Source organism: Citrus sinensis, chromosome 9 (assembly GCF_022201045.2).
Source record: "Citrus sinensis cultivar Valencia sweet orange chromosome 9, DVS_A1.0, whole genome shotgun sequence".
Taxonomy (NCBI): domain Eukaryota; kingdom Viridiplantae; phylum Streptophyta; class Magnoliopsida; order Sapindales; family Rutaceae; genus Citrus; species Citrus sinensis.
In genome coordinates this window covers 15,384,239-15,456,327 of record NC_068564.1, presented here as the reverse complement: position 1 = coordinate 15,456,327, position 72,089 = coordinate 15,384,239, and the positions used below count along the sequence as shown (strand labels likewise).

Below are 72,089 nucleotides of genomic sequence, written 5' to 3'. Positions count from 1 at the left end.
ATTAAGTAGGACACCACAACCACTAGTTTCCGATTTCAACAGACATATGAGTATTTTGGCAACTCCATGTGTCAACTTTTTCCTTTTTTTTTAAGTAGGAAAATTATCAATTGTTTATCTAAAGTCTAGCGAAAGTTAAGAATTACTTAAAATCCTAAAAAATATCAGTGTGAGGTTTAAAATTTGCAACATAATCAATTGGTCTAAAATAAAGAATGAGGAATGATTGGTGTAAAAAGAATGATAACATTATTCATGTAAGTTTCTCTATGGTTCGTGAGGATAAGATTTTTTGGTATAGAAAGAATATAAAATGAGGTTACGAGGCCAATCTATGGTATATTGCACTCAAAGAAGCCTAAAAAGTTAAACTAAGCTTCATGAGCTTACTTGACATCTAGATATCCTTTGGAGTATTTTGAGATTATAAAAAACACACATTGGATCGGGTAAAATATGGTTTAATTTCTATATTTTGAGATTAATACCTATTTAGTCTTTATATTTTTAAAAATACCTCAAAATATCTTTATCGTTAAGTGTTGACATCCTTATTGGTACTTTTTTTTACTTACTTTTACAATATTACCCTTGTACAATAATATTTCTTCTTTATTGGAAATTAATAAAAAAATTAAATTATCAATTTAACCCAAAAAAAGTAAAATAGAACAAAAAATTTATATTAATTTTTTTTAATACTCTATGAGGAGTTAATATATTATTTTTTTATTAATGTCCAAAAAATTAGTAATTAATTTTTTTTTCAATATTTATTTTTTTTGACATAGCTTCAACAAAGATTAATATATATTTTCTTTGTTTTTATTTTATTTTTGGAGTTAAATTGGCAATCTTATTTTTTATTAATGTCCAAAGAAAGAAACAATATTGCAAAAAGGATAATATTGTAAAAGTAAGTTAAAATGAATATAAAGTAACAGAAGGGGTGTCAATAGTTTAATTTAACGATAGAGATATTTTGAAGCATTTTTAAAAATATAAGAACTAAACAAACACTAACCTCAAAATATAAGGACTAAAAAAGCTTTTACTCCACTGGATCTAAATACATGCAATGAAACCTTGATGTATTGTTGAATACATCTTGATCTTATGTTACGCATCTTTGCTAGTCTTGTCATCTTGCAATCTTGCACGATCAACCTTTATTCTTAACTATGATATATAATACAAGCGTTAGAACTTCAAAATCTTTGTTTGCATGTATATACTCGAACGACTCATTTTCCGCTTTTGATATACATAAACTATTATTTTTTACTCAATTTTATTCGAAACAATTATTTGATCTTCTAACTCTTGGTATTCAACTTGAGTTAATAAATCTAAGGTCTTATTCGATATCAAGGTTGTGTAGTTTAAAAATTATAATTTCTAAAAAAAATATTAGTTATAAAATAAATCGAACAACTTTATGACAAAATTCAGAAAGTATGATGGAATTATGATAAAATTTTAGTGTATCAAATGATTAATGATGTACCTTTGATAGATTCTTTCTTGTCTGCAAGAGTTTATAATAGAGTAGTGATAAAAATTTATTCTATGAAAGTTTTGTGATAGAAATTTGATATTGACCATGACCAAATTTAAAATTAATATTTTTATTAACAAAATCAAATTGTTTATATCTAAACTGAATATTTTTATTGTGTTTATACACACACACACATATAATACTATGAGTATAAACCAAAGAGTTGAATTATTGCTATCCCTCTTATCTCCTCATAAAATCTCTTTCTCAATTTTATTTATTTATTTTCCAAAATGTCATTTTTTTTCAAATACACTTCTAATTTTTCATTTAATTTTTTTACTATTAAAACTCAAATTAGAATTGAGCTATTTTTCATTTCTTTTGCAATCTTATTATTACCCTACACACAAATTAAAATTTTTTTGTGCTAATAAATTTTGAATGTTAATTATTCACTTAAATTACAAATATATTATATTATAAGTGGAAAATAATCTTAAGTACAAAAATATTTAATCAATAAGAAATTTGAAAAGAATAATAAATTATTCTAAATTTGTACAATTTATTTTATTTAGACAGGAACCAACTGGTAGAAAATTAAAAAAAGATTGATTATAAATGAAATTAATTTGTTTGAGAAATTTTTTTTAAACTCTATTTATCTTTAATTGTACATAGAATGCCAACATGAATTCATACATACACAAAGATCTAATAATATTAGATGTTATATATGTCCATAGAAAAGGATCTAATAATATTAGATTTTATTTATGTAAACTTTCTCCTAGTATAGAACTTAGATATATGTGTAAGAATTGTAAGATAGAGGTTTGTAATTTATGTTCAATTAAAACCAATAAAAATCAGTCAGTAGAAATACAAGAATTTAGGCAGGCTATAGAAGCCCAAAATCTAAAAATTGAAAGATTAAAATTAGAAATAGAAAGATTAAAATTTCAATTAGAAAAACAAGAGTTTGAATTTACATAGAAAATTCTTAAACTTGAACAAAATCGAAAGAGTAAACAAATTATTGAGGCGAAAGATGAATATTTTGATGAATGTCTAGATCAGTATTTTAAGATATTTGATGATAAACAACCTCTTAGTCAATCCTCACTTTTTATATCTCAAACAGTCTTACTTAGTATTATTAGTAAAATTAAATTTAGAAATGGTAATACCATAGATTTATTAGCCATGATCAATGCAGGGAGTAGAAAGTCTCGTATAGATATTAATTTAGTCCCAAAAGATTGTTTGCAAACATTGTAACAACTAATATTTGCTTAACAAATGGATGGAACTAAATTAAGGTATGAAAATGTATTAAAGATGAACAAATAAGTTTCTACACAATAGAAAATACATTTGATGAATATTATCCCTTACCACAAGTAGGGGTTAGTCCAATAAATAAAAAATTTAAATTCATCTTAGGATTAAATTTTATACAAAATAGTAAAGGTAGTATGTTAATCAATAATAATTATGTTTTGTTCTTTAAAAGGATAGTTGTTTCCCCAACTGATTTTTGTCTTTCTCGTTTTCCACAAAATCAATATGTTCTATCAGAGTTGCATGCAGAGAGTGGTGGAACTAGTAGTACTTGTCTCAATTTTTCACACATTTAGAAATAGAAACTAGTAGTTATTTTGATTTTCGGCATGACCCAATGATAGAAAATAGTGAAGAATATATAGATAGTTTCCTAGAAGATTTAGATAGACCAAATATCAATTCTTGTGATTTAGAATTTTAAAAAAATTTTGATCTTGATTTGATACTAAAAAATATGGATATACAGACTAAAAGGCCAAAATTTAAAAGATCTAAAAAACAAGAATTAAAAGAAATAATTAGATTACCAAATTACACAAATTTTAGGAGAAGACCTAAATATATATTGGGATAGAAACAAATTTAAAGCCCATTCGAACATTAAAAAAATTAAGATTTTACTATTAAATGACCAAAGAAGATTATAATCCATAAGATATAGAAGAATTTAGCGTTCAAATAGCAGAATTATTAAAGTTAAGAGTAATTAGGTATAGTAATAGTTGACATAGAAGTACAACATTTATGGATAGAAATCATGTATAAATTAAAAAAGGAAAAATACAAATGGTCATAAACTATAAATGTTTAAATAATAATACATATGAAGATCAATATGAAATCCTTGGTAAAGATCAATTAATTAATTGCATCCAGAATACAAATATAGTTAGCAAGTTTGACAGTAGATCAGGATTTTGGCAAATTAAAATGGACGATGACTCTACTCCATGGACTGTCTTCAGCTGCCCTAAGGACATTTTGAATGGAATTTCATGTCACTTGGACTAAAAAATGCTCTTTCTATCTTTCAATGTAAGATGAATCTAATATTTAAAAAATATAGCAAATTCGTTTTAGTGTATATAGATGACATATTAATTTTTAGTCAAAATTTAGAAGAGCATTATGATCATTTACTTATAGTTTTTAATGAGTTTGTCAATTGCAGACTTATAATTAGTAAAAAGAAAATGGAACTCTTTATAAAGTATATAGAGTTTTTAGGAATGAAAATAGGAAAAAGAAAAACAAAATTGCAAGAACATATAGTCAAGAAAATATTAAACTTTCTAGATAAAATAGAAGACACAAAAAAATTACAAGCCTTTTTAGGAATATTAAATTATGCTAGAATGTATATAAAAGATCTTACTAAAATAATAGGATCTTTGTATAGTAAAACTAAATCAGGAGACCAAAGGTTTTTTTAATTCATCATATATAGAATTAGTAAGAAAAATAAAAATAATTTGTAAGGAATTACTAGAATTAACTTTACCACTAGAAAATGAGTACAAGGTTATAGAAACAAATGCTAGTGAGCACAGATGGGGAGCAGTATTAATTTCCAAACTAAGTAAATATGATAGTAAAAGTATTGAAAAAATTTGTAGATGCTCATCAAGACTTTATAAAAAATCTAAAAATAGTTTAAAGGGCAATTATCCACCGACCACCTATGTTTTTACAATTTTTCAAAAATACATAATTCTTAATTTTTTTTTGCTGAACTCCACTCGAAGTTATATTATTTTGCACCTATCTACTTCCGTCTTCAAACTGTTAAGAGAACTAACGGAATATTGTATAAATGACTTTTTTACCCCCAATTGTCCACCAACCACTTTTTTTTTTTTGCATTTTTTGAAAAATACACAATTCTTTTTTTATTTATTTTTTGTTGAACTCCACTTGAAGTTATATGGTTTTGTACTTGTCCACTTTTGTTTTCAAACAATGTCATTATGAAATGACAATTTTACCCTTATGATGTCAGCAAAGTTCTAACAGTGTTATAACATGAGTGGACCAGTGAAGAAAATGTTAATTTCAGGTGGAGTGCAAAGTTCTAATAGTGTTATAACATGAGTGGACCAGTGAAGAAAATGTTACTTTTGAACAAGTAAGAAAAAACAGGTGGTCGGTGAATAATTACCCTAATTTAAATAATTTAGACTACGAAATTTTAGGAGTTATCAATACTTTAAATAGTTTTAGATTATTTCTCAATCAGTCTTTCATGGTAAGGACATATTGTGAAGCAATAATGAGGTTTCATAATAAGACTAATGACAAGAAGTTAAGTAGTAAAACATGGTTAAATTTCATTAATACCATATTAGGAAATGGTTACAAAGTAGAATTTGAACACATTAAAAGAGTAGATAATAGATTAACTTATTACTGAAGTAAAGAAATTTATTTTAATATACTTAACAATTTTGCAGATACATGACAAAAAATGACCTTCAGTCAGATTAGTCTACCAACATTCGAAAATGGGACTAATTTACCTATCAAGCATTTACTTAGTAGCCAGATAGATGAACCGTAACAATGTCTTCTAAACAACATATGGAATGCAAAGGGTGATAGTAAAAGAATCTTAGTAGCTCTAAATGCATCAGCATTTGGTTTTTCAAAAATTCAAAGTAAACCTTTAAGCAAAAATTTTAGTTTTTATGTTGTCTTTAAAGGATTGCACCAGATATTTACCATACTTGCCTAGAAGTTCTTAAGAAAATTACAAAATTTTATAAACCAGATTATCAATGATTTTATTATTTCAAATCAACCCTTGATGCTGCATAACAGTAAATTGGTCTGAGTTTTTACATAAGTCCATTAGCAAAAGATATAGCTAGTAATTTACCATAGCACACATTATGTTCAAAATACACAAGTTAGTGGAGTTGCTTCATCTTCTACTAATACTTTGTCTTTTTGTGATCACTCTGAAACAATGATAAAAGATTTAAAAGGATTAAATGACAGATGCAGAGATTTGTACGAAGAAATAGATTTTCTAAAGGATAAGCTCAAGACTTTATTAGTCACATTGGCAGATAAAGGTAAAAATCCTTTAACCCCACTGGTTAAAGCAAATATCAAGTGTAAAACACTGAATCCATGTGAGTTGGAAATCCCAAAGTTTGCCTACCAAATTCTTGGATTTCTCACCCTATGGGAGACTCATTATGGCAATACTCACAATGTTTGCCCAAAAATTGAATGATTTTGTCAAGAATTCACTTGAATATGCATACTATAAGTGCCACCTCACATACATTATTGCAAGAGTCAGTATTAATCTACGATTCATAGATAAACTACTAGTATTAACTCCACAGCTATTATTAGATTTTGGTTTTCTTAATCAGGTTATTGTTTAAGACCCAGACCAAACAAATGCTTTTGAAAGAAAGTTAGCATCAACTATGCTTAAGTTAATGGAAATGGGGAAACAGTTCGTGGTGGCTACATTCAATCAAAAGCACCAAAATGAAGATTCAAGGAATAAGTATATTATGAGTTTTAAGCCCAACATTCTATTTTTCTCAAAGGATCTAACACCATTAGAGAACTTGATAACTTAAAAGGTTTAACTATACCTTGGATCTTGTTGGGTCCATCTCATTTGGGTGGCCCAAGCCCAAAGTTTTATAAGTTTAAGTAGTTAAGCAATTAAGAAAACTTGAAGGGGCGAGATGAAATTTTGCATGAAATTTAGCAAAACATTATATAAAGAAGAGTAATGGAAGCGGCGGATATTGATTTAGAAGAAAAAATAAAAAGGCAAGCGAAGGAGAAAAAGAGACGGTGACTATTTTTGGTTTTAGGAATAAGACTTTCAATCTTTGATTTGACCATTAGAAGGCGAATTTAGCTCTGATTTCTTTCAAATTTGGAGGGTAAGTTTCTGGTGTCGCCTTCTACAATTCTACTGATTTTGATTTTTTTTTATCCTCTCGATGACTGTTATTTGAGATACTTACTTGTTAGAGAGATAGATATTAGGCTATTACTACAAGCCAAAAATATTGAAATTCTTGATATTGTTAGCCTCTAGTATTATCTAAGAATAATTTGTGTTGTAATCCCATTAATATAATGGAAGACTATATCGAACTATGTCCCATGGTTTTTCCTATTTTGGGTTCTCCACGAATTTTTATCTTTTGTGGTTGATTTATTACTTTGAATTTTGTTGGTTTGTTTTTCTGCTTATTTGTTTGTAATACACATATTTTTTTAATCACACAAAGAGGAAAAAAGTTTTGTTTCCGCTTAATTTGCAACTACTTGTATGAATTCGTTTCCCAGCAGAGTGGTATCAAAGCTTTAGGTTTTTTGTTTTTTATTACTTGTGTGGTTGAGATAGAGGAGTCCTCGGCATGTATGATTAAATTAAAGTCATGAAATTATGGTATTTGGAAGTCTAGGGTGGAATATTTGTTGTACATGAAAGACTTACATGAATCAATTGAAGACAAAAATTCCAAACTCACCGATTTAGATGATAAGAAATGGGCTTAATTAAACCAAAAAATCGTGGGTACTATTAGATCATGAATTGATCAGAGTGTGCACCACCATGCAGCGAAAGAATCCAAGGCTAAAGTTATTTGGAGGAAATTAAAGACAATTTACGAGTAGCCGACAACACATGATAAAACCAATATGATAAAAAGGCTTGTTAACTTGAAATATGAGGAGGGGCGCTGTATAACTGAACACACTAGTGAGTTTCAGGGATTGGTTAATTAGTTGACTACTATGAAAATTATTTTAGATGATGAATTACAAGAATTGTTGTTGCTTAGTTTTTTATCTGACAGTTAGGAGACATTAGTGGTGTCAATGAATAATTCAGCACCGAACGAAAAATTAACCTTGGATATAGTTACAGATAGGCTGCGGAATGAAGAATATAGAATAAAAAATATTAAAGCAGTTCCCTCCGAGTCAAATGCACTTGTTTCATAAAAGCAAAAAGAAGCCAAAGCAGAAATTCCCGCCAGCAGAACAATGATAACTCTAGAGGGAGATCTAAATCTCAGAGAAGAATTATGAAGTGCTTTCATTGTTAGAAAACGATTCACGTTAAAAGAGAATATAGGTTGTAGAAAAGAGAACAGGAAAAAAAAAGGCGATGCTAAAAAAAAATGACAAAAAGAACATTGCAGCCATAGTTGATGGTGATATGGGTATTGTCTATAACGAAAGCTCTATAAATCTCACTTGCCATACCAGTGATTAGGTAATTGATTCGGGTGCTTCGTTTCATATGTGCTTCATTTCATATTACTGCACATCGTGATTACTTCACATATATGTTAATGGTGATTATGGCCATGTTCGGATATGAAATTAGGGGACATCCAAGATTGTAGGCATAAAAGATATTTTCTTGGAAACTAGCATTGGCTGTAAGTTGTTGCTTAAAGATGTCAAACATGTACTAAATATTCGGTTTAATTTGATCTTTACAGGCAAGCTTGATGATGATGGTTATACTAACCAATTTGATGAAGGAAAATAGAAGCTAACCAAAGGCTCCTTAATGTTAGTTAGAGGGAGAAAAGTAAACACTATTTATGTGATAGAAGCCAATGTCAAGAAAGAAGATGTAGATGTGGCTGTAAAACATTCTGACATTGAGACCTGAACAAAATGATTGGTCACATTAGTGAGAAAGGGTTAGAAACACTTGTCAGGAAAGGATTTTTATCCAGATTCACAGGTATGTCCCTGAAGACTTATGTTCATTGCTTAATTGGAAAGACACACAGAGTAACATTTTAAAGCTTTTCTCCATCTACAAAGACGTAAATCATTGATTTGATTCACACTGATACTTACATGATGCAAAGTAGATCAATAAGAGGTGCACTTTATTTTGTGACTTTTCTTGATGAGTGCTCTAGAAATTGTGGCTTTTGCGTTGAAATTTAAAGACCACGTGCTTAATACATTTAAGTTCTTCTATACTTATGTTGAGAGAATGATAAGAAGAAAATTAAAATGTGTTAGGGTAGATAATGATAGTCAGTACAGAGGATCATTTAAGTAGTATTGTAGATCCTATGGAATAAGACTTGATAAGACTATGCCAAAAATCCCTCAATAGAATGGTGTTACAGAAAGGATGAATAGAGCAATTAGAGAAATGATCATGTGTATACTTTCTAATGCTAAGCTTCCTAAATCTCTCTGGGCGGAGGCTATGCGTACTGCAGTTGACTTGATTAATATTTCTCCATCAGCTTCATTAGATGGTGATGTACCTGAGAGAGTTTTAACCGAGAAAGATGTTTCTTATAAACACTTTAGAGTGTTTGGTTGCAGAGCATATGTTCACATCCTTAAAGATGAGATATCAAAGCTTGATGTTAAAGCCAAGGAATAGATTTTCTTAGGCTATGTGTATGAAGAATTTAGGTACAGATTATGGGATCCAATAGCAAGAAAACTGATCAGAAGTAGTGATGTTGTATTTCTTGAAGATCAAATTGTTGATGATATAGAGAAGAGTGATAAATCTCAGTTATCTCCAAAGATTCCTATTATTCCGAATTCAGTTTCTCTACCTGTACTTCATGATGTTCACGGGGGGAATTAGAGAGGATAATAATGATGGTCCAGAAGAACTAGTTGAGCAAGCACCTCCAGAACCACCTGCACCACCAATTGAGCCATAATTGAGAAGATCCGCTGGAGAACAGTGACCTTCCACTAGATATCCTCCATATGAGTATGTGATGCTTATAGATGGAGGGGAGCTAGAGTATTTTGAATAACCCATGTCTTACCAATATAAAAATGAGTGGGTTAAAGCCATGTAAGAGGTGATGAAATCCTTGAATGAGAATCACACTTATGACTTAGTCAAGCTGTATAAGGGAAATAGGGCATTGAAGAACAAATGAGTTTATAGGTTGAAGACTTAAAATAACTCACAATAGTGGTACAAGGCTAAATTGGTTGTAAAGGGTTTTGGTCAGAAGAAAGGTGTTGATTTTGAAGAAATATTTTCTCCTGTGATGAAGATGTTTTCTATTTGAGTTGTTCTTGGATTAGTAGGTAGCTTGAATTTAGAGATTGAACAACTTGATGCAAAGACAACTTTCTTGCATGGTAACTTATAGGAGGAAATATACATGGAACAACCTGAGGGGTTCAATGTCAAATGCAAAGAACTTGTGTGTAAGATGAAGAAAAGTTTGTATAGGCTGAAATAAGCACCAAGACGATGGTACAAAAAGTTTGATTCTTTCATGGAGAATTATGATTCCAGCAAGACTGCAAGACTATGTGTAACCATTGTGTTTTTGTGGAGAAGTTTAGTGTTACAGGGGGAATAGTCTCATGGCAATCCAGATTTCAACAGTGTGTTGCCTTGTCTACCACTGAAGCAGAGTATATTGCACGTCACTGAAGGTTCAAAAGAAACGTCATGGATGAAGAATTTCTTACAAGAGTTGGGTGTGAAGCAAGATTGTTATGTTATATACTGCGACAGTAATAGTGTTATTCACTTGACAAAGAATTCGACTTACCATTCGAAATCCAAGCATTTTGATGCTAGGTATCAGATTGTAAAGATTCACACAATGGAGAATGAGTTAGATATAATGACAAATCATTACCCAAGGAGAAGCTTAAAAGTTGTCGTAGAAAACAGGCTTGGTGGTGCCCCCTATATGATCTGAGGGGGGAGATTTGTTAGGTTCATCTCAGTTGGGTGGCGCAAGCCCAAAGCTTTATAAGTTTGGGTAGTTAGGTAATTAAAGAAAACTTGAAGGGGTTAGATGAAAATTTTCATGAAATTTAGATTCTAAATACATTATATAAAGAAGAGTAAGTGGAAGCGGCGACCGATATTAATTGAGAAAAAAGAATAAAAAGACGAGAGATGGAGAAAAAGAGTGGCTATTTTTGGTTTTGGGAATATGACTTTTAATGTTTGATTGAACGATCGGAAAAAGAATTTAACTCTGATTACTTCAAAATTTGGAGGGTAAGTTCCTGGCATCACCCTATACAATTCTACTGTTTTGACTTTTGTTTATCCTTTCGTTAGCTGTTATTTGAGATACCCATTATTAGAGAGATAGATATTAGGCTATTATTGTAAGCCAAGAATATTAAGATTCTTGATGTTATTAGCCTCTAGTATTATGTAAAGAATAATATATGTTGTAATCCCATTAATATAGTGGAAGATTATATTGGACTATGGTCTCATGGTTTTTCCCGTTTTGGATTTTCCACATAAAAATTTATATCTCTTGTGGTTGATTTATTGCTTTGGATTTTGTTGGTTTATTTTTCTACCTATTTATTTGTGGTACACATCCTATTTTAATCACATAAAGAGAGAAAAAGTTTTGTTTCCACTTAATTTGCAACTGCTTGTATGAGTTCCTGTCCCAAATAGATCTATATTACTAATTCTTTAGCCAAGTAGATTAGACATTGAAGAAGTAGAATAATAGCAAGGGAATTTGATATTAGAGAATTCATTAATCGTCCTAAACTAATTGCTAAGGGCTTTAATAAAAAAATATATTCTCGCTAGAATATACTTGAAGTCTCTTTTTATCTCCAAGACCATAATTAATCAGCTTGTAGATTTCTATTGAGAGCAATATAAAGCATATATCAAGGCATATAGGTCTCTCATAGGGATCATCAAGTGAAGATGAAGAAAGTGATGATGGTAGAGACTTATACAACAATCTAGATGATGTTGAAGCCCTTAACCTTGACAACATGCTGGAACCATGATTCAGTAGTAGTCTATTCTCTAATTATTCACAATTCAATCACAATCTTTTTAAAGCACAACTTTAAAAAAGAAAAGTTGTAGCGCGAACACTCAACTTTTTCACATGAAGACAAAGGACAACATCTTTTTTTCTGAGTGGATACCAAACTCCCTACAATTTGGCCACACACGTGGGTAGTAGATGATAGAAAGTAATAGAATATAAGGATATAAAGCTTTTAGGAACTCTATAAATAGGAAGAGCATTTCTTTCATTAGGAAGATCAAAAAAAGGAAAAAAAAAAATCTCTTATAGCAAATTTCAATCTATAAAAGCTTTTGGGCTCTTGTTCAATTTCCTTTTTCAGAAGATATTTCAAGTAAGTTGATTTATTTGGTATAACGTATTGTAGCTAAGTTACTAAGTTCTTCTCTAATGGAGAAACCCAATCTTTTGTAAACTTCTATGTGTTTATAAATGAACAAATTTTCTGCTACAAATCTTTCATTATGAATTAAGTATCTTTTTATTTGCCCATAATAAATGTTTTCTATTTGTAAAGAATAAAATTACACTCCAGAGCAAAACTTAGGTTCCTAAAAAAACCTAAAAGCCTTGAAGAAGGACCTATGCATGCCCAATTTTACTCCTAAAGTACTGTTGTAGTCAAAGAATAGGCGCTTAGAAAAAAAAAAAAGAGCATCATTGTGTTAGGATTTCCATGCCCCTAAAACGAAGAAGTTTTTCCAAAAAAAATTTCAATTTTAATTGAAAGGTTTGATTTTATACTCTAAACTTAAAAAAAAAAGAAAAAAAAAAGAGGATATCGATTTTGATTAGTATTTGTGACAAAACACTTTATTGCCTAATCAATTTGATAGAAGTTTATTAAAAGAATCGGGGAATATCCAGAGGAGAAGAATAATTGTTTATAAGAATTTTTTTTCAAGACCTAGCTTGCATGCTTTTAGATAATTATATTTGCTTTACTCTGTAAAATTGTTCTATTGAAATATTTAGTGAGTAAATATAAACAAGTTGATAATTTAGGAAGATTAGCTATAATAGGAAGTCATATTAAACTAAGGATTATTGCAAATAAAAGAATAGAAGCAGCATTTAATGAAGAATATAATATAGGAAATAGTACAAAGAACACCAATCCGGAATGATTAATATAGAAGAAGTTATAATTAGAAATATTATAAACAGTCCATCTCTAGAATTATTCACATTCCATTGTTCGCAACTTAGTATATGTGAGTTAGTAAAAATATTAAATTATCTTTAAAATGAACATAAGAGTAATGCATAGAAAAATCCCAATTACTGAAATCCAAATTCCAGTAGTTAAGGGATTAATATTAGAAGTTTGAAATAGTTGTAATCCTCAAGTTTATTGGACTTTTTACAATTTCTTAGGAAGTTTAGAAAATATAGCAAAGAAACCCATTTCAGGGTTGACTCTGGGCTTGACTCGGGGTAAATAATAGCACTCTTAAATTCATATTATATGAAATATTAATTTTTTTATAGTAAATGATTTTAATTCCCAAAAAACACAATAATTACAGTAACATTTTGATCTCTATCGGGACCTCGTCGATCCACACCCGAGGCGTCGAATTGGATAAGGCCATTTTTGCTAAAGCATGGGCCACTAAGTTACAAGACGTAGGAGTATAAGTCTTCCGATATTGATTATTTTGTTCCATCAAAACTCTAATCTCACAAAGTATCCAATCCACCTCTCCTCTACTAGAAATACCCTTGAGAATAAAGTTGACAACATTCTTAGAATCAGACTCTATAAGATGAGGAGAAAGAGCAACCTCCGCTGCCAGCTTTAAGCCTTCTAGAATCGCTAAAGCTTCTGCAATTTCCACATCTCCGAAGTAAGGTTTCTTTGATGTTACAGCAGCCATTACAGCTCCTTGATGATTTCTGATAATGCACCCCAGACCAGTAACGCCGCCTTCTTTGTCTAGAGCTGCATCAGTATTAAGCTTGTACCGAGGAGGGTCTGGAGGGTGCCAAATAGCAGGCTGAGGAGGAGCAGGTTGGGGAGCAATTGTTTGCCCAGGTAGCCCGGCTTTGATAGATTCCAACAAAATTATAGCTCGATTGAGAACTTGATGGCAATCCTCTCTGGAGTTCTCATACAACGCCTTATTTTGTGATTTCCAAATTGACCATGCCACCCCCACAAACAAAACATACTCCTCCTTTAACAGAATTTCAGCCGCTTTTTGTGCAAAACAAGAGAAAGGCAAATTGTCTGAACTGGCAAACCAAGAGAAGCAGGGCTTGAGCTTCCAGACTTTTCGTGCAAATTTACAATCAACAAGGCTATGATAGACATCTTCCACACCAGCATGACGACATTGACAATATACATGGTTCAAGATTTTCCTTTTGGCCAAATTAGATTCCGTTGGGAGAATGTCTTTTAAGGCTCTCAAGAAAAAGATTTTCATTTTAGGAAGAACAGGGAGGTGCTAAATAAATTTCCACCAACTACTAAAGTTCGCCGAACAAGAAGGAAAGTCTGGGAATCTCAAGCGCAACGCAACTTGATACCCACTCTTCACCGAATAAACTCCACTTTTGTGGTAATGCCAGAGTAACTGATCTCACTGAGGCACTGTAGGTACCAGAATCTTTTGAATTTTAGCAGCATCAGCCGGGAGGAAATGTGCTCGAATTCGCTCTTCGTTCCAACCGCCATGTTCCCGTAACAGTGTGGCTACAGTAGTGTCTGGAGGCAAAGTGTGAGGCGAGAAGGGTCGGAATGTATAGGGTCTAGGTATCCAGTTATGCTGGTATACAAGAATATCCTTCCCATCACCTACTCTCCATCTCGAACCATTCTCAATTATCTTTCTACCCCAAAGCAGGCTCCTCCAAATATAAGACGATTTATTTTTGAGTTTACTCTCAAGGAAACCCGAGTTAGGAAAATACCTTGCTTTTAGAACTTTGGCCACCAATGAATCCGGTTGAAGAAGAATCATCTAGCACTGCTTGGCCAAAAGAGCTTGATTAAAGGCAATAAGATCACGAAAGCCCATTCCGCCTTCGCTTTTTGGTTGGCAAAGTAACCTCCATTGGAGCCAGTGGACACCCTTTGACGAGGAAGAATGACTCCACCAATAATCCGCCACCATTTGCTGTAAGTCAGAACAAAAACCAATAGGCAACCTAAAAACACTCATGGAATATGTGGGAATTGCTTGCGCCACAACTTTTATCAAAATTTCTTTGCCACCACAAGAAAATAACTTAGATGTCCAACCTAAAATTTTGTTTCTTATCCTCTCCTTCAACATGGAAAAAGGTTGAGACTTTTTTCGGCCAATCATTGAAGGGAGACCAAGGTATATGTCATGGCAAGATACAATAGACAAATTAAAAGTGCTTTGTAACAATCTAACATTGGCTGGGGAAGCATTTGGACTAATTAAAATGGAAGATTTGTCATAATTAATCACCTGCCTAGATGCCGCTGAATATTTGTCTAGAATGCTCTTTAAATGAGCACACTCTGCTGCATCTGCACGGGAAAAAATTAGGCTGTCATCTGCGAAAGATAGATGCGAAATTGACAAACTCGATCGACCAAATTGGAGACCATGAATTAAGTTGATGGCTTCAGCATATTGGAGCATGGATGAGAGGGCCTTTGTGCATAAAATGAAAAGATAGGGAGACAAAGGGCAACCTTGTCGAAGGGCAACCTTGTCGTAGGCCTCGTTGAGGAATTATATTGCTTGAAGCTTCACCATTGATCAGGAGAGAAAAGGAAGAGGATGAGAACAAGTGAAAATAAGCTGTACCCACTGTGGTGAGAAGCCCATCGTGAACATGACTGCCCTGAGAAAATCCCATTTAATATGAAATATTAATTTTAGATTTGAAAATTTAATACTTGAAAATAAATTTGCAGAATTTTAAAATTTATAAAATAAATCAATAACAAAATAATAATATAACTCAAATAATTATAATAGTAAAACAATAGTAATAATGTTAATATTAATTCAATAACATTAATTGAAATATTATTAATTTTCTCCCAAAAAAATTGCAAATGTTATACATTCACTAAAATAGTGTGACATATTTATGACTAAAAAAAATTAATTTTTGGGGAAAAAAATTTTGTCATGAGATCATGACATAGTGACAAATAAATTGTCTGTTATCTATCCTCTTTTATAACAATATTTTCTATCATTTATTACCAATTTTTTTCTAGTAATGACTTGTCAAAAATAATTAGGATATTATAAATTTTTTTAATCATACAAATATGTGGTAAAATTAATTTCGCTTCGGAATTATAACAACTACTATTTATTAAATATTTTAACATTATAATTTTTATGTAACAATTGACCTACCAAAATATTAAAAGAAACATAAATTTATTTTTTTTAAAAAATTATTTCTCATATACCCTTACGATATACTTTTAGCAAACATATTATAACACTATATTAATTGTCCATCCTAAGATCTTGAATTAATAAAATGTGCCTGCAGTCCATTAAAAGTTTGAATGTTAACGTAATCGTAACAAATTGATAATTTTGCCTTCAACTCAAATTAAGGTTAAAAGACAGATTTGTCCCAAAAACGAAACAAGCCACTAGAGCCACCGACCACCACCGTTCAGCCAGCCAACACCACCACTAAACTCGCCGGCCTCCACTGACCAAAACCCATCTAGCCTCTGCGTGAACCAGCCGCACTGCCGTTGTTAGAGCAACCCAAACCCGCGTGCCACCACCCTAATTTCCACTGCCTACAGACTTCACCACCGTTGATCGTCACTATCGTTATGATCCCGAGCCACTGTCCAACAAAACCCGACCAACTGCCATCCTTAACCACCACTATGAACTGTCGCACAAACAATCCTCAAATCTGCAAGTTTTATCCCCTCAATCTGCCTCAATTATTATTACTAAGATTGTGCAATAAAAAAACACATGTTGAGAAGATTTTGCAATCCAGGTACTAAGCAGCACTTCTCCGAACGATTCTTTTTCTGAGATAGCCATGAAAAACCCCCCAAGTCTCCAATTTTGGCATCTTTTTTCAAAGCCAAGATATAACCAGCAACACCCAAAATATCCAGCAACCCATAAGCTGAAACCCACTTGATATGAAGCAAGAATCCATTTTTGAGACTCCGTAATACAAGTGCTTTTATGCTTTTGCCTTCTTCACATTTCATTGTAATACGAAAGCAAATTATTGGATATTTGAATTGTGGGAGAATCAAGATTTACGCCGTCTTTGGTATGAAGAAAGGGGCGGAAAGGGGCGGGGAGGAAAACAGTGGAGTGAAGGAAAAGAAAGAAAAAAGAGTGGAGGTTTGATATAAAATTTGATTAGGAATTACAATTTTTTTTTAACAAATAAAAAATTATCATTTGTATACTCTTAGTTTACTCTATTATCAAAAATACTATAATACTTTGAGGGTGTATCAATCGACCATCCTAAGTTGACAAAATGTATCAGCTGACCACCAAACTGTTAGTTGCCGTTTACGTATGATGACGTCAGAAGGGTAATTTGGTCTTTTCATATGATACAAGTGATAATTTAAAGATATATAAGTGATAAAAAGAGAATTTAAGAGTATACAAGTGATAATTTTCAAGGGTAAAATTGTCAATTCACTGTAACTCCGTTAATTTTCAAACGACAACTAACGGTTTGGTGGTCGGCTGATACATTTTGTTAACTAAGGGTGGACGATTGATACACCCTCAAAGTGTTGTAGTATTTTTGATAACAGAGCAAATATAAGGTATATGAATGATAATTTCCCTTAACAAATTTATCATTTGCTTAATATATGAAATTATCTATATTAGTAGGCTGCGTCTACGGTGCCCTAGTTGCACCGTACCCCCTATTTTTGTCTTTATAGAGATTGTCATTTGATGAAAAAGAACAAGATAGTGCAGCTGTTGAGTGGGCACGTAGCCCAAGAGACAAACAGGGGATGTAGGTCATGACACCGGAACTGTTTGAGTTGCAATAAATTTATTTTAAGGAACAAGAAAATGTTTATCCATTATAACAATAAACATATTAGTTGAAACAACTATTTTGGCAGCAATTAATTTGAAAGGAACAATAAAATGTACATTACATACAAGTTTATGTTGCAAAAGCCAAAAATTTCGATATACTAATACTGTTGTAGCTGTAAATAAGAAGTAATAAGATTATTAACACTGTAAGGTTAATGGAAGGAAAATCTATCTAAGCCTGAAAGGATACAAACTACATCTGTTCGAATTTATGGTAGCTGAAAAATCTTTCATGATTTGTTTTACTCCTTGATCATAGAAGTGGGTTGAATTAATTTATATATTTGAAATTATGTGGTTGAATAATGATGGCATGGCTAGGGATGGCAATGGGCACCGCCCGCAGCGGGTTTGCCATTACCAAACCCAAATCCGCACAAAATTTAAATTACTAAACCCACCCGCAACCCGCAGCGGGTTTTAATTTTTTCAAAAAAACCCACCTGCAGCGGGTTTTAACAATTACCAAACCCGCAATGGTATCTGGTGGATTTTTTGCGGGTTTCCGTATTTGAAATCACAAATGTTTAATATATATATATTTATAATAATAACCTCAAATTCCATATAACATACTCAATTTTATATTTAAACAATGTAAATGAAAAATTAAAATTTCTACATCAATTCAACACAAATTCTCAAATTTAAGTATAAATTACACAAATCTATTTAAAAAGCACAAACTAGTATCTAAAAATAATAATTACATTTCATATTATCATTTAAAACAAGTTCTAAGAGAAGATATTCATTTCATTCACCACCATAAGCACTCATCCAACACAATACCTATAATAATAATTAAGATTAATATTTTCAAATACTAATTCGAAGGGAAATACCTTTAGTTTTCTTTAGTTTATGACTTTAGAATAGGAGATGGGCTACATATACATATACACAACTTTGAGCCTTTGGCTATTTAGTAATTTGATTAATGATATTATTTTCTTTATACATTTTTAGATTTAAATTAAATTAAAAATATTTGGAAAAAATATTGCAAGTTTGGTGGATATCCATGCGGGTATCCACCGGATATAAGGTTAATATCAAATCCACCCGCATCCATGTGCGGGGTTTAATTTATAATACTAAACCCGCCCGCAACGGGTAAAATTACCCGCAACGGCCGGATTTTAGCGGATGGGTTTGGGCGGGTTTGCGGGTACAATTGCCATCCCTAGGCATGGCCAAATGGATTCAATTTCTTGATGGACCAATAACCTTGCTTCGATTGAAATCAATACGTGCAAGTAGTCAATTTGACAGTTGACATAAACTGTGCTTTTGAATTGCAATGGAACATAAATGAACAAGCTTTCATCTAGCTTTACAGAGTGTGAACTAAATGGTGTAGCAAATATAAATGAAAGAAGAAGGAGCCCCGGGGGTGGAGGCGTGAAGAACTTAAATAGCAGGTTTTAATCTGTCGAAATACTACAAGCACATTTGTAATATTCAAAAGATGCTAAAACTGCAGTTCTTAGTATTTGGAGTCAGAAAACTAAGCTTCAATATCATGACATAACAAAATATACAATAAAAATTGCACGGACATAATAGTTGTCATATTTCCATAACAACATTACCAAGTCTGTAAAAGCTAGGAATAACAAAACACATAAAAATAATTTCATATTAGAGAATATCTGAATTTACAGAGCATAGATTATGTCTAAATTTCCTGGTTGGTTGAGTTTCTTCGATGATCATGTTCGAAACCTAATACCATTCGTATCTAAAATGTACCTCACAGTATCAATCATCTCAATTAAACTGCCACAAAGTTTCCTCTTTAGCCCGCCACAGTTGTAGCAAACTACCAAAACCCATTTGACAAGCAGCCACTCTTTGTTCATCTGTCAGCTGCGAAATTGCTACCGCTAATCTATCTGGGGCGAATCTAGTCAAGAACTTTGCCTTTGCCACTTCTGACTTCACTATTTGCTGGCATTCAATTTGTATTAACATTTTCTCTCTGGTGGTAAATCCTTAAACGTGGATCCAATTTCCATCTAGTACACAATCATGGCAAATAAACTAACTACATCTCCACTAATTGAAAATACAAATTTATTTTATCTTTATAGTGCAACTTTACATACCTCTTCTGTAATGCAAGTCATTCCATCGCTTGCCTTAACCTCATGCACGGCTTCACTGCTGCAATATCATCATATGACTGCAAAATTATACATCTCTATAATTTTTAATGAACTAAGCTTACAAATATCTTATGAACCCATTATGGCATTGCCTTTTTCTTCTTCTTTCAATATTTTGATCGTCACCAACCTCTTCAACACCGCCATCAATCTCACACGATTTATGCTTATTACTTCCCACCAACTTAATTTATGAAATTCAGTGATACATTTATTTATTATAATGAAACTAAAGTTCACAGCAACATAAAGTTTACATTCCTAGTCCAGCACAAAACAAACAAAAAAATTGGGGAAAAAAATAAACAAAGGAGATCTAGAACGAAGGGTAAGCATGTATCATTTTCCTGTTCCTAATTTTAAAAATGTTCATTGTAAAACTTAATAACACCCAAGCTAACTGGAACTAATTGTTACGGATTCGAATATCATTTTAATACATGGAATTACTAAGATGAATATTATGACAAAAAAATCCTTTACATTATTACATTGTTGAGAAAATATCCATAAATTTATTTTAAAAAATTTGTGCAGCCCAATTTTGCCATTATCCGTATGAGATCTAGCTTCCCACCAACCATATTATGAACAACAAATGATTCACATCACAAATCTCATATTAAAATTACACTTACCTTAAATTTGGTATACGCAATCCTTTCTGTTTCATTCAATACTGCCATAACAAACTACCAGTCACTGCAATCCACTTCAAAAATTCGACACGACATCATTGCTCCAATTACAGTTATATAGAATTAAGAAAATATTCCTGCTTCAAAAATTTCGCCAATGTCTGTTGAAATACAAGCAAGGGTATGTAGAACCCTAAAACTAATTTGGTAGCCGAAACGGGTTTGGACAGTTGCCCACTTCACATCATTGTACAGTTTCAAAATCCCAACCGTTGGATTAAAGTCATTATAATCTAACGGCTAGCCTAGATAATGACAAAAGAAGGGGACACCGTAGCTGGACCCATATTAGTAATGAAATATAATTTAATATTAATACCAAATTTTTTAATGTAAAAAAGTTCTAAAACAATTTATGATTTATTAGAACGGCAGTTCAGCGACTGTCCAGTAGAATTTCAGCGACAGTCCCGCGGTGGTCCGACGACTATCCAGTGGAGTTCCGATGACGGTTAATTTATATTTCTATATTTTCATACTAAATAAATAAATAAGTTTATTTATTTTATTAAATTTCTTAAATCATTCATTAAATTTAATTAATATAAAATTATTTATAATATTAAATTGATAAAATAAATTTATAAATAATAATTACTAATGACATAAAACAAGTTAAAAATTTGAAGGGTAATTTTGAAAATTTTGATTTCCAACATAAGAGGAATTTAAAATTTTCACCCCTCAGTGTGTAATTCAAATTTTATATTATGATCGATATTAAATTCCAACGAAAATTAAATTCTTATATATTTTATCCAACCAAATAATGGAAATAAAAATATTATTTAAATTGCTTTTCTCTTCTCAATTCTCTCCTCCCAACCAAATACCACCTTAGAGCAAAATGGAGAAGAAATTATGGAGCTCGTAATTTTAATGAAGGATTAAAATTTAATAATCAACGCTTTTTCTATATTAAAAGATCAAATGACTCCTCTGATGTCAATACATTCAATACAACAGCTAGCAGTTTAGTTGATGGCAAATGCGTTTTAACAACATAGGATGGACGACTAATACACATTGAAAGTATTATAGTATGTTTGATAAAAATTATTAGAAAAGTATACAAGTGATAACTTTCTATCTTTTTTTTTTCATATTTTGTCAAATAAAAATATTCAACTTCTCTCTTTTTGTGCACAAAGGATAAATCTAGTAATCTCTTAATTTTTGCCATTAAAATTAATAGGATGAGATTATTTAAACCCACCGAACTAGTAATTAAATTCATTAATTAAATAAACTCACCTTTAAATTTTGAAAGTTTTACTCTACAAACCCACCGGAGTACCCAATATATAATGTTTACATTTATTAAACCGAAAACTAAAATGTTGTTCAAATAGTTTACTCGTAATAAAAATAATACCTTCAATTATTTATTTTGAATAAAAATTTAAAACATGAAATTAAATTAACGAATGTATGAAATAAAACATCTGTATGAAATATTAGTGCCCAATGTAATTTATTTTTTAATTATAATGATATTAGGGTTTGCGTGTGATTGTATTAAGATTTCTCAATTTATTCCTCTCAATTGATGTTTTTAAGTACGTAAATCAATTTTGAGTACTATTTTCCACTTTAATCTTAAATCTTTCAATCACATCAACAATGCTTGAGAAATCTTTAAGTGGTATTTGCCATGAATTTCCATTTTATTTTACTTAGGCTCATGTTGCATTTTTTTAACGTTAGTGCCATTATTTCTACGCGTACACATAAATATTGTATAGAAATTTTGTAGAAAAAATTTTGAACCCCTTAAAAAAAAATTAATAATCAAAATATTTAGTTATTATAAACGGTACATTTATATTTTGTTTGTTATTTTATATCCAGACAACAACTTTTGATTAACTTTTTCAGACACAATTTTTGAACTCTTAAAAGTTAATAAAAAAATTCAGATTTATTATTCTGTACATTTTAGTGTCCAGAATTACAATTTTCATTAGGGCATTTCAATAACTAATTTTTTTTTTTCCCAACAGTGGGTTTAGTAAGTAATTTAGTGGGCTTCAAATGGCCCCCCCTATAAAAATATAATAATAATAAAATAAAAATTATTGGGGTTGAGTTCTAAGGGAGGATTGAATGGTTCATATTGGTCCATCTAATCTGATCCTAGACCTCAAGGAAAGAAAAAAATACCTGTAGTCTTCGGCATAATATGATAGGCCAAAAGGAGCAGATAATTAGAAATGCAAAATTTTATTTTTCCTCTAAAATTCTCTAAAACATCCACTGCACACTGAAAACAATGAGATAAAAAAAATGCTAAAGAGAGAAAAAGATGAGAGAAAGTGTGTTGAAAAAGAAGAGAGAGAGTGCACTGGGTAGAGAAAGAAAGCAAAATCCTCTCATCTTTCTCTCTCTTTAGCATTACTCATGAGAACTGAACATTAGGAAATTTAAATGCAAAAGAACATTTACCGACCGTCGTCTACTATCTTTCAGAAATCTCGAAAACTCATTTTCCGATCGACCCCTTTTCCAGTGCCCCGTCCCCTTCCTTTAAATGCACCTCTCCCTGCTCCTCTCCCCCTCCCTCTGCCACCCAGCCGTTTGAAAAATGACTTGCCATGCTTCACTTCAATGAGAGAATGAAGCAATTCATCACAAAGAATACAACCAGTATGCAAGGTAGCTCCATCATCCAAAGGTGTCGTTTTCTTATTGAAGTCGATTTCTATAATTTTAGAACCGCATTCAGGACATTGTTCCTGAGTTGTTGCAATGCGGTGAGCACCTTGAGGGAGGGAAACAAGGCAGTTGCACATATTGCAATAAAGTCTCCACTTTGGAGCGCTTACTGGGTCTAAAACTAGTGTCCCATTGCATTCCGGGCAGGCGCAGACACCTTGGGCCATCATAGAATGCCGGCATGCTGGGTGTGGGCAGAGGAAGCATGGCATGCCAGCTCCTTTTCCAAGTTTGCCAAAACTACCAGTAGTGGTAGTACCATAGAGTGTATCTATACCTTCAAATGGTGGATTATTATAGCAAAATGGGCAGAGGGGGAATGACTTGCCTTCTGGACCAGCCATGGAGAAAATCAAAAGCTCGAAGTTGTCCAAAGGGCATGTAAGTTCCTTGTACAGCTGTAGGAGAAAAGAAGATAATTAGCTCTTGGAATAATCTCAACGGAGAATTAATCACATACGATTTCTACATATAAATCTCTCTGTGGAACAATTAGCAATTATGTTTTCCATAAAAAGTCTTAATTAAAAGAGAACACAGATGTAGATTCATGCTATGAGCTAATGGATAAAAAATCAAGAAGCATTCTGGAAGATTAGAATCTGTCCATAACATGTATTAAGGGTTAGGTTATTTCAACTTAAATTTTTAACTTAAAATTTTAATAGAAGATTTAGGTTATTGATCTCATACAATCCAATGGTGGATGAATTGGCATCACTAAATGCCACTATCACTTTCAATATCTACCATTGAATTGCATGGGATCAATAGCTCAAAATTTGTGTCAAAATTTGAAGTCAAAAACTTAAGTTGAAATAGCCCCTTCCATTAAGTAAATATATTTTGTTGCAATTGCATCTTATCCACAAGATTTAGCAGGGATTGATGCATTTCTTAAAGGCTGGTTTATTATTTATATAACAAAATGAGAGCCCAATGGTTTGGGTTGAGTGGTTGCGGGTTAGGGGTTCAAACTTTTGGCACTATCTTCTTGAGATATTATCCCAGAAGCTTTTTTGAGTGCACAGATTATATGATTCAGCAGCTATAGTCCCTAATTTAAAACACAGATCTTTGGGAGCAGAAGCAATAATTAAACATTAAAAAAAAGGATGAGATAACATAGGAAAATGAAAGAAAGCAGAACCTAGGTTGTTACTTCAGGAAGGAAATTTCAGATTCCATTCCCCCCCAACCCAGCCCCACCCCCACCAAAGTTAAAAAAAAAAAAAGAGAACAGTACATTTTGGTTTAAATTCTAAAATACCTTTAAGGTTCCTCTTTGAGGAAGATTATAAACATCCTCGCATGTAGAACAATAAAGACGTGATGGCTGCATAGAAATATACTTCATATACCGCAGGCATTTGCCACATTTACTAAGAACACGTCCAGAGTTAGAAAGTGGGGAAAATTGTGCTTCAAACAGTGCATCCATGTTTTCAATCTACAGAAAATACAAAGAAAATTTATCAATAGCAGAGAAAACCACCACCACATACCTGAGAAATGAATAAAAGCTCTAGCACTTTTGTGGATGACTGAAATTTAAGGTCTGCACAAGGTGATGCAAATATATAATCAAGGAAGCAAAATATCCACAAGAAATTAGAATATCATTTCTGATAGAGATTAAAATCCATGTAAAAGAAATAAGAAGAAAATGAACAAAGCCCTAAGATATTTCATGTTTCTTGAGGTTGAGGTGGAGAAATGGACGAACAAATGGCGAACTTTAATGTAATCAAAACAAATTTTGGAAATATAAGTCCAATGAAGTACAGTGATGTGACACATGACGCAAGTTTCTGCATCCCACATACATTAATACTGCTACAATTCTTCAGCTGCTAGAGTTCACTTGTGTCAGCTTGGTAGATGGAGAAACTGAGTATACAGGAGTTCCAAGTGAGACCGGAGCTTTTAATGGCCAATATGGGCACTTTTCGGGAAGCAGGACCATAGGAGGACTGTAGCAGTTTTCGGTACTAATTTCTAGTCTTTGGAGCTCTTTCATGGGACAGGACAGGTTGTCTTAGCCCCCTGAAGTTATCCCATATTCATGGACGTGATAATTATTACCAAAATAAAAAATTTTGAATTTTAAATAAAATTTGTATGTTTATCAATTAATTAATAACATAACCTGTTCAAAAATCACTTTGAACTAAAATCTAATAACAAATATTTTTAAGATTCAATTATATGCATAATATTTTAAAATAAATTATTCAGCAAATAATTCGAAATAATATTCAAGTACTTGTATTATAGGTAATAACATGCATTTAGTTTGTTATTATAACTAAAATAAGAATTATATCTTATCATAACTAATATATTTATAAACAATCAATAATAAAATTTTATTTATGATATGATTTTATTTCTCATTTAAAATGTTTTCAATAGGTGATAATTTAAATCTTATAGCCGATAATATAATAACTCATTAAATAAAAAATTATTAATGGATAAAATGTGATTTAATATTTAATAGTTATTATTCAAGTTTAAATCGATTTCAACATAGTACTATGCCAATATGATGTAGTCTAATTTAGTCGCACACATGACACACCTACGGGTGTAAATTGGGCTCAGCTGGATAAGAATTAGCTTGATTTGTTTTATCGAGAAGGTCTACAGTTTGAGTCTGTACAGCCTATACTAATGTCAAATAATAACAATAATAAAAATAAAAATGTAGAAACACAAAAATTTATAGTTTATGAGCTGGCACAGCATGAGCTGAACATGAAAAATTATCGTTGGCACATGAGACAAATTGGTTCGTGCTAGGCTCGCATTTTAGGCAGGAAAGCCTAAAGGGTAGGCATGAAAAAATTCAAATAATTAATTTATAATTTTTTAAATGATTCAATAAAGAGAAAAAGTCAACAATACTATTAATAAAAGTTATTTAACAACTAAATTGAGGGATATTTTACTAATTCTAAAATTAAATTAAAAAATTAAAAAAAAAAGGCCCATAAGCCAACACAGCACAAATGGTAATGGGCAGTACCAAGCCAACATTTCAAAAATTAGGCCCAGCATTAAACATGAAGGGGCCTAAATTTGCGCAGGGCTAGTCCATCTCTATAGATAAAATGCAGTCACCTCTACTTGGGATTTAATGGAATAATCTACTATACCTACCTTACAGCTAATCCACTTTGCCTATAAAGCTTTACTTGACTAATTATACAAAGGTCTTACTAATGCACTAAGATTGGTTACACACTTAACTACTTTTTTTTCTTTTTCTTTTTTTGGCTCAGAAACATAATAAGTATATTAGATGTAGGAAATGTACATAGAGGAGGGACAAGAAGTCCACAAAGACAAAAGACAAAAATCTCCAAGCCCAAGAACTACAAATCCTATGGAGGATAAGAAATTCTAACTAATGATATTACACCATAGTTGCTTCCCAACTAATCAAAATAAAGAAGAAAAACAAGTCACTAAACTATATACTTATTTGTCAGCTAATCCACTGGGGCTACTATGCCAAAATAGTCTATTTTAATATCACTAATTATTACAATCATCGTTATTTTAAAGAGTTATAATAACAGTTGCTATTAAAGTATCGCCAAAGATCATTTAATTTTACTCTTCATATATTTATTTATTTATCTATGTAGCAAATTGAAGATTAAAAAAGCAAGCTCTCTTCCAAAAGACTTTTCAAATATAAACAATTTGATATTATTTTAATTAAATTCTTCTCTAACCACATTTACCTACCTTCTATTTTTTCAATAATGTAGTTATAGTACATCTCTCTCTTCAATAATGATGATATATTATTTGAAGAGGACAAAATCACAGAGAAGGACATTTTGAAGAGTCTCTTGGAACCTTTATTGTTAATGTGGCTCTTTAAATGAGAAGTGAAATCTCATTAGAAGAGCCTTTTGGTTATGCTCTGATCATTTTATTATTGTTGTTGGTAAAATGGTAACTATTACAAGATTATTGAAAGACTAGAAGAAAAATGCAATTCATGGTAAATTTAAGACTACCAAGGTAGGATGAAACACTGAGTATACGTACATAAAGATTGGATATCAAATGATAAGATTCTCTGACCTGTTTAACAAAATAACTATATTTCTGCCTGAACTGCTGTAACACATGCTGTACAACACCAGAGTGATCTGCCTGGCCTTTAGCAACAAGAGTAATCTGTTGCTCAATGAAACTTCGGATGTCTGGCAAACAGAGATCCGGATCAATACACTGGTAGCCTCTTATAAGTGTGATACCTAATGTAGTTGGAGCCAACTTTCTTCCAGCTTGAACCTGAAAATTGAATTTAAGTAAAAATCCAAATCTTTGAAAGCATATCCAACAAAAGTAATAGTACAAACCTGGACATAATTGCGTTCACATATATTGTTAATATGCACAGGTATTGATGCATCTGTCCCTATTCCATTCTTCTCCATTAGGGTAATTAGCTCACTCTCGCTAAGATACTCTGGTGGTACAGTATTTCCCTGCAGATTTAAGGAAATCAGAAACCATCAGTAAGATAAGAACACCAAGAAGCTGTATAATGTTAATTAGATTTTTAGTTCCTGAATATCTATCTCCCATTGAGGAACTACCCTTTCTTCTAGAAAATTGCCCCATGTCCAACCTTCTCCCCTTTCAACAAATAAAATTATGAAAATCTTAAACCTTAGTTTAACTGAATAAATGAAAAACTTGAAATTTGTGATCAAGTTTTAGTCTAGAGGTTGAAACAGTACCTCATGCAGCTCCACCTTTGAAACTTCAATCTTCTCTTCTTTAGTAAACTGAGGAATCTTTTTTTCATTTATAGCCAACCACGGCATAATGTAAGTAAATCCTTGGACAGTAACATGTTGCCCTACACAATGGAAGAATTCAGCACCCATTGAAAATTTTACCTTCGTCCTGCAGTGAACATCAAGCATTAGCACTGTATTATGATACAGCTATCACAGGTGGCCAAATTTTCTCAATTTCTAAAAGCATTAATTTCATTTCATATCAAGATAAATAATCACTTCTTCCTGCATGAAAGATGGAAAAAGAAATTTTAATTCTAAAACTTAGCATCAGCAAAATTGTCTTTTCAATATAAAGCATGAAACTCCTATTCTTTCATTATTTAATTAACATAAAGCAAAGCATTTGTGGGATAGTAGAGAATGAATTGTAGTATTTACATCCTTGGTAAGCACATGAAACGAAAATGCTGATGTGATTGGAAATTCTAGACCATACAATTTTTCTTTTTTTATAAATATTTTTCAATACAGTAAATAAATGCGAACCAAAACTCTTGGTTCCACCTCCAAGGGGTCTTTCTAGTAGACCCAACAAGTATCCGCAAACAAAAGGAAGTGCACCATGAAGACTTGAAAAAAGGAAGAGAAGTAATATTTTATGATATTCTGCCATTGTATTCCAAATAATAATAATAATAATAATCAGACCTGTATTCCCAAAAAAAAAAAGAAAAAATAATCAGACATCTTTCCTTGTAAAATTTTCATATTTTAGGCATCCACACCAGAAAATCTTGTCATCAAGAACAGAAGCTGGAAAGCAGTATGGACTCCAATCTTTATGGTTTATTTTTCATAAACAACATCAGTTCATTGGTTGCAAAAAACCATATGACCAACAATGCCATATCCTATACATAAATAGTATGGTTTTTGGTTGATTCCAATCATATGGCTCAACTAAGGAAGAAAAAGTTACCGTGTTAGAATTTAGAACAGTAGAGAACAGGTTTCAGAGTGACCAAACGAGTCCTAAAACTAAACAGAAAAATGAGGATATGAGTGTACCAGAAGCATTAACAGTATGACACAGTTTTTTTTAATCTGAAATCAATATATAATGGGAATGAGATTTAGTGCCTGTTTGGTATGGCTTATTTAAGAGCTATAAGTGCTTATTTAATCGTATAAGCACTTTTTTAAAATTTTTATGGTGTTTGGTTATTTTTTTAGTAGAGTTTTTTTAGCTTAAATAAGCTAATTTACCTCTACTAGCAAAAGCCCAAAATTTGAGCTTTTGGGAGTAGAGGTTATAGAGCTTTTCTAAAAATAGATAATATAAAAAATATCACACAGTTTAATGGTTCAAAAGTGCTTTTTTTATTGACAACCAAACACCCAATGACTTTTTGTCCAAAAGCTCTATTGGTATAAACTCTACTGCTATAAGCTCTACTGTTATAAGCTCTATTTAATAAGCTGTACCAAATGGAGCCTTAATTCCCTCCATTCACATCATAGGGTTTCCATCCCCATAATCATGTTCAGGTTTATTTACTTCCATAATGGGGAAATTAATATATTCTCCATCCCCTAATGTAAAACCTGTAAATGAATAAACCAATTAAGGAAACAATATTTTGAGAACTATTGTTTCTCCACATTCACTGGATATTAATCATTAATCATTTCAAATTAGCAGTAGTGAATTTTCCAATGAAAAGGATGTATTACAAACATAAATTGATGCCAATGGTTATACAAATCATATGGGGAGAATAGTTGGGATGTGACAAGAGGAAACATCACAGGGTTATTTCTTTACGGTTCTTGTTTCCTTTTAATCTATATTTAAGAGGCTAAAAATTTTGATTTCTGTCTAAATGCAACAAGTTATAAAATGTGTACTCAAATCCATAACTATCCACAGGAATAGTTAATTCCAAAAATGACCATGCTAGTGTCAGTGACTAAATCTACTGAACAATGGTCTGAGACGTGGAAAACCAACAAATTAGAAATTGCCTTCAACATAGGTGAACACAGAGGAACTGTTGTCTGAGGGATAAAGATTGTAGTGGTGCATGGTCAAACAATAGCTTCATTAACTATGAGCGCACAGGAGAATAGATCGGCAATCAATTAGGATGACTAAGCAGTGGTGACCAATAATTGGGCTGCCATCTAATGGCAGCAATGGATGGCTGCCAAATGGTCGGTTGCCAATATGTCCTTCAAACTTGCATGAATGAAGGTAAGTGGCAACCAAACTCTCTAGCGTCAGCAGTTTCCTCCACACCCTGCTGTTGGCAGTACGCTAAAGCCAGTGCCAATAGATGGAAACTCAGTCTTTCTAAATTGTTTACAACAAATAACTTATAATCATATTTTTGTATTTGTTTATTCAAATAATAAAAATTTGATATTATGTATTTAATTGTATTTAATAAGTTTTTTTATTAAATATTCTGATAATTAGAAAATGAAAAAAAAAAGCATTTTGAATAAATGTATAATAGAAACATAAATCACAAGAATTATCTAGCTCAGATGTCTCCTTTTTTTAAAAAATACAATTGTTAGAAAAAAAAGTTGCTATCAAACTGATATTAAAGACAAATTATAAACTTCAATATATTGTCTTTCATTAGAAAGTTGAAAAAACCTTTTTTCTTTTACCTACCAGTCCGCATTTACACACTATATACATATATGAGTACACACACATGTATATGTCTATACATACATGTGTGTGTGTGCACGTGTGAAGAGTGGGAAGAACGGGGTTTATTCTCTGACACAACATTTTTTACACAAATTCCTACACAATTTTTTCACCCTTGGATTACTGAACTTTTAGTACTAGAGATCAAATCTCAAGTGGGCATTATTATCACTACATCAACTAAACATGTCAGAATCAATCTCAGCCATTAAAACTTGGTTGATCCAACAGTCAAGAAATTGTGTAAGAAGCTTGTGTACAAAAATATGGTGCCCTATATCTAACCTACCCCTATACAGAGTGTAAATTGTTAAAGGACAAGGAAAACACTGCAAAAAACCACATGAGAAAACTACTACATATATATAATTATGAGATCTTGATGCCCAGTTAGAAGATAAATGCAATCCTTGACACTCAAATGAATCTAAAGCTCAACATTGTTTTACCTTTATTCATTACATATTATTCAATATTATGATATAGGACCATCTCTGAAAAATCAACCAGACAATTTTGCCACTGCTGCAGAAGTAATGATGGTCCAAAAAATTACTAAAATTTAGTGTTTACTCAATTTTTGTATAATACTAGTTATTAGGATATCTAACAAATTGAAATTTTACCTTTTCGTTCTCTTCTTCACCTTGCTTGTAGAGAACAGTGATGCAGAATTGGGCAACCAATTATTACATATTTTTCTTTTAACCTTTACGAAACAATAGCAGATGATATGCTAGTTCTGGTTTGTTGTTACAGCTTCTTGAAAAAGTTATCATTTTAAGATTGTTTGTGACAAAGGATAAGATGATTGATGTTTGGATGCAGCAAAAGTTTGGTTTAGAGAATTTGATGTCATTTTGCTGAGAGAATTTGGATTTTACTGACTGAAGATGGAATTTAGGATAAACCTTGTGTGGATATATATTATCTGGTTAAGGTAGAATTTATTAAGCATCCTTGGTAGACTCTTCAGATCTATTGTTTTAAAAGGAAAAACGCATGATTGAGTTGTTGAAGGAAACCAACTTTCATTTACTTTGGATTTTAATTCTTCTGAAAAGAAAGATGATAAAAATGGTTAATTTCCAAAGCTGATGTTGAATTCCATGTCTTCGGCTCCAATTGGGAGGTAAGGAAGAAATAAAAATAAAGATGAAAAAATGGCTATTGTTACCTCTCCTAAAATGTTGATAAGATATAGTTCACATTTACTAATTAATTATTCATTTTACTTTTTTGGTTAGATTGTGAAAAGTTCTGTCGAAACTTATTGTTTAGTTTGATAAATTATTAAAAAAGTATTATTACTCTTTCAAAAGTGATAAAATTATTAGGTAACTCTTTTATAGATGGTCCACAACTTCATATCCAACACTATTTAATGCATTAAGCAGGGACAATTTTGACTGTAAATTCATCTAATGGTTAGCAATGAAGGACAAAATTTTATCTTCTATTCAAAAGAATGGATGGAAGGACCACTCTATGTATATAGGAAAATGATCCAGTGAGCAACTTCGCCCACCATATGGTGACAACTAGCATGTGGCACAATTATTAACTCCCTATGAATGTGCTGATGCCAGACAACTTCATATGGGAGTGTCACTCACCATGACGCAGGCAACATTGGCCCCTAGATCATTACTCTCTCTCTCTCTCTCTCTCTCTCTATGTATATATATATATACATATGAAACTCAAAAATGAGTGTGTGTGTGTGTGTGTTATTTTAATTTTAAATTTTGATACACATTCTCTTCCATTGATTTTGAGCAATCCAAGAGTGGAAAAAGTAGATGACTTGACAACATTAAATATTATTTTTTATTTTGAATAATTACCATTGGATGGCAAGAGATAAATTGAATTTTTTTTTAAATTTAAAAAAAAAATATATATATATATATAACAAAATTATAAAAAAATTTGCTTACAAGAGAAAATATTTAATATAAATGTTAAGAAATTCAAGTTTATAACAAATAAGCAACTTAACACTTAGTAACACACGAGAAAAATGAATTAAGACCTATTTAAGACAAATGCATTAAGACCTATTTAAGACTTGAACATATTAAGCCTTGAGCCAAATATTGATCTACAAGACATTACATAATGGAAAATGAAACACTAGTCTAAAAGGCTCGTCTCATGATATTCTTGGAGAATTTTGTGTGGAACTAATAAGAAAGAAGGGACAAACTCCAAGCAAAAAGAAAGAATATTGGATGACTTTAAATATTTTCATTATGGTCAAACAAAACAAGATACCTCGCATTAAGAAAATTAAAAAAAAAAAAAAAAACCTACCTTATATACTTGCAGTCAGGAGATACAGTGCCTAGAAAATGTTGACAGACATATGAGTATAGTCTCCAGGCATCTTTGCCTAGCATATCTTCAGTTGCTGACCGCATAGGAGTAATTGGAGGATGGTCCCCTGCATCAGTTCCCGATCGTGGCTTAGCATAACCTTCAGCAAGCAGTCTTTCTACATAATCACCCCAGACTGGGTTATTTGCCAGTGCACTGAGTGTGCCTCTAAAGTCAAATGAAGAAGGGTATGCCGTGCTTTCTGTACGTGGATAGCTAAAAGAGGCACACAAAATACCAATAGTTATTAAATTCCACCATTTTCTTTGTTAAGAAGGAGATGGTTAAAACTGAAATCTTCATCAATCAAACAAGAGACTGATTCATTCATAAGGAACATACAAGGTTATAGAAGTTGCAAGATAAGTGACGGACAAAATAAGGTTAGCTCAATCAGATAACTTCATATTAACTTGTCATAAAATTATTGGATTCCACAATTGTCATAGTATTCTTGTTCAGGGAAAAAATCATATGCATGACGCGTACAATCAAACCTCCAGTAACCCAGTCCTTATATTTTAAGCAAAAATATCTAAATTCTGTAGCAGTATTTACAGTAGATACAGTAGGTTTATTTTATTTTTTATTAAGCAAATTAAGATAATGTACAGACTGTTATGTTGTACACTTTAAAGAAGATTAAAAAGTAGATTGTATTCTACATATCATGTTAAGTTGCGCATTGCAGAATCTTTTTAAGTTTATAATATCAAGTGTTAATAGTTGCAAGTTATCAAATGAACAAAGTGCCAAAAACAGAATTGTTAATAAAGCACCGAAAATAATTCAGTACAGAAATTTCACTAAGAGCACTTTTTTTTTTTTTTTTTTGAGAAGCACCAAGGGTGGTCAAACAGCATATTCTTTTTTATAAGAAACTGAAAAATTTATTAATAAAGAAGATGTAAAAACAGATAGTGGACCAGCTGTCCACTCAGAAAACAAAGACTAGCACTATTTGTGTTATACAAAAGTATACCAAATCACCTCTCTAAATATTAGAATTAGTTATAACTCCCTATCTCAAAACCCCATCCCAGTTTAGATTTATGAAGAAAAATGATGAATGTTGAAACCCCTTAGAAACTGAAGCCCAAAGTAAAGCAAGAAAACGAACTCTATCCCATAGTTTTTCAGCATTATCTACACTTTTCCCCTAAAAATGTGAACATTTCTTTTCTCCCATAATACCCAAAACAGTGCTGCCTCTGTACATTTCCAAAGAGTTTTAAGCCTTTTTTCCTCTACCAAAAGCAAAAGATTCTCTATAAGAAGAGAATCGCAAGAACCCGGAATGACTGACAAAAAATTAGCTTCTTTGAAGAAAAAGATGATTTGAAGTTTCTGCACTTCTCTTACACATCACACACCAAGGAGAGAGACAAAAATTAGGAAGCTTTCTTGCATCACTTCTCCAGAATTTAATTTTCCTTGTGCCAAGGCCCACAAGAAGACTTGAATTTTAGGTGGGATGCTAGCCTTCCAAATCATTTTGAAGGGTAGAAACTCTCCAGCAGAATCATCGTTGCACAACTTCTCAAAATAGGGATTGCAAGTATATTGTCCAGAGGCTTCCGACTTCCATTTCCTCTTGTCTTCCTCCAATTCATCAATATTGAGATTTTCAATACTTGACATTAGCGTTGCAAGTTCTTTACCCTCTCTATCATTCAAATTTCTTTTAAAATTGAACTTCCAATTCCAATTCATAAAGGGTGGAGAGAAAGCCATGCTAGAGAAATTTGAGATATTTCTAGAAAGGCATAACCTGTACAAGTGGGGGAATTCTCACACAACAAACCATCATCCCACCAATTATCCTCCCAAAAACGAATAGCCTTCCCATTACCCACTTCATAGGCAACAAAACTAAGAAAAGTGGGGTACTCTTTAGATATAGCTTTCGAGGGGATTCTATTGGACCCATTTCTAACCATGTTTGCATCCTGTCCATTTGGATGAATTCCATACTTGCTGCGATAACCGAGTGTGAAAGAGAGGTCCTCTCCAAGGGAAACCTCCAAAGCCAGTTTGCTAAGAAAGCTCTATTTTTCTTTTCTGCATTGCCAGTTCCTAAAGTGCCTCTAGTTTTAGGCCTTTGCAACTTTATCCCACTTCATAAGATGAGATCCATTGCCATTTTCATAACCTTTTCCAAAGAAAGTCTCTCATCATCTTCTCAATTCTTTCCATAATTTCAAACGAAATTTTGAAAAGAGAGAAAACAAAGAGAAAGAACATAAACAGAGGCAGCTTAGGGATTGGCAATTCTTCTCAATCCAAGGTCAAACAGCATATTCATCTGCATTTAATGTCTTTCATAACAAATTATTGACATCTGATGGCCCAATGCCTTGGATTGCAGGCTTTCAAGTGCTCAAATTAAAAATAATTACAAAAATTATAATGTTATTATAGTTTGACTACTTCAGGAATTACAAAAATTATGCAGCTTTTGTCCAATAAATTATTGACATCTGATGGCCCAATGCCTTGAATGGCAGGGCTTTAAGAGCTCAAATTAAAAATAATTACAACAATTATAATGTTATTATAGTTTGACTACTTCGGGAATTGCAAAACATCAAATGACTACAAAAGGTATTGACGTCTATTATTTTACTACTATATTTTTTTAAAACTTTCATTTCACTAAATCTCCGTTACCTCCATTAGTTGAGTAGGTAATTAACCATACCAATTTTATCCTTGAAAGAAAAGTACAAAAATTAGGTGTCAAATATTAAATCCATAAGACTGTTAAGGATTATTTTTCCGTTAGTTTATATTTTGAATTTATAACATTGTATTGCTTTGTATGTTATTCCTTCTTGTGATAAAAATTTCATTAAAGGGCAAATTCAGTATTTTACTAGTAACTAACTGGTCAACTAATGGTGCTAACAGCAATGTAGTAAATTGATAGGTTTTGTAAAGATATAATCGTAAAATGGTAGATATTAATACTTCTTGTAGCCATTTGATGTTTCTTGTAATTCTTAAAGCAGTCAAATAATAATAACCTAAAATTATAATTTTATTTTAATTTTTGTACTTACAGCATCCCACTACTCCCTAACCCCAAAAAAGGTATTCTCATGGACTTAAACCATCACCTCTTGCTTCCATTGCAAGAGTTAATCCAACTAGGTTATCCTTTGGCGAAAATTAGAAAAATAATAATCTTTTTTTTTAAGGGAAAAAAATTATAATTAGAAAGCATTAACATGAATTTAAGTATTATATCGTTAGCCACAAATTATTTATGATTTCTTGTTGAAGCAAATGATACATAAAAAGCAATTCCGGTTACGTGGATTTTAATCTGGGACTAGCAACGATATGACTAGTCTTTCATCATAGTACCCCTCTAGTTTAAAATAGCCATGACCAAGCGTGACTTTGGTCAGACAAACTATAACAAACAAATACATATGCAAAATTATTAAAAGCCTTGTTCTTCTAAGACACGGTGTTGGATACATGACCAGGAAAAAAAAAAGGAGAAGGCATAGAAGCATGGTCGTATATCTACCTACTTAATCACATTGCTTGAAAAAAAAAAATTACCTACATTTGGTAAACAACTTTACCTCGTTTTTGCTAAGAAACGGAACTATTTGAGATATGTACCAGGAATATGAGATATGTACAAGAATTGGTGGGACTACAAATCCACAAAAACAAGGACGAGAAGTCCCATCAATGATGGGCCATCATAAACAAAACACTCAAAAAACTAAGTAGATAAAAATTAGCCCAAAAACCAAGACCAACACAGCTCACTAAGAATGCATTCCCTCCTAGGATACAGAGGCTTCCCAAATAATACCAAGATATCTTGTTATTGCCTCTTATTAGCAAGATTTTCTTGCTTTACAAGGGAGAGGAAAGGTAAGGGTTCTATGGGATTGTGCAATCTTGGCTATTATTTCGGTCTTGTGGAATGAAAGAAGCCAGAGAATCTTGATAATGAAGTTGGGGGAGGATCCTGGCACCTATAGGACAAAGTGAAGTTCTGGCTTCCCTATGGGCTTCTATAATTGCTGAATTCGAAGATATCTCTTTCTTTTTTAACTAGCCCCAAAAACAGCATAAGAATTTACAAGTAAGAGAGGCTTTCAGTCACCGAATGTCCAGATTTAACAACACTTCAATTTCAATTCAATAAAGTTGAACCTTGTGATTATAAACACAGAATCTACACTCAGTGGTGACTAAATATACTAATCAATTTACCACAGATAAAAAAAAAAAATAGTAAAGGGAGAAGATATAGGGAAAACCTGATGAATCCTTGAGTATACAAGCGCTCAGCTAACTGCATAGCCATTTGAGGTCCATACCCTAATGCACTTGAAGCAACCTGAATGTAGTAAGATAATATAGAAAGGTCAACTGAAGATATCACATCACTGGTAAAGAAGCTTGTAACTCTAACAATCAGATAATGATCTACATTCATTATGATATGTTAGTGATGCTATTTAAAAAACAAGCTCCTAATATTTGTTGTTAACTACAGTACTTTGTGAAAATTCAGAATATCCACATGACCAAAAGAAAAAAATTATTTCACTTTGGGAGTAGGCTTGTTTCTTTTAAGATAAATTGAAATGGACATATTATAACCTAGAAAGAGATGAAATCTATCCGTTCCAAATTCTTTTATAATTTCTCTTTTTTCATTTTTTGGTTGTGATAGGAAACAAAGAAACTTGTCATAATAAGGAAAAAATGTACAAAAAGTGAACGAGGTGTCCAAATCCTGTTTAACAGAGTACAAGATCTTGGTGCTTTTGTACAAACCGCAAAAATATAACCCGGTTTTTTGATTTCCTGTGTGCACATCTGATCCACTTCATTAGTAATTTGTTATAAACTAGTTCTCTTTAGTGTTAAAAAAAGGGATTTAGATACATTCCTTTTAGATCCAGTAAGAAGATACTAACAAAATTATTCTTAGTTGGAACAATATACGACAATATTTTTGAACAAGAAAGCACTGACAATACTCATCTACCATCAACAAGAATCCGGGATGACAGCAGTGTCTACAAATCTGGATTTTCCCACAATTTAACTGACATTTGTCGTGTTCTAAGTTCTTGTTGTGTTGTAAGTTCTTTCTCCATCCATGAACTTAAACTCTATCATAATAACCTTGTATAACTTAACACAAACCCCGTAGATCCTGCTCTATTTAGATGGAGCCTTATCATACCTTATACTTTAGGGTCATCATGATAGACATCGAAATCCAAATGACTAAATGCTCCACGTATTATGGACTTTGCCAAAAAGAAGCAATAAAAATATCCAAACAAAAAAGGAATGTTAGCCATACTCTAAAGGCTTATAAAATCTCAAAAAGATCCAATTCCCCATATGAGCACTAGGGAGGCTTCACTGTCTAATTGGGCCTAGAGGCATTAAGTTTCTCACATTTTTGTTACTGATCAACAATTTGTTACGATAGAAAGCTCAGAAACTTCAATTTTTTGTGTTTTTTAACTTGAACAATGAAGGAATCATCAAACTTGAGGAGACAAACAATGCATACTAATATCTCACTTGTATCTTATATAGACGTTGTATACACTCTACACCAATTTACAATGAAAGATCATAGGGAGAACATATCATCACACTGACACACCTACCAACCGAAAGATGGTAACAATGAATGTATTTGGGTTTCATAACAACTTTGACTTCCATAGGACAATGCCAATGTATTGCCTCCCAATTCCATCCTCCAAATACAACGACATCCAAATAACTCTAGCCAATAACTCATACTACCTCCAAATCCTACATGTAGAAATGTTAACAGGGCAGATTCAAATAGATAGTAGTCTTTACAAACCCCTATCCGCTAACTTTTTGGATATCCATACTCGTTAATTACGCTTTAAATTTTAGTAATACCAAACCGGTTAAATACCCGTTAGGTGACGAGTATTTAACGGATTATGCAGGTAATTCTCACAACTCGTATCTCCAAAATCTGTTGTATAAATTTACACATCATTTATAATGTCTAACGCACACAAAATATATCACCAACTCAACCAAATAAATGTAAATATTTTACATTATTTAAATCACATGCATAAATATATTTAAAAATTAACAGAAACTGTATTCATAAACTATCTATATAATGTTAGGCTCTAACTTTCACATAACACATTATGAGAGAATGAAGAAAAATTCTCTTTAAAAACCCTGTCATAAAATAACTGTGCAAACTATAAGTGTTTATTTTTCCAAAGAATCAATATTTTACTTCTTATGGTTTCTTTCCTAAAATTAATTTTTTTTTTAAAATTTATTAGCTTATAGTAATTATTATATAATATATCATAAATTTTTACTGCATTAAAATATGTAAAAGCATGTTAGCTTAATTGGTTTAATTGATCAATTGAAAACAATTTCTTAGGTTCAAATTATATTGAATGTAGTACAAATATAAACATAAAAAAATTTGCTTTCATACTCAAAAGTGATCAAATTGGGAACCTATGCAGATAATGAAACATTTTACCAAACGTAAACCTGTTAATTAAATGGAGGATAAATTCCTACCCGTACCCCTACCGCATCAATTAAAACAGTAAAATATAAACCCATTTATTGCAGATACCCATTCAGATTGGATCCCAGAGATAAAATTGACATCCCTACCTACATAGGGCCAGTGAACAATCTAGTTATCTTCTTCTTTTCTACTATATACCATAGGCACAAATATGAATACCTCACATTGCAACTTCAACATAAATGCTTCATTCACAAGAAACTATCCATCTAGCAGCAACAAACTACAAAAGCTTCTTAGATCACATCTAGTAGTCCACAAAAATTTCCTTTCCCTTGCTGGACGTTTCTCTTATATGTATGTAAGTATCAGACTTTATCAAAGAAAAGAAAATTGAAGTATTAGACAAGCCAAGCACCATTTTTCCTACCCATAACCTGCTATTGTCATGGGAGAGAAAACTTTAGATTGTTCAAGTGTTCAAGAAAGAACAATCTCTGGCAGATTTTATATAAACAAGAACGGTATAACAACCCCGGGGTTATTCTGACCTTTAGAAGATTCACTGTGTTAAGACCACAAGGACGAACTTTGCTTTCCTGCTTTTCTGATATGTCAATTACTTCTAAGATTCCATCCTGCATAACCAACTTCTGAAACATCGTAGCAACCTGTAACATGACAGAATAAGATGTAGTACCTTGTATGGGAAAGCATGAAATGAGATAGAACTGCAAATATAAAGTAAAGAAGCCTCACATCAAAATCAAACAACTTTTGACGTTCCCATTCTAGTTTAAGTTCATAGCCATTCTGTACTAAGTAAGGGTGCAGAGTCCAAAACTTTTCTGGCTTAAAAGAAGTAATTTGCAAATAGCGCTGTACACAAAACCCAAGGGTAGGAGTTTGACAAGGTCCATAACTGAAACAAGAAAGAAGTGAGCATAAAAAAATGGTTGCTAGAGGAAAATGGACAACGACGGCACTCATGCCATAAACCTAAAGGTCTTTTAACGAAATTATATCAAATTAAAATCTAATGAACACAATGCATGTGCATAAGTAGATATGAAACTAACCCATAGTTTCCAAGCATCTATTAAGGGGAAACCAAGATGGAAATGATGGATAAACAAATTACCTTAAAGCACAGAATATATTAGAGAGACAAGCTGACAAATAATTACATGCAAGCATAAATTATATATAAAAGAAAAAACCGTAGAACAAACAAACGTCTGCATCACTAAATATAAATGCTGCCTCAATTTGATCGCTTGAAGAAATAAGCAACCTTTAGATCACAAAGAAAAGTTTAAAAAGCATAAAATTTTCCCTTACAATGCGGACAAAGATGCTGCTGAGCAAACACTTCGCGTGGAAGAATACGTTATACCCCAATCAAATCAGAAAATAACATGATATTTACAGGAAGTTAGTGTCGTATACATTTTTAGAGCACAGAATAGTTTTCATTGCTTTGCCCTCTCAATGGACAGCTGGTCAGCTTCCTGTAATGTTCTTCATCATTAATAAAATTCTCACTTTCTTATCACAAAAAATAATAAAATAAAATAAAAATTATAGCCTAAAACCTTAAACTTAACAGTAATATTCCCTAGAATGCCTCCCAGCATGCACACTTACATAAGAATCAATGTAACTACAGCCACAAACATGCCAACACTAAAAACTGAACTTGCTATATTGTAAGTAATAACATGGGAGGATTCAATACAGGACCATTTGGTTAAACTAGCTATAATACCATGTCAAGTAAATACTAGACCCGAAACCTTATGCTTATAGATAGATAATGTTAGGCTCTAGGTACTGCTTGTCCATATACAGCTTTTGTCATGATCATTATTGTTTACAATCGAGCAAGAGAGAGGGAGAGAGAAAAAAACTTTTGAGGACTAGCTGTTTTTATCATTTTTCATTTCAAAAAAAAATATATGAACTATCTTCAAAATAAGCCTTATAAAGCAATATAAGTATTGTTATGAGAAAGGCTTGATGTAATTTGTAATTAGTATAACATTATTCTTGATACTTTAAATATTTCAGAAAAGCAATAAAAGAGCCTACAAAGACTCTAAATCGACAAGGTATTATATAATTCATAAAAAGATATTAAGGTTATTTTGGATACTTCAATATTTCAAAAGAGGGGGGGGGGTATAGAAATGCTTATTCAAGACTCTGAATCTTCTACAAGTGGATGGAAAAGAAAAATTATTCTCCATAAACTCTTTATCAAATGCAACCAAACAACCTAAAAACCTTGACAAGAGCATCTTAATATCAAGAAAATGAATTTGCTTCGTACATCAGCCAAAGCAAACAAACACTTAAGCTCTAGCATATGTAAAATGGTAAAATCATATAAACACAATAAGGTGTATCATAACTTGAGGGATGTAACTGAAACATAAGGGTCATATCAGACTTTTTTGACAAAAATGCAAAAGCAAATGTATTTAAAGAAAGGGTCCCCTAGGGAACGGCCCAATTGGGTTGGCCAAGCAAGAGGTCAAAGGGTTCAGATCCCACTCACACCAAACTTGGAGGAGGATTAGTTTAATTTGGGGTGCATAACAAAAAAAGGGGAAATGAATTGAGAGAAAGGGAAATATACAAAAGGGGAACAAGCAGTCCATGAACCCCAAAAACACTGAGGATATACAATTAGATGCAGAAGAGCTCCAAAAAGATTTCCTTCTAGCCACACGAAAATAACACTGTAGCAAAAGGCCTATAAGAGATCTGGTAAAGACTGCACAAACTATATGGGCATTTCCGATTTCTTAAAAAAAAAAAAAGAAGAAGGGGGCAGGGGTAAAAGATAAAGAGCATTACTGAATAAAAGGGAGAAGTCTCACAATGAGTTAAGATTATCAAAGTTCCAAAAAGGCTGACGTATTTGTAGATTCATCAGGGACAAAATCAGCAGAATATTGCAATAAATTTTGATCCTCTGCAACTGTAATTGCCTAAAAGAGCCCAGCACTCTCAGAGGGAGACTTCGTTTCATTCTAGTTTTGGAAGCTTGGCAGTCGGAATGAGTATGTGAAAGTTATTATGTAGTTTTTTTCTTGTTCCCTAAATACAAAACTCGGAACTTGATGTCTAGAGTGTAGCAAGAGAAATAAAGTGGTTCCAGTTACAAGTCTCTTTTTCTATAAAACAAAACATGATAAAATTGGAATTCCTTAAAATTAGAGAGCTGTTATACACAATCTAGAGTAATGTAAGCTACTTTAAAGCTTAGTTAAGCAGCTTCAACATACTTTTTTTTTTGGCTAAGAAACAAAAGATTAAATAAAACTATAAGAAATATGTACAAGGATTAGGAGGACTACAAATCCACAAAATAAGGACGAGAAGTCCCAATATAAACAAAACACTTAGAAACTGCAAAGATAAAAATATCCCAAAACCCAAAAGCAGCTTCAACATACTTGAAGTTGCAAAATTGAAAAACAGCCTGGTTGTCTGGTATCAGATAGAGGGAAAGGTTACTGAAAACAATATCTTAAACTAATTCAGATGGGGAAAGGTTTCTGAAACCAAAGTCATTCACCGACATGTTAAAGGAGCCAAGTCGTAGTCCAGTGGTTCAAACAGTGCCAAATAGTTGTACAATGTTGTTAAGCTGATTTCAATGATAATTCCAAGTAAAATATATATATATATATATATATATATATATGGTTGCACTGCAAAAATAAAACATGAGCCTCAATAACTGCATATCATTTTTCCTAAGCCAAAATCCATATCTAATGATATCGTGGTTCTGTTTGTATTGATGCTTTTGCATTAGCCAAACAATTAAAACTCATTAACTGTACTTGACTCAAATAAAACAGAATGATGAAATGCTGAATGCAAAAGACCCTGAGTGCTAGCGTTGATGAGTCAAAGGAGAAAACTCACAAAAAAGGAATATAGGTTGTTCCTCAAACACAAGCAGTTTCTTCAGGCCCTAACCAATCCAAGCAATTAACTTGTTTGACCACCCTGTTTAAATAACTAATACTTTAAAAATACTCAAACCACAAATTAAGGAAAATGAGAAGTTAAAAAGAGGCTATTTCAATTGGAAAGTACTAGATCAGTTGACAGTCCAGATAGTCCATGTGGTTCTAACTATCCAAACAGTTCTACTTGTCCCAGGTTAAAAAAATATTATCGTCAATGAGCATGTAACTGACCTCTTTTTCCTTTGTTTTTGGGAGGCAGGAGATTAAACAAATGACGTCACCACTAATCCACAATTATCTTGGTTTTTCCATCATTTACTGCCACTCCAATGGAGGTTAGCAAAGAATCTAAGAATACAATTTTTATTCTAGATTTTGCATCCAACTACTAGTCATAGCTACCACTTGCATCAGCACAATCATTCCACCTAAAAAAACCTTAATTAGAGACATGTTACCCATGTTACCTCAATTTGATGATTAAAATAGCACAAACAGTCTAAAATGAAATGTTACTAATGAAAACATATTAGAAAGAGAGAGGAGAAAACCAACGAGATAAATCTGGAGTCAAGATTCCCATATTTTCCCTGGAAATAGGTAGTTTGAAATCGTGTAAATGCAACACCAACTTTCAAATCTATCTCCTGCCGAGCATCTACAGCCAGTGCCTCATTTCTGTTAGGTTCAACAAGGTTACCCATAGCCTTCAAAATGTCTTTCTCAGTAACAGAAGAAAATCTTGCACGATGAACCTTTCTTCTAGCATCATTAACTTGAAAGCCAGTGCACTCAATGACTGCATAAATGATTAATATCAATTTTGAATAATTGATGGCCACCAAACAATGAAAAACTTTTTTCCAAGATCAGACCTCATAAAGAATGCTATGGCCACTATTGAATGCTAGGCAAGACAAGGTTGCAATATATCACAATATTTTCAGCAGCCATTGATTTGAATTCAAAATTAAAAATTTGAAGCAAATATCAAACCTGCTCATAGATACTTGAACAACAATATGGGAATCATATTTGTTAAAATTAGTAATAAGAATTGTGCCTCTTTAGATTATTTTCCAAAAAAATATTTATTTTTAAGTAGAGTCAGAAAAGAAACTGTACTGGTAGCATCAGTAGTTTTCAGATTCTTTCAGTTTAAGCTGTTGCAACAGTTAAATTTCAGATATCTGGAAACTACTCCAACACATTCATGTAAAAATATTCAAGTATTTAGCATGAAAATTGGGATTTAGTTGCCCTATATCAAAACAAGAATGAAAGATAAAAGCAGAACCCTCTCAATCACAATGCACAAGATAAAGCACTCTTAACATCTTAACCCTAAAGATGGTCTTCTTTTTTGCTCAAAGATTCAATTTATAAAGCAAAAGTAACTGTGCAGGATAAAGTAAGCACATATATAGCAACTTAAACCAACGTATAAAGTAATTAAAAGAAAAATAAAAATAAAAACCATACCTTCAAAACATATATTTTCTCCTTCACGATCACAATCCAACCATAACACCAAATGACCACAACCACGAGCTTCTTGGTTTAAATGCCTACAAATATGAACCTAATACCAGGACAAATGATCAGATTGTTCAAGGAAAAATAAATAAACTGAGCCTAAATTATTGTAAACATCATAACAAACAATACACGCGTGGTTTCTATAATCAAAAGCACTTTACCTATAAATTGACTTCCAACTAAAGTTATGCAGACCAGCATTTTCTCCAATGACCATAATATCTTTCATATGCTGATTTGACAATTGTTTTCTCATTGCAAAGAACAAAAATTAAGAAAATGATCTTTTTCTTTTGCTCAGAAACAGAAGAAGCATATGTAACTAATACAGACTTTCCCAAGAGAAAAGCCAAAGCAAAAGGAAGGAAAACAAGCTCCAAAGGCAAAAAAGCTGCAAAAACTCTATAGGGAAGAATGTTTACCCACCACCAAAAGGGAACAGAAAAGCCCCAAAGAACGGCACAAGATAGACACTGAAGCAAGAATTTCGAACAAGTTATTGATCAATACACCAAGATACTGTAATCCCAAAGTTACATAAATGCACACACATAGTTTTACATAATGTTATCATAAAGTACGTGTAACAATGTAATAGACCTACTATCATCACTATAAGAACTTCAATTTTGGATGACAAGAAAGAATCTATATATAGCTGATTGGCAACAACAAAAGAAAAGCTATACCTTTGGGTTTGATTCTGCCTTATGAACTGGAGCTTGAAAAAGATCCAGAGGATTACTGGCATTCCAATCTTGATATGCTGGCGGAAAATCTAATCTGTAAACATTACAAAGTTCAAGCACAGAAGAGCTAACCTTTAATTTTTTTAATTTAAAGAGCAAAATTACAAGGCCAATTTAAAGCAATTATAAAGTATCAGGATCATATACCAAGAATAATAGTTATACTTGCTGGAGGAGAAGCAGTTTCAGGTGCCAAGAATAATGTTATGTTCAAAAGGATATCAATAAAGCTAGTAATCAAAATATTTCCCATTTTTGTGATGAAAAGTAGTTGTGGCTCTAACTGAGAGACATACAGTCCTCCAAAAAACTGGGAAATTTTTGGGACAAATACATAGGACTACGTTGCAGGGATCTTGGCCACATTCAATGCAGTATCAGAAGAGAGATTGAAATGACTAATAAATGAAAGTTTATAAATGCAATGTAGCAGGGAGAGCAAGAAATAAAGTCACCATCAGTTCCAACAAAGGCCTATTCGAGAGCTGCTATCTCCCCATTGTACAAATTAAATCATTTCAACCTCTGTTTGTATTTTGTTGTCATGGTTGTCACTTTGTGTATCCTTAGAGCTTAAATAGTTAAAACTTTTAGGATTAATAGTTCCTCGACCAGTATCAGCAGGTAAAGCTGTTAATAACAAAGGTATCAAATCAATAGCTATGTTTCTTGTTCATTAAAAAAAATGGAGTTTTATGTATCATAATATCCCCCAAAAATTTGGCAAAACTCCAGCAAGATCATGATTACCAGCTTCAACAGATAGAAGCCTTAAAAATTTTAGAAAATATCAACAAGAAAATTAAAATATATCAAGAAGTTGTCCTATAGCCACAACATCTCCCATACAATTTTTTACACTCAAGAATATTTTCATACTTTTCTAGCTATGGAAAAAAAATATCTTCCTTATACAACAAAAGAATGAATAACAACAGAACGAAACACAAACATCTCCCATACAATTTTTCATACTCAAGAATATTTTGATACTTTTCTTGCTATGGAAAAAAAAAATATCTTCCTTATATGACAAAAGAACTATTAACAACAGAACAAAACACAAACATAAATTCCTTCAGGGCTAGGTTTAATTATACAATATGCATAACTATTTCCTTCCGACTCCTAGAAAGACTTAAAGGTAAAATATTCAGAGAAACAATCTCTTATACCCAAAGATCAATGGAGAACTGAGATAAGTGTCACTGATCCATTAATTATTTCTAGTTGGTGATATTAAGTTAAATCTAGTGTTCAAGAATGACAGATTCTTGAAATTTATTTTCGATAAGGGACAAAACAAATTACATTGACTTAATAAAGGGGCAAACATTTAAGCACAGGCAAAACAGAAGAATAATTCAAGCGAAAGAAGCCAGAAATGACCTGAAAACATGTCCAACAACTGATGTGACTTTGATATAAGCATGAGACCCAAGAAACATCCCATCAAACTCATGAACCTCTGTACTTGCTTTTCTGGTATATAGCTGTAACATTTAGGCAAATAGTTAATGTGAACAACAGTATTAGAAAGTAAGTAAAACTAAAAATGCCACAATAACAAGAAAATTGTTAAACTATAGGGGAATATATAGTCCAAGATTCTTATTCAACTCATCTTGAGCACAAATTAGGGATCTGTAAATAAAATATGAATTATCTGATATCACAAGAAGCTAGGTATGCGAAAATGTAAAAGTATAATAAAGGGCAGATGATTAAGTACTTTGCCACCAGAGAGGACTGTAGCGATTGAGAGAGCTATGCTAGGCTTCTCGGCAACCTGTTAAATTAAACGATTCAAAAACAGCAGGAAAGAGAGCAAAAACCAAATGAAAAAAAGGATGGAAAACGTCAATTGATTGGTTTATCATTACCATGAGAACTTTGAGAGGAGCCATTGCAAAGATTACAGTCTGATCTTGATTAAACTCAACGCCAAATGGCCGGCTTTGGAATAAAATGGAATGAAACTTCAATTCTTGCGTAGAATTTCCAGCGCTAGAAGTAGGGCGAATCAAGGCAGAAAAAGGTTGGATTTTGGCCAACTATTGCTAGCAAGTTGTCTGATGGTGGAAAGGACTGTGGAAAGGACTGTGGAATTGCCGTCGTGGGAGATGCGAGTGAGGGAATTGCGTGGGATGTACCTCATTTTCCTCGAAATACCCAAAATATAACTCCATCTATTAAAATTTATAACTTTACAAATACATCCTTCAAAAAAAATAAAAAAAGTACAAAAATAACCCCAATAAAATACCAACAAAAAATTAATACTCGACTCATTCAATTTATTTACTCAACTTCTTATTCAACTAAATATTTGACTTATTCAATTGTTTTCACTTCTTACTTAACTGAATGCTCAACTTACTAGATTTTATACCCAACTTCGTACTCGACTACATACTCAATTTATTCAATTGCATTCACTTCTTACTCGGCTGAATGCTCAACTTACCAGACTTCATACCCGACTTCGTACTCGACTTATTCAATTGCCTTCATTTCTTACTCGACTGAATGCTCAACTTACTAGACTTCATACCCGACTTCATACTTGACTAGATACTCGACTTATTCAATTACCTTCACTTCTTGCTCGACTGAATGCTCAACTTATCAAACTTCATACCCGACTTCGTACACAACTAAATACTCGACTTATTCAATTGTCTTCACTTCTTATTCGACTGAATGCTCAACTTACCAAACTCCATACCCGACTTCGTACTCGACTTATTCAATTGCCTTCACTTTTTACTCAATTGAATGTTTAACTTACCAGACTTCATACCTGACTTCGTACTCGACTAAATATTTGACTTATTCAATTGCCTTGACTTCTTACTCGACTGAATGCTCAACTTACCAGACTCCATATCCGACTTCATACTTGACTAGATATTCGACTTATTTAATTGCATTCACTTCTTACTCCACTGAATGCTCAACTTACCAGACTTCATACCCGACTCCGTACTCGACTAGATACTCGACTTATTCAATTGTCTTCACTTCTTACTCGACTCATTTAATATGCTTACTCGACTTCTTACTGGACCATATATTCAACTTACTTATTTCCAATTCTTACTCGACTAAGTTCTCGACTTACTTGACTTCGTACTCAACTTCTCTCCTGCACTGATTCTTCAATCACTCATAACTTAAATGGAGTCTTAAATCCCTGCATTCTATGAAATAGTGTGTGCACAAGCCCGAAAAAGAAAAGTCGTGAGAGGAAGAAGAAGAGAATGATGAGAGAAGCCCAAAAGAGAGAAGCTGTGAGAGGAAGAAGAAGAGAATGGTGAGAGAAGCCTGAAAGAGAGAAGCTGTGAGAGGAAGAAAGGTGTGAATTCTTGGTTTTTTAAGGTTATTTTTGACTTTTCCTATTTTCATGAGATATATGCATGTAATAGGGTATAAATTTGATATTTAAAGATAAATTGGGGATATTTAAATAAAAAAACCCGATGGGAGTGGTAACGGCGTGGTGGCTAGGGTTTTTGAAAAAAAAATTCCAAGTTAAACAAAAAAAGCTTTCCTTTGTTTTTCGTTTCTTTCTTTTTTTATTTGTTATTTTTAATTGATGTTTTAATTTGAGAACTAGGGTTTAAGTTCATTGATTTGAGTTGTTTTTTAGAATGTTGTGACAACATATTATATTTTTGTTAGACTTTGAAAGGAATCTTTAATTTTTGAAATGTGTTTTTGATTTCTGATTAGACTTGCAAAAAGATTTATGAACTATGAATCCACTGATAGAACAAATTAAAGAGGTTGATAAAATGTTATTATTTTAATTATTATTAATTATTATTTTTATTTTTATTAATAATCATAATAATAATATTATTAATGATAAATTAATTATTTTTATTAATTATTATTTTTATCATAATAATAATAATAATAATAATTAATAATAATAACTAAAATAATAAACTCAATAAAATTTAATAATAATAATTATTATTATTAATGACATTTAAAATAATAAATTATTTTTGATTTGAACAAGGATAATTTAGGAAATATGAAAAAATTAGAAGAATAGAAAAGTAAATATATGTTTCATTTCTATTCTCACATTTTCATTCCCAAATCTCCATAGGAATGAGATTTCATTTCTTATTCCCAAATTGTATGGAATGCATATATTTTATTCTCATTTTTAAATTACATTTTATCAAGTAAACATAAGTTTCACTCACATTCTTTCATTCTCATTCCCCAAACCCACAAGTAAACACACCATTAAAGATTTGAATGGAAATTAGATTTGGGAGAATTAAAAGAATAATTTTATTGTGTTGGGCTGTTAAAATAGCCGAGCATTAAAGAAAAAATTTTCTACTTTTGATTAAAACATTAAAAATAAAAATTGATAATATTTTAAATTTTAAATTTAAAAAATGTAATAGTTCAATTTCTTTTTCTTTTTCTTAATTTTTCCTTTTTTTTCTTTTATTCTTCGTCTCCTACTCTTTTTTTTCAGCATCTTACTTTTTTTTTTAATCGTTCGTCTTCTTTTCATGCTTCTTCTTTATTCTTTTGCTTCTTGCTTCTTTTTCTGTACTGCTGCTGTGAACCATTCAAATGATTTTGTATATCGTAAAAATAAAACAAAAAAAATCAATTTTAAAGTAATAAGTTATTTAGGTGTAAAGTGAAATTTATTAAAGTATTTAGGTGCATTCTTTACTTTATCGAAACACTCGGGTATGAATGAATGGTAAAAAATAGAGAATTGACTTTTATTATTTAGTTGACCTCAAGATAAATGTAAAAATCTAATTTTACCCTTTTGACGGATAAAACTAATGAAGAGATAACAGACTTTAGGGGGTAAATTGAATCATGTCAGTCTAAAAGTATCTCCAAAATCCTCTATAAATTTTACTCATCAAATACATATTTGCTTACCTATGTGGCAAATAAAAAGATGAAAAAAATACGATATTCTCCAAAAGACTCTTTAAATAGAAATAAGTTAATATTATTTTAATCATATAATTAGTTTTTTAAAGAAAAAGTCAATAACAATTAAAACACTTCTCTCTCTTTTTTTAATGAAAAGTAATAAAATATAAATTGAAGAGGGAGAAATTAACTCTCCAAATTTGAAGAGAGAGAATTAATTCTTATTTGAAGAATCTTAATTGGAGTGTCTTTTGGAGTTTTAAATATTGATGTGTCTCTTTAAATAAGTAATAAAATCTTATTTGAAGAGCCTTTTGGTGATGCTCTAATAGGAGGTTGGATGAAATTTACTCAAAAAACATAAATATTGATACATTGTTTTAGAGTGTATATTTTTATCTTTTAAATTGTTCCTTACTTTAATCTTAACTTTATTAAAGTAGGAGATTTTATTACTACATATATTTTTAGACTAATTTTTAATTAAAGATCCCTAAAATTATTAAAGTAAGTGATAAATTAAAAGCTAATGAAACACGAACTCTAATACACTACATGACAAATTTAAAGACAAAGCTCTTGTGAAAAGAGAAAAGATAAAGATAAAAATAAAGAAATAAATGGTTGAATGGCATACATTTGGAATAAAATATAACTAAAAATTTATTTTTTGGTGATTACTTGATCTTTTCTCTTCAATCAATGATGACATCACTTTTTCTCTCAACATTTGTAAAGTTGTCACAATAATGAATATTTGATTATAATTAAAAGAAAAATGAATGAATGAATTTGGAGGGCTGTAAATGACCCATTCGCATTTTGGAAATATGTGGGCATCTATATTTTTTTTATCTTTTAATTTATTTATTATGGATTAATTACCCGTGGGTGACACATTTTTTAACAAACTTAAAAAAGGTGAAACATTTTTTAAAAATACTCAATAGGGTGACAAACTGTTAAGTTTTGTCATTAGTATTAATGAAAATTGATAGTTTGTTATGAAATTACATTTTTGCCTATGGAAGCTTGTTCTCAAGTTACGTTCTGAGGTTACGATAATGAAAATGTCCTTAAATGTTAATTTATTTACAACGATACCCTAGATTAAAAAGACTATTCAGTCCAAAAGGTAATATTGTATTTTTAGAAATGTCCTTTATTGCTAAAATATTTACAAGTTTACTAGCTTATGAAAAGACCATTAAGGGCATAGAAAGAGCCATTATAATGTCGACTGTTGCATCTAAAATGAAATGCTTTATAAATGACAAATCCCCCATATCATCATCCTCAACAAGCCTTGCTCAATACAAACACACCTTCATAGCCATTTCAAGCACAAACACATATCTCCACAACCATTTTAAGCATAAACACACATATTCAAAATTTAGCACCAATAACCAAACTCCCTATCATACCATAACATCTACCTCAAACTATTCAAGTAAGTTAAAGACTACCTCAAACAATGATGAAGTTAATGGGAAGGGGGGATATTACAATTTCCCAACAAAATATGCTTTTGTTGCATAAAGACAGCAATAAAATCATCAAAATCAACAACTAATCCAAAACAACTATATTACAAATGTGGCGAGAAACCTAAAAAATGTGATTTTAATGGTGGACACCATGCAATGCAAAGAGGAGGCTAATTAGAGAGGGTACAAGGGCAAGGTCCTATATTGATAAACAAATAAATGATGAAATTCTAGAGAGAATAAGAAGTATGTAAACTAATCTGCTAAGGTCATATATGAATGAACATATTGGTGATGAAATTTTGGAGAGGATGAGTAGAATGGAAACAAATATGCATGGTGTCCAATCATGTATGAAATTGTTAACCTTCTTTGCTTGTGTATGCATATTTATCTATTATGTAAATAGTTAAGGCTATAATGTAAGTATTAATGACAAAGTGAAATGTAAAATCAAAAATACAAAATAAGTAGTTCTAGAAGTTGTTGGTTTAAAACATACATTTCATTCATAAATAGAGGTTACATAGTAATTGTCTATATAGATTTCATCACACTATGACAGCAACAAACTATTCTATCTCCTAAAAAATAAAAAATAACAAAAAACTAGTGTTGGTCTATCTGTCACGTGTCTATCTAATTCTAAATCCAACCACTTTCAAGATGGCACAAATACCATGGCCTTGCAAACTAATACATGATCTTCCCTAATCAGTCTACAATCCACATCAAGTAAACAATCCATGATATTGTCTAAGCATTAATGAGTTAACATATTTCAGATTAAACAAAAAACAATTCAAAAGTTGTAGAGGTGGCATGTGAATCTCTATCATTTTTTATATTTTGTGGTATTGTGGAAGAAGTTTAACATATAATGACTTCCACTATATAGTATATACTTTGCTGCCAATGGAGATATTGCATTGAAGTTGATCACTGCACATGAAGTTTAAAATTTCAAACATATAAGTTATTTTCATCATCACTTGAAGTCTAAATAAATGTAAGTATGATTTAAGTACACTAAACCCCTCAGCAGGAAAACATGAGCTTTCCCTTTCTCCTTTGTTGTCAACCTCATTCTAGTCAAAGCCTTTTTTCCTTGCACCCCAATCCAGCTTCGTTTTGACTTTGACCCACATGCATTAGATTTGTGGGTACTTTACTTGATTCTTTGCTCTTGTTCTTGGGAGTTGTGCATGTTAACATTTATGTATCCATAATATTGATTTTGATGATAACAAACAAAATTAAGAATGATTAACCTTTTAAAATTTCAAGTTATTTTTCATGCTTTTTAAATAAATTATTATCTTCATATTATAAAGGTTTTATATTTAATAAAAATAATTTTATAAAATTTGTTGTTTTTCAAGTTTATGGTCTAATTGAAAGCATTACTTGAAATTACGAAAATGGACTTGTTTGAAAAGTTTCATAAAGTTTTGGGCCATAATTTTATTATTGAAAGTTTTGGGGCAAAAAAATAATTTTAGAAAATAGTTCACTGTAGCATTCACTATAGCAAATAGCTAACCGACATCTTGGTAACGGCTATCCGACATCGAGTAGAATTGAAGAGTAGTCTCTGGACACTAACGACGATTCGATACCTTGAAAACGACGACCCGACAATTTGAAATTATGTCCAACGGTAACTTGGTCCAGTCAAAACGGCAATTCGACTTTGAGTTAACAGCAACCCGACTTCGAATAGAAAGTCAATAACGGCTAGTTTTCAGCTCCAACTATAAATAAATTCAATCAAATTCAAATAAGGGTGGATCACAACATTATCATTGAGCTTGTGATCGAGAATACAACATTCATTGAGCTTTAAATTCATTCTTGATTAATTTATTCACACATTGAGTATAAATTTGTAATCATATATTTTGTGTGAGGGAAAAACACATTTGTAATATTTGTTTTGAGTGATTGTAAGTGTTAGGATACACTTGGGTTAAGAGATTGGGGATAATATCTTGGTGTAAAGGTTAATTGACACCTTGAAAGTCAATTGTAAGTATTTGAAGCCTTGGGAGGATTGGATAGTGAAATCCTCAAGCCGGGTGAGCTTGGAGGTGTGGACGTTGGCGGGGATTGCCGAACTATGTAAAAATCATTGTGTTTGTTTTCTCTTCCCTTACTCTCTTATTATTGTGCTTTATTGAATTTATTATTTTTGATTCCATTAAGACATTAGATTAAATTGTTGTGCGGTTTGCTTAACTTAATTTTTAAAATCCCAATTCACCCCCTCTTGGGTTGCATAGTTAATATTTCAGTGCAAAATTGTTTACAATAACGTGAACACAATTTTTGTTGACTGTGTTATGACTTGGGTGGCTTCTAGTGGAAGGAACTACAAATGGGAGGCGGAAAATGAAAGCACACATGTAATTTAATACACAACACATTAATTATAACTTGGAATACTTATAAACAACTTCTACTATCATGTTCAGAGGACTTATTTCTTGCTGCTGGTTCTAGTTCCTTCAAATGCTTCTAAAAACACAAGTTTCATTCAATAAAAACATATAATTAATTCATTGCAAGCTATAACAAGTTTCCAAACTTTTAAAAATAATTGCATTACCTTATATTGTCTTGTAGTCTTGCTCTGATTTGTTGGATTTACTAGACAAGCCCTCTTGTTATGTCCAAACTTTGCACAACAACTTGTATCTCCTTTTTTGGGATGGTATCTCCTTCATCAACCTCTCTTCTTTTAGTAAGCTTTGGCCACCTAGGTTGTCTTTTAACCAATGGAGGCAGAATCTCATCACCTTGCACTTCAGGCCATAAATGTTAACATAAATATTTCTTTATTGTTGATTTTGATGATAACAAACTTGATTAAGATTGATTAATCTTTTAAAAGCTCAAAATAGTTTTCTTATACTTTTAAATCATCATTCTCACTTTATAAAGGCTTTATATTCTATGAAAATGTTTTTGGTTATTCTCATGTTAATGGTTTCAATTGAAAAAGCTTTGAGAATTTTGATAATAAGAGCATCACCAAAAGAGGCACATCAATATTTAAAGCTCCAAAAGACACTCCAATTAAGATTTTTCAAACAAGAATTGATTCTCTCTCTTCAAATTTGGAGAATTAATTTCTCTCTCTTTAATTTATATTTTATTTTTTTTATTGAAGAAAGAGAGAGAAGTGTTTTAATTGCTATTGACTTTTCCTTTAAAAAACTAATTATATGATTAAAATAATATTAAGTTATTTTTATTTGAAGAGTCTTTTAGAGAATATCGTATTTTTTCACCCTTCTATTTGCCACATAGGTAAGCAAATAGGTATTTGAAGAGTAAAATTTATAGAGTATTTTGGAGATGCTCTAACAAGTATTGCTTAAAATCCTGAAAATGGACTTATTTGACAAGTTTTATAAAGTTTTGGGTCATAGTATAGTTTTATAAAGTTTTAGGGCCAAACTATAATTTTATAAAAATAGTTCACTGTAGCAGTCACTGTAGAAAACGGCGATCCGACATCTTGATAACGGCTCGCCGACATCTAACAGAATTGAAGATTAGTCACTGGACACTAACGACGATCCGACAATTTGAGAATTCAGCCCAACGGTCATATTGATCAGTCAAACGGCGATCCGATATCTAGTTAACAACGATTCGACAATGAGCAAAAAGTCAATAACGACTAGTTTTCAGCTCCAACTATAAATAATCTCAATCAAATTCAAACTTTAATGATTCCAACAATTATTATTGAGCACAGTCTTGAGCATACAACATTCATTGAGCTTTAAATTCTTGTATTCATCTCATTTACTCACACTTTGAATCTTCATTTGTAATCAAACACATTGTGTGAGAGAGATTTATTTTGTAACATTCTTTAAAATTAAATTGAGTGATTGTAAGTGTTGGGATACATATGGGTTAAGAGATTGTGGATAATCTCTTGTTGTAAAGGTTTATTGACACCTTAGAAGTCAAGTGTAAGCATTTGAAGTCTTGAAGGCTTTCTTAGTGGAATCCTTAAGTCTGGAAAGCTTGGAGGCGTGGACGTAGGCGAGGTTAGCCGAACCACTTAAAAATCTCCGTGTTTGAATCTCTCTTCCCTTATCTTTTTATATTGTGGTAAATTTATTTGTTATTGCTTTAAATTTGTTTTTAGATTTGCATTGAGTTTTTCTTTAGAATTGAATAATTTTTAGAATCCCAATTCACCCCCCTCTTGGGTTACATAACTAGAATTTCAATAAAGTCTTTGTATGGAATTGGATGAATCATACCACTATAGGACTGAATATATTTTTCTATCTTGAAATAATCTGAAACAAAGTTTTCTTGCCTAAGTTTATTGCAATTGATACATGGCATGACATATTCACAAGGGAATCCACTCACTGCCCATAACCCACAGCTGTACTCTTTCTTTTGGAGGTCAACAATGTAAGTCCTTTGCTTATCATATATTTCAAACAATGTCTCACTTGCTTGCAATAATAAAAGCCTTCTACCTTTTTGCAAGTTCTCATCCATTTTCTTGTAAATTACTTTAGTAATGTTACAGTGCCATAATTGAGCTTTTCTTCTTCTGCTAACTAGCCTTTTCATGATTTTCATTCTAATAAATTCCATAATTATTATTAATGACAACTTTCTTTGCACTCCTAGTCAGGCATTAAAACTCCCTATCATGTTGTTTGTGCAATGATCTTATTTGCAAGTCTTATTAAAAGCATGTCTAGACCAAAACTTATGATTAATCTTTCTAATAGTATTGAAAGCATCTGAATCAACACTCTTAAGTCTCTCCATTGCAGCATCAAAATCTCTCGTATTAGATGCCCTCGATGCAGCACAAAAGTGTGCCTCAAAAAAAAAATTTTGTGTGCTTAACTTTCACATTGGCAAAAATATGCCTAGCATACAATCTAACATGAGTTGTTGGAAATTCAGTGGCTAGTGCATTTTGTATGCCCTTCTGTCTGTCACACATGAAAGGTAGTTGCCTTGAGTCACACAAAATTTCTCTCAACTGACCAAGAAACCATGTCCATGTGCTATTACTCTCTGTTCCATAAACACTAATAGCAAGTAGATGAATACTATTATTACCATCAAGCGTAACAGTAGATAACAAAACCCACTTGAATGGACCCTTCAAATAACACTCATATATGCTTATAAATGGTCTATATCATATCTTAAACCCACATCGCAAAGCTGGAAAGGAAAGGACAAATTTATCAAAGTGTGTTGTGGGCTGTTGATTGTGAACTCTATACATTTAAACTAATGCTAAAGATTGAGGCATGTGAATTAAAATCGCTTGAGCATAGGACTTGATTATTCTATAACTAGATTCGAGAAAGGGACAAGTTTTTGCATAATGTCATGTGATGTCAAAATAAGGGTTTGAATGAGGTTTTTTTATGAGGATGGTTAACTGGGGAACAATAATATTTTCATTGAATCTCCCTTTGTATCTTTTATATCAAGGTGGAAATGTAGCTTGAGGAAGCCACGGTTATTAGGCATAGCCCATTGTGAAAAAAAGTCATAGTCATTGCAAATGTTTACAACCTCACCATTCCAAGAATGAGTAATAGTCAATTCATATTTTTCATCGCCCTTAATATGCCTATTACAGGCCCTACTTGTCACTTCATTAATAAGCGCAATTATACTCATTGTATCAGGATCAACAAGACCAATCTTATATTTAGCACCCATGAATCGAACATAAATACGTGTAGAATTATCAACCATTTTCATCTATTCAAAACATTGTTTTAATCTTTTTCCTAGCTAGTTTAATCAATACAACAAAAAAATTGACATGCATTCGATTCTAGTAAAGTTAACGAACCTAATCAACTAAAATAAAGAGCTAATACAACATAGGAAACCATGAATACAAGTTACGAACAATAAAAAACAGAGCTTTACTTCCTGCAAACATATCTTCTTTGAATATCACACATGGACAAAATGTTCAACAAATAACACAATATTAGGGTATGAGTTCTAAAATAGAAGATGGCTAACACTTATTCAATAATCACAACACATCAAACATTCAAACCCACATGTATAGACAACTAAATAGGGACATCCCAACATATGCATATCATCATAAAGGGAAACATCACCATTCAAATTGATAAACAAGAAGCACTTACCTGAAACACTTTGTAAACCTTTGGATTTTGTCATTTTTCTTTAGATTTTTGTGTGGGCTTGAGCTAAAATATCTCTTGTTTCTCTACTGGAGATAAGAAAAAGAGAAGATAACAATGGTTGTGGTGTTGTCAGAGGTAGTTAGGATGCTTAGCAAATGGCGGGAAGTTATGTAGGTTTTCCCTCCACGGTACATTTCTTCTCAAGCTTCCCATAAACGCTGAAAATGTAACGTCATAGCTTTAAAATAATGTTTGTAGTAGACTGATGTCATGGCATAAGTTTTAGAGATGGTTTATTATTTTTTAATTCCTTGTATCATTTATTCCAATTTTGCCCTTCGTCCGTTAATATTAAGGGTAAAATTTAACGATTTGTCACCCCGTCGAGTAATTTTAAAAAATATTTCATCTTTTTGAAGTTTGTCAAAAAATGTGTCACCCATGGGTAATTAACCCATTTATTATTTTAATAACTTAAAGATCTCTTAATGACTACATATTTACACATACAAATCTTCTCTTATAAAAATGCCCGCATATTTGCAAAATGCAAATGCATCATTTGCAGTTGACTAAATTCATCTAACAATCCTCATTCATTATTCTTTTAGTTATAATGAAATATTCATTATTGTGACAACTTTAGAAATGTTGAAGGAAAGAAAGTGATGTCATCATTGATTGAAGAGAAGAGATCCCATAATCTCCAAAATTAAACTTTTTAATTATATTTTATTCAGGATAAATACCATTCAATAATTATGTTCTTTATTCTTGTCTCCATCTTTTCTCCTTGCATAATAACTTTGTCTTACTTGCCATAACTTTCGTTCTTTAAGTCATGCAGATATATCTTTAGTTTTATTTTGCATTTACTAGTTCACATACACAGTATCCAAAATAATATGTATTTTATTTGTGATTTATAAGTTTTATTTTTATAAATTTTAATTTATAGTTTATTTTTGTTAAACTTGCATTATCTTTGCTTTGTTGCTTAGTTATTTTTTTTCCCTTAAATCCGAGTCTTGCTAACTAGGTTCAAAATTAAGATATATTGCATTAATGTCTCTCATTTTATTTCTTTTGATATTATATTTATTTTTTGTTTATAAAGAATTTTTTTAAAAAAGACTTGTAATAAACCTTTTTTTTTTTGTATCAACAATAATCTTGGTGTTGACATAGAAACATGATCTAACTTTTATGAAGGCATTTACATTCCTTATGTTGCACAAGATAGAAAAGCCAAGAATGGGTAAGAGTTCATTTCATTAGATGACATTCATGAGTAGGAGTTCATTTCATTTGATGACGTTCATGAGTAGGAGTTCATTTCATTTGATGATGTTCATGAGTTCTACAATAAATATGCGAAGGACTATTAGGTGTCATTCTAGTCAGGGGAGCAAAGATAAAATCATGAGGAAATAGTATATATGCTTTAAAGAAGGAAAATCATCAAAAAGAGAATCTAATGAAACAAAAAGTTGTCTATGGATAATTTGTCAGGGTTGTAATATAAAGATTGTAGGGATGAAGTCTAAAATAGACACATTTATTATTATGATGCATTTACTTCGCAGATTAGAGAATCAGAATCTAACCATTTTTTACTTGTTGAAATAATGAGAGGAATAGAATTCATTTTGGCGATTACAACAATAAATTGGGAATGAGAAATGAGTGTCTAATTCCCAAAGGGGTTGAAAATCAGACTACCATTATCGAAATTTCCTTAGATACACCATTTAAATTGTATTATTACAAATTTATCTTTTTTTTAAATAATCAAAATATACAAAATAAAAAAATGTGAAAATCACAGCAACCAAAACCCAAATCTCGTCCTGCAACATGTTAGAATCGCATTAACGGTCATTGTGCAACCCCATCAGTCTCTTTCACTTATTAATTTGAAGTTGAAGAAAAAGAAGAAGAAGAAATGATAAAGAACATAAAAAAAAATGAAAGAAGAAAAAGAAGAAGAAATTAACAAGAATAAGAAGTACAAAAAATAAGAGAAAAAGAAAAAAGAGTTGAAGATGAAGAATAGACTGAGAATAAAAAGAAATGACAAAGAAAAGAAAAATTAAAAATTAAAATAAAAAGGAAGAGAAGAAGAAACAAAAAATAAGAAAAAAGTAATGAAGAATAAGAGAAAAAAATGAAGTAGAAGAGGAGAAAAAGAAACAAAAGATAAAAGAGAGAAAAAATAATAACTATTATTTCTATTGTAACTATTATTATTATTATTATTATTATTATTAACAATAATTTTCTTGAATAATAATAATCATAATGACTATAATAAATAATAAAAACAATGTAATAATAAACTAAGGGTATTTTCGTAATTTATAACAATTCATTTTGATTTTAAGATAAATTAAATACATCAATGATAATATAACTTATTTCAATTCTGATTCTTATAGTTAAAGTAAATAATTTATTTTTATTTTCATTCTCTATTCCATTTCCAGCCATTTTTTATTATTGATTAATAATCACTCCATGTAATACACTCTTTTTAAGGTCTCATCGTTCTGTATCAGTCGCCAAAAAATCAATGATTCTTCGGCTTTCTCAAGCCAATGCACTAGCATGTCAATAAGCCAATATACTTGAATTGCAAGCTAATGGAATTTAGAACATCACTGCAAGTTGGTGGAATTCAGAATATAGGTTGTCTTATGCGATAGAAGGGAATGATATGGATACATTGCATGGGTATTTAAAATCAAAGTAAGAATTAAAATCCATATTTTGTTTTCACAATTAAAGCTAATGATGATGATCTACTAAGTTATTACTTTTGGGCAGATGCAATATCTAGATGATAAGTGCTTAATTTCACATCAGTTTTTATTACTTTATGTGCAGTTATTTGATATTTTCATAAACCTTCTTTGATCTTTATTTATCTATTTTGTTTTATAGGAGTTTTTTATCGAAAGAAATAAAGAGGAGTAGAAAAGTTACAAATTAATGTGAAGAATATATCATATTGTGATTTCATGGATTGTGATTGCTTCCTGGATGAATCTTAGGGCTCTAGTCATTTTGTTGGGTTGTTATGCACATGTACTAAGGTTGAGGATCATATTTGGACCATAAAAGATTGATTTTTGAAAGGCTAGTTGGATTTCTTAATTGGCGCTCTAATATAAACTGATTTTAGAGTCATTTTACTGCATGTACCTATTTCCTTGGGTCAAAATCCTATTTTATAAGGAAAGTGAGGTAAAAAAACAAGTTTCACTAGTCTTATTAGAATATGAACACCAATTTTATATGAAGGCAACAAGTTAAATACCTTAGGAGAAAAAAATGAAGAATCAATTCCAAAGGAGAGAAAAACACAATGAAGAGAGGAGTGGGAAAAAAAAAAAGAAAACACTTGGCTATTATAGCTTTTAAGTCAATAAGCCTTTCTTTCTCTTGTCTATTGTTTAGTGTTCTTTATTAGATTTAATTTTCAATAATTTAGGCATGTTTGAGTTTTTTTTTTTTTTGTTAGAGTTGATTTAAAAACACTAGACATGGATTTTTATTAACAAGGTTTCAAAATCATAATTTCTTCATCTTTCTATAGAAAGTTTTTTATGTCACTGATTTTAATGTTCAAGAAATGCTATTTTGTTTGTTTAGGTGGCCCTTTAAATGAATTTGATGATGATTTAAATGCTATTTTAGTGTTTTTGATCGGTAGTTGTCAAAGAACTAAACCTAAGTAGCAAATTATGATTAAGATTATGAGATATTTGTCGTTTTAATTGCTTGTGGAATATGATTCAAGATAAATAAATTGAGCCTTTTTGGAATATGAACAGATGGAACGACATAGAGGACATCACAGCACATGGCATATAAGCATCAACTTCCCACCAAAAGATAGCAACTAATTAGCCTAACTGGAGATCTTATCCCTGACCTTTCCGACCATATCATTAAAATGAGAGATCTTGAGGCACCATGTGAAGACTGGGCACCCAAGGTAAGTAAATGGAAGCTAACGCTGTTAGAAACCATTGACATAATGGATAATAGCCTGGCGAGAAGCCGATGCTGAACTCCCAACATACAAATAGCTTTTGGCCTGACTAATTAATTGTTCTAAGATTGTTTCATAGTGATGTAAAAAAACCATATGTCGTTGAAGGCTTGACCGACTCTCATTTGCAAAACTCAAATGAGAGATAAAAATAGGGGCAACATAGTAATACTAAATAGAGGAATACTTGGAGTACAAATGAGCTAAACCCCGAGACAAAAACTCAACAGCAATAATAGACAAATAAAGGAAAATAGGGTTGCCTTACTGAAGATCCCCTTAGGACTGGAAGTACCTATAACTGACCCCATTCACCAAAACCGAGAACCAAGAGATGTAGATAACACCTCAAATCAGAGATACCCCCCACTCAGAAAACCTAAAACATCGCAAGATCTAAATGATGAAAGGCCAAGACATGCGATCATAAGCCCTAGCCAAAAGTACCTTATCATGGATCACTCTACCAGAAACAAAACCTCTCTGAGTAGTAAAAATAATATAAGGCAGTAGAGGAGCCAATCTCAAAACAAGCAACTTGGTCAAAATCTTGTTGCTCATGTTATAGAGGCTAATCAGATGGAAATCAGCCCAATAAGTCGGTGAAGTCTTCTTAAGAAGAAGAACCTTTAAAGTAATCTAGAACAACATCCAACAAATCACTGCAAATAATATCTCAACACAATTGGTAAATTCTACTACAAAACCCATTCGGACCAGGAGCACTATCAGAATCAATAGAAAATACCACTCACCTAACCTCATCCATATTCGGCTCTCTACATAAATCCACATCATCCTCCGCAGTCACAAGAGAGGGAATAAAATCAAAATCCATCTGCTGAAACTAACTAGCACCTCCTGCCAACAACCCTTCAAAATAATCTATTGTAGAAGCCACAGCGGCAACTAGCTCAGAAATCCACTCAGAGGAAGCATCTTAAATCTGATGGACATGAAACAACTAGTGTTATTGTTATTATTACTATTGTTGTTGTTGTTGTAATAGTTGTTATTTTTATTTTTATTATTTTGATGTTTATATTACTTGCTTATTGAATTTTTCATTTGTTCTTATTTTCTTTATTTGTGCAATTTTCATTTAGTGTTTCATGCATTATTCATTTGTTTGTACATCATTTTGACACACACTCACACATCATTAGCATTGCATGCGATGTTGGTCTCATAAAAATAATAGCAGATTAAATAGGAAATCACATTCACCACCTTTAGACTTGGCCGACATCAAAATGGATAACTTTTTAGAGCACAGAAATATCCAAGCCTTACAAAATCTTCTTCAAAGAAATATAGAAATTTTTTATCAAAATCTGAACTTGAACAAGCTTATCAAAAAGATTAATCTCAATGGTACAACACTAAATAAACTGAATTTCTTTATCATGCATGCAAGACATTTTGAATTTTCTATAAGTTTGAATTAAAAAAAGAGTTTGAGAAAGAAAAGCTTACTGGTGTCAGTCTTATGCACTCAAATTAAATTTTCTCTCTCAAAATCCTTTATCCCTTAAGTAGTCTTTCTTTTATTTCTCTTTTTTTGCTTTCTTTTCTCTTTCATACTTCTACTATGCTTTGCTCGTACTCTTTTTTTTTCTTCTTTTAAAGCCACTCACGATGATGGTAGAGGCAAAGGCATGTTCCACAGTTGTGCCATGTGTCGTAAAGGCAGGTCGCAAAGAAAGTAGAACTGGTGGTGTCATGTGACAGTGGGGATGTGGAGGCAGATCCTGTTGAGGTAGATCACGTGGTGGTAGAGTTGACGTTGCATGATAATGGCAATGAATATGGAGTTTAGATTGTGGAGAGAAGGAGAAATCGAAAACAAAAGAAAATATTTTTCAGTTACAAACCCTTATAAACCCGACTCTCACACGGGTTTAGTTTATACAGGTTTGACCACATTACAAACATTTTTTACTACGTTGTAATATAATGAGGAATAATTACCAATCATGATATTGTATTATTTTAATACAATGAAGAGCGATAATACCATACAATGAGGGCTGCCAAACATGCGCTAAGGGATATTAAAGGATATAAATGCCAAGAAATCTCTAGCACTTTAAACAACCATTGTTAGTGCCACAAAGAGTCTACAGCCATAGAAGTTGAAGAATAAGTTGTTTAGTTATTAAAAATAAGCATCACGCAAAGCAAAAATGAGCTTATATCCCAAAACATAAAACCTCTAATTTAATAATATACATGCTTAATAATAAAAAAATTGAATTATCGGAGAAACCATTGAAATGTTAATCATTAAAAGAATGTTAATATCAAAGAATGCAAACAAAATAGCCACGTATTCACACCAGAGATCCCAACATTAATCTAATAAAAAATTTTAAAAAAAATTTCTTCGTTTCATAAAATTAATCAAATGAAAGTTTGAACATTGATCATTTCAATGCCTGCATCCACATTTCTCCTGAGATCCATGCATAATCGCTTCCTCAGACACCTACATCACTATTTTTATCATTTTGCAAAGACAACTCTTTCTCTCCTCAAATTGAGAACAAGGTCTAAATTGAATATTTTGTTAATGATCTTCATAGGATCCGCATAAAATGTTCCTTATGTTGTTGTGAGCAAATACCCTCTCTTTCTATCCAAAGCACTTGATGTATATTTATATGCGTCTCTACACCACCTGAGAAAACAAAAATCTCACATCTCAATCCCAATCACACTCTTCATCAATTTTCATAAAGTAAATCAGAGAAAGCAAATCAATTTTCAAAAAGCAATTCACATCTCAATTCAAATAACACACATTGTACACTTGCTGAAGACCTACATGGCTCTATGAAGGTGAAAGATAATATGAAGGGTTGACTTCTGAATATTTTAATTAACTAAAACCTAACCATCTTTAAATTACTCACTAGCTAAGATCAGATGATGCCAATTAAGATGGATTCTTGGATGCATTTTGCTCTGCAATGTCTTTGTTGAAGACTTAGGGTGCATTTGGTATGCATGATTGGATTTGATTATACTTAATGTTAATCTTATGTTTGGCATAGTATAAGATTGGATCATTTGCAACTGATAATTTTAATAATTTTACGAAAAAAATAACTAAATTAAGAAGTCTCCTAGTAATGTAGATTTCAATTTAGAAATTACAATTCAAGAAGGAAAGAAATATTAAATTTTCACAAGATGCTAACTTAAAGAGACTCTTTGTCTAAACAATTTCCCCTTTTAGCATCCTTGTAGCGAAAACCTTTGGCGAAGAAGTCTTCAAAACATGTCATGGTATTAGAGAAAAAACATGCACATAAGCAAACCAAAGAGTAGTCATTCGAGCACATTAGTCCAAAATAGTTAATAACATAGCAGGAATAAAGAATCTCTACTCCCCCTAATGAACTAATTCTCTTCTAAGAACGAAATTGACTCCTTTTTTCTTTTGTCAAAAGGATCCAAACGATAATTTAATGAGGTAGTCTAAAATTTAGTAGGTAGTGCATAAACATATATGACAAGAAAAAATGATCGAATTATTACGACTCAATTAATGTTCTTCATGCTAGAAAATACGAAGAACATGGCAAATAAATTTTTTTGCATGAAATGGCTAAAATGCTCTTTTAATGTGAAATTGATAAAAATAAACGATTTTTTTAATATATTCTCATAACATTATGCATTAAAATGAAGTTAATTAAGCTTTAATCACTCAAGACAATTAAAGATTAGAGAACTTTAAAATTTTGTGTGTATGTGAAAAGTAAATCATTCAACACTCATTCTCATATCTCTGTGTAACACTCCACTAAAATATTTATTTAAAATGTTTAAAACATGATTACTTTTAACATAAATACGAATTCTAAAAGTTTAATGCAATAAACAAAACTTTCTTACATAAAGTAAAAGTCATACAAAGATTCTATAGTTTATTTCAAAACTTAATTATTACATAAAGCTAAGATATTTATTTTTTACTAAAAAAAAGTTGAGCCCATCATAAAATCCCAAGGTCTGTTATGCCCATATGTACTTCGTCTTGGCTAAGACTTGGCGACAACTTGCCCTACTTATCGTTACCTGTAATGCAAAGAATTTATGAGTTGTTGCCCAGTAAGATAACACTTGGATGCATGTATAACTTATTATGCATATAGATGATCATATTAAGCTTTTAAAAGAAACTTAGAAAATAAAAAACAACTTCATTAGGACCCTAGGTATGTTGCACTACAAGGTTGGCACTTTTACTCTTTAAACAATATGCCATTGTGCCTCATTAGTTGATCTTTTGGGCGTTACGTATCGCCGTCCCCAAAAGATTTCTTTTTACTTAGCTTGAGGGCTTGCTCTCCTTAAAAACATTGCCACCTGGTAGTACAACCACTTATTTTTCATAAATTCATTTTCTAAGAACATATTCTTCATAATATAATGAATGATATACATGTATCCAATGCAATTTATGTCATAACATTTGAAGTTCCTAAATGCATAACAGAATCGACGCGCAACACTATTGAAGAACGAGATTCTTTAATACAGGCGGCATAGCCGACCATAGCATAATTAAGTATAAGTATCATAGATTAGGCGGCAGAGCCGACCATAACATAACTAAGTATCATAGATTAGGCGAAAGAGCCAACCATAACATAATTAATTATCATGGCTTAAGTGGCAGAGCTGACCATAACGTAACTAACTATTATAGATTAGGCGACAGAGCCAACCCTAATGTAATTAAGTATCATAGATTAGGCGGCATAGCCTACCATATAAGAATTTAGATTATAACTAATCACATGATAATAGCCATCACAATATAAAGGAATGGTTAAAACTGAAGTTAAGTACGAAAGAATAAAGCCCTTACATTGCAGTTGACGTGTTACTTACCTCTTGAGCTTGACTTCTTTAAACCTTTTTAAATTAAGGACTTCTTTACTCTTGATATTATGACTATAATAGAAGAGAATGAATTTTCTAGGTTGCCTTCAAAATGAAAGGGGGTAGGGGGTATTTATAGGATTTCTTAGGGTTAATGGATGACTAGGATTTTGCCACCATAAATCTTGATCAATGGTTGATATTAACCTTCGGTAGAGTCGACCATAACATAATTAAGTATCATAGCTAAGGCGGCAGAGCCGACCATAACGTAACTAAGTATCATAGATTAGGTGGCAGTGTCGATCATAACGTAATTAAGTATCATAGATTAGGCGGCATAGCCAACCGTATAAGAATTTATATTATAACTAATCACATCATAATAGCCATCACAACATAAAAGAATGGTTAAAACTGAAGTTAAGTATGAAAAGAATAAGTCCCTATATTGTAGTTGAAATGTTACTTATTTCTTAACCTTGACTTCTCTAGACCTTTTTAAATTAAGGATTTTTCTACTCTTGATATTATGACTAGAATAAAAGAGAATAAAATTTCTAGGTTGCCTTCAAAATGAAAGGGGGTAAGGGGTATTTATAGGATTTCTTAGGGCTAATGGATGGTTAGGATTTTGCCACAATAAATCTTGATCAATGGTTGAGATTAACCTTCATAAATAACTTAATAAATTCTAGAATTCTTAACCTTCTCTACATGCTTCTCTTACATCATCACTTACACTACAAGAAAACTGCTAATAGATGGCATACAACTTATGACAGATTCTGAGTATATCATAAAAGTATGATAGACTTGTGACATAATTTTCAATCTATCATGAATTAATGATGGCTTTGTGATAGAATTATTTTCTATCACGGATTAATGATGGTTTTATGATAGAATTATTTTTTATCATTGATTAATGATGGGTTTGTGATAGATTTATGTTTTTATCATGAATTAATGATAGTTTTATGGTAGAATTATTTTTATCACAAACTATTATTTTTTACTTAACCACGTGTCGGGTTATAATTGGTAACTTAATATGTGAACAATTACACTATATTTCTAAAGTATAAAATGAAAAAGTGAACCCTAAATCTAACCTAATTAAACACACTATTGCTACCGCTGCTCCTCTACTGCTCTTTGATTTCACTGCTGCCAGTGCTCTGCCATCATCAAGCTTCAGCCACCGACTACCAAACGGGCCACCATTCTGTACGTCGCTGACTTGTTGCCGCGATTCATCTTAGTCATCATTGTCGCTCCTCTACCATCACGTCAAGCTTCAGCCCAGCCAGCCATCATTGCTTTACCACCACTGTTAGTCTACTGCCAAGATCAATACTGTTCCTCAACGGCCTTCTAGAATTTTCCTCTCACGCTTTCCACGGTCGCTATTCTCCTTCATCACTAACATCACTTGTGAAATGAGATACCGAAGGAGTTGCAGATATGTTCCTTTCACACTACATTTCTCTGGACATTCAAAATTTCGTTCTTTTCATATTCTTCCTCACTTTGAAAACACCCAAAAGGAAATTATAATCACAAGTAATTGAAACAATTTTTTTTCTTTGGTTTGGCATTTTCTTAGCAACTAAGCTGGGTTAAATTAAGTGTTTCTTTTTTTTTGGGTTTGTTTAGAGTTAAACTGCGTATCGTAATTGTACTTATTTGTTGTTGCATTATTCTCTTATGATTTTGGAACTTTTATACAGGGGTTTTTATTTGATTTTTTATTTACCAAATACGATTTTTACCTAATACGTTTGGCTATTGGAATTAGTTAATTTTCTTGTAATTTAATTTATGCAGATCAATAGCTCTGTAAAATGGGTTTCAATGCAGTCTATCGGTGCTTAATGGGGATTTTTCCCCAGGTATCAGTCTGTGCTACAGATTGAACTCATAACTAAGGCATTACTTTTTTTTTTTGTTATTTATTTCTTCTTGGCTTGCAATTGTATACTTCAAAACCTATTATTGATTTTTAAACGAGCTATAATTTTGTTAGTTTATATTTTTGATGCTTCGAATTGAAAACTTAATTCTCTGTTGTCAAATTGTAGCCTTGGGTTCATGATCTTAGGCAAAACATTTAAGGAAAAATCACAATTGTTTGGGGAAGGTCTAGAACTCATTTTTGTGAAGCCCTGCATAAACTGTTGGTGTGACATTTTTAACTTAATTTTTATATAAAGTCCTTTAGCAGTCATGTATGTGTAGAATTTTTGTTAGCTTATATGGTTATTATAGATTATTAATTAAAGAATTAATCGGGTGTTCCATTTTGGCTTATTAGGAAAGTTACAGTAGGGCTCATACAATTCTGAGGTGATCTAGAGTATGAAAATAAAACTTGTCTCCTTCAACATGATTTTCTCATTTTTACTTTCAAATTGTATATTGTACTAGTTGAGTATGATTCAGATGAGATGCAATCTTCCATGTTGTTATGTCTCTATTTGGTGAGAAACTTTAATGCATAGAAACTAGATCTATTCTTGATGTTGTAGTGATATACCCATTTCTCAGGCTTATGAGGTTTACCATTGCACCGGTTTGCTTTGTGCAAATAACTCCATACATGTATTACTTTTGTAAGGAATATGACTGCAAGGCTCTTAACTGCAGGTATGGTGTTAGTTTCAAAGTTGTTAATTCCTTTCTAGGTATTCTTAATGGTCTTTTGTAGACTATTTTAAGTCACAAAGATAGTTGGTAAATAAAATCTATTAATATGATTGGAATTGTAAATGGATCAGTCCTGTTATGCCCCTTTTCTGCAGAGGAAAATTAGAGAATTTGATAATAGTTTCTTTTCCATTAGAGTCCTAAATTTGTTATCAACCTTATGTCCTTATTATACAACAAAATATGTAATGCAAATAGCTTTTCAGTTGATTTTTGTCTTTATTATGACATCCAAGTATGAGTTTCCTTTACTGTTGTGTATTGGCTGATAAGGAAGTAAACTACACCGAGGACAATTCTTTCTCTCACTGAAATCTTCACTTTTGTACTTTTTCCTTTTTTGTTATGCTTGTAATTCTTCTCCTTTTCTCTATTCTATTGTACATTTGATAAGTGCAGCATGTAAATTGCTTTTAGTTCCTTCATGCTTAAGGTTATATAAATATTTATGTGAGTACTAGCGAAAGATGTTTATGTTGATTCTTAATTTTTAAATCTATTCTACTTACTGTAGGTTCTTTGATTAGAAAATAGTAAAATATTTTTTTTGCCCCCTTAGAGAATAGTAAAATGCATGTTAAACATTGTTTTCTACATGTTCCTATAATCCAGGGCTGCATATAAGGGATTTGTAGATACTACAATTAAGGGCATGCTAAGCGAATGGAGAGGCAACAACAGTAATCTAAAGGGCAAATAAAAATAATGGTGGTGAATGAAGGAACTGAGAAGAATTGCTGGCCTCTTACTACTTAGACTCTACAAGTGATTTACCACTGGAATTTGGTGGACTTTGATTTTTTGTATAAGTATTTTGATGTTGGTGAATATTTATTTTAGGATATCTTTTGAAAATTTGGGATTGATGTAGTTTAGATGCTTTAGTGACATAGTTTGTATTTAACTGTAGTTTGAATATATATAAAATTTCATGTATTTTATTTATTGGATTTTTAATTACTAGTATTATATTATGTATTTATTTTATACTGACCAATTTTATTTATAAAAACAAATTTATAGAATTTGAAAAATAATAATAATAAATAAATATAACATTAATTCAGTAAAAATAATAATAAAATTTACAATATTTTTAAATAATTTAATAGAAATAATATTAATTTTCCCGCCAAAAAATTCAAAAAATTCCTAAATATTTAAATAATTTTGATTTCCTACTAACGGAAATGTAGTGTGACGCATGTATGACTTTTAATAGCTATCATAAACTCATGACGGGAAAATTCTGTCATAAATTAATGACAGTGACATAGATGACATATATTTTGTCTGTCATGCACCCCCTCTTTATGATAGTTATTTCTCGACATCTATTGCATGTTCTCTTATAGTGTTATATCATCATTGCTTATAATTAAATATTTTATATTATTATTATTTTAATACTTACGAGAGCTTGTTAGCTTAAAATAAATTCTATTATATTTAAGTGTGAAAATTGTACCTCGCACTCTGAGTATAAATAACTTTAATATCGAAAATATAATGAAAAAGTCAAACTAATCTCTTTCATCTTGATTCCCATTTGGAACTTTGTGAAATAGGTAACCGATGCATTTTTAAATTTCCTTTGGGTAAATTTGCATCTTCATATATATGTGTATATAGATATATGTATGTGTATATGTATGTATATACATTTATATTAGTATAACCATAGCCAGGAGCTTCACTCTATCTCTTAAGGTAGCATTCTTTTTATGATAGATCGTCATCTGTCATATTCACGATACTTAGACCTAAATTATTTAAGAATGACTGCATTCTTAAA

General features: G+C 31.6%; 1 protein-coding gene across 3 annotated transcripts; it reads right to left on the bottom strand.

Annotated features, from left to right (window-relative positions):
- Nucleotides 1-16,181: 16,181 nt before the first annotated feature.
- Nucleotides 16,182-48,193, bottom strand: LOC102617834 (DNA topoisomerase 3-beta). 3 transcript variants are annotated; one of them, XR_008052003.1, is made up of 17 exons: nucleotides 47,912-48,193; nucleotides 47,761-47,817; nucleotides 47,418-47,521; nucleotides 45,969-46,062; nucleotides 45,223-45,322; nucleotides 44,296-44,539; nucleotides 40,511-40,673; nucleotides 40,303-40,422; nucleotides 37,491-37,570; nucleotides 33,139-33,417; nucleotides 28,092-28,260; nucleotides 27,708-27,836; nucleotides 27,427-27,639; nucleotides 24,593-24,772; nucleotides 20,548-23,720; nucleotides 19,850-19,926; nucleotides 16,182-19,759 (listed from the first exon to the last, which is right to left on the bottom strand). XR_008052003.1 is itself a non-coding variant. In XM_006492921.4 (15 exons), the coding sequence occupies exons 1-15, from the start codon at nucleotides 47,933-47,935 to the stop codon at nucleotides 23,073-23,075; spliced, it is 2,604 nt and encodes an 867-aa protein (XP_006492984.2). In that variant the 5' UTR covers nucleotides 47,936-48,193; the 3' UTR covers nucleotides 20,307-23,072. The 3 variants fall into 3 exon arrangements, 1 of the variants encoding a protein (XP_006492984.2); XR_008052002.1 differs by having other exon boundaries at nucleotides 19,850-19,907; XM_006492921.4 differs by lacking the exons at nucleotides 16,182-19,759; nucleotides 19,850-19,926 and having other exon boundaries at nucleotides 20,307-23,720.
- Nucleotides 48,194-72,089: the final 23,896 nt, after the last annotated feature.

Excerpts from the sequence above, each read along its gene's own strand:
- LOC102617834 (XM_006492921.4), bottom strand. The coding sequence starts at position 47,935 with ATGGCTCCTCTCAAAGTTCTCATG. Across the intron at positions 40,423-40,510 it reads AAAAGTTGTTTGATTTTGAT|GTTGCTACGATGTTTCAGAA; the intron begins GTGAGGCTTCTT and ends GTCATGTTACAG. Across the intron at positions 33,418-37,490 it reads TATACTCAAGGATTCATCAG|CTATCCACGTACAGAAAGCA; the intron begins GTTTTCCCTATA and ends TGCCTCTTTTAG.